Below are 72,089 nucleotides of genomic sequence, written 5' to 3' on the forward strand. Positions count from 1 at the left end.
ACAATTCCTACCCCAATCTAATCAAATTCCTCAAGCCAATCGAATACCTCAAGTCCAAGTTCAAAATCAAAATCCACAACTCTCCCTACCATTTGTACAAAAATCAAATCAACTACCCACTCAACGTAAAAAACAATCTGAAGAAGGAGAGACCTCTCTTCCTCAGAAGGAAAATAATCAAACAGAAAATATTCCTAGAATAGAACAACCCTCAGTATCCATTAGACCACCTTTTCCTGAACGGTTGAAAATTGATGAAGGAGTAGAAAAAAAAATCACATTTCCTGATTACAATATGTTGGATGAATTAAGAAATGTTTGTATGAAAATTCCTTTGTTGCAAGCCATAAAAGAAATACCAATCTTCGCAAAAACAATCAAGGAATTAAGTACTCAAAGATCAAGAAGAAAAAGAAAAGACATAAAAAGAATTCAATTAGTTGGGAAAATTGCAGACATCATGATGGGGAAAACAACAATACAAAAATATCTAGATCTAGGGAGCCCCATTGTGAAAATTCACATCAATGGAATTGAAATACCAAACACACTGATTGATCTAGGAGCAGCCATAAACATAATGAGTAAACAAGTTATGGATTCACTTAGGCTTCCTAACCTTCAATACACACCAACACTGTTACAATTAGCAGATAGGTCTGTAATTAAACCTGATGGTGTGTTAGAAGATGTTTGTGTATCCTTAGATTCTTGGGAATATCCTGTCGATTTCATGGTCTTAACACCCAAGAATAATCTAGGAGGACATCCATTAATCCTAGGAAGACCTTGGTTAGCTATAGCTGATGCTTTCATCGGTTGTAGATTAGGTGACATGTTTATCTCATATGGAAATTATACAAAGAAATTTACATTGTATCCACTTGCAAAAACAACAATAGAAATAGAGAATGAGGAATGGATAGATGATGATGATGATATACAACCTGTTTTCACTACTGAACAAGTAAGAGAGGAGGACCAAATTTTAAATCTAATGGAAAATAATGAATCTTCCTCACATTATGACTGTAGTCGAAATGAATATCTCTCATCTAGACAAGTATCTTTGCTCTCTATGGAGAAATTTGGGAATTCTTCAATAGAAATTTTTCCAGGTAAAACTTTGAATATTAATGAAAACCTGGAAGAATTACAAAAGAATCAACTGGTAGAAATTTTACAAAAACATTCTTCTGCTTATGCATGGGAATACACTGATATGAGAGGAATTGATCCTAAAACTTGCATGCATCATATCTACATTGAAAAAAATGCAAGACCAGTTAGACAACCACAACGAAGAATGAACCCAAATCTAAAAGAAATTGTTAAGGAGGAATTACAAAAGTTGCTAAATGTAAACTTTATCTATCCAATATCAGATAGTCAGTGGGTTTCACCCCTAGTAATCGTTCCTAAGAAAAATGGGAAATGGAGAGTATGTATTGATTACAGGGAATTGAATAAAGCAACATTAAAAGACCACTTTCCACTTCCTTTCATAGATCAAGTCTTGGACACATTAGCAGGGAAAAAGTATTTTTCATTTTTGGACAGTTTTAGTGGATATAATCAGATTCAGGTAGCACCTGAGGATCAAGATAAAACCACATTTACCTGTCCATGGGGAACTTATTCTTACCGAGTACTTCCCTTTGGATTATGCAATGCTCTGGAAACATTCCAAAGAGAAGTCCTCAGAATTTTCTCTGATCTTATTCATGATTGTGTGGAAGTGTATATGGATGATTTCATAGTTTATGGAGATTATTTTAAAGAAGCACTTGAAAATTTAGAAAAAGTTCTAATAAGATGTAAAGAAACAAATCTTTCATTAAGTCATGAGAAATGTTTTATGATGTTTAATGAAGGAATTGTTTTAGGTCACCATATTTCAGGAGATGGAATTAAGGTAGACTCATCTAAAGTAGAGGTCATTTAAAAATTATCAGTGCCAAACTATCAACGACATGTTAGGAGTTTTCTTGGTTTTACTAGATATTTTAGAAGATTTATAGAAAACTTCACAAAAATTGAATCTCCACTTCAAACTACTTACCAAAGACTGTGAATTTAGTTGGAATCCTGATTGTCAAGCTGCCTTTGAAACTTTGAATTTTTTTTTTTTTTGAAGCACCTATCTTAAAAGGACCTTATTGGAAATTGCCTTTCCATATATAAACTGATGCTTCAGATACAACCTTAGGAGTTGTGTTAGGGAAAAAAGACCTTACTCCTTATGCAATGTATTACACCAGTAAAAATTTAACTCCAGCAAAGCTAAATTATATTGTAACTGAGAAGGAGTTCTTAGTCGTAGTTCATGCCATTAACAAATTCAGACATTATATAACTGGCTATGAAAATTTCATTCACATAGACCATTCTGCCATTAGATACCTAATGAATAAACCATTCACTAATGGAATAATAACTAGATGGTTCTTATTGTTACAAGAATTCAACATCACCATTCTAGATAGACCCGGAAAACATAATACAGTTGCTGACTTTTTATCTAGAATTCAGAATGATAATAATGATCAAAACTGTGGAGGATAAATTTCTTGATGAATATCTTTTTGCAATATCTACTAAATCACCTTGGTATGCAGATATTACTAACTATTTAGCTACAGGGAAAATACCATTTCATTTGTCTCCTAGAGAAAAGAGAAGGATAGTTCACAACATCACATCTTATTCATGGATAAACAAAGAATTATACAAAACAGGACTAGATCTCATCATCAGAAAATGTGTTCGAGAAGATGAGATACCAGAAATACTTAAAGCATGCCATGATGAACCATGTGGAGGACATTTTTCTAACAGAAGAATTTCTTATAAGGTCATACTTTTAGGATATTATTGCCCTTCTGTTTTCAAGGATACTAAGGAATATGTTAAAAGATGTGACAATTGTCAAAGAATGGGCAAACCTACTCTTTCAAATGAAATGCCATTGCAACCTCAGGTACCCATTGAACCGTTTGAGAAATGGGCACTAGATTTTGTTGGTCCAATCAATCCACCTTCAAAGAAAAAAAAGGTATATTTTGGTATGTACTGATTATGTCACTAAATGGGTAGAAGCTAAAGCACTTCCTTTCTCTATTGAAAATGTTGTAGTTTAATTTTTTTTTTGAGGATATTTTCACTCATTTTGGTGTTCCAAGAGAAATTGCAACAGATCAAGGAACACAGTTTACATCCAGATTAGTGCTGAAGCTTGTGGAGCAGTACAAAATCAAGCATCGGAAGTCCACTCCATACCATCCACAAGCTAATGGACAAGTCGAATCTACAAACATGGTGATTGAAGAAATTCTTACCAAGATTGTACTCTTAGATAGGAAGGACTGGGCAGAAAAGCTTCCAGAAGCTTTGTGGGCTTATAGAACTAAATGGGGAAGTACTACATGACATACTCCAAATGAACTTGTTTATGGGAAGCAAGTCTTACTTCCAATAGAGGTTCAGATCCAAACCTATAAAACAACAGTCCAATTGGATCTTGACTTATTAGAAGCACAAATGCAAAGGATGGGACAACTCAATGAGCTTGATGAAATAAGAAAAGAAGCCTTCCAGAAGACCAACCTAGTTCAACGATAGATATCCAGATGACATGACAAGTACATTAAAGAAATAAAATTTCATCTAGGAGATTGGGCATTACTCTTTGATTCAAAGTTCAAAAACTTCCAAGGAAAATTCCAAACTCATTGGCTTGGACCTTATGAAGTTGAAAATGACTTTAAAAATGGTGCAATTAGAATCAAGACTATTGATGAAGAGAAATTCCTCTTTTAGGAAATGGACATTGACTTAGACTTTATCAGAGGCCATTGACAATAGAAGAATTTGTCAAAATTTTCTAAGACAATTCAGAATTGAAGATGGTTGAGAAAAATTCTTCTTCTTTTCCACCTTAGAAATTTTATTTTTCTCTATATAATATATATATATATATACATAATAATAGTAATAATAATAAACATGAAAAACAACTTTTGTTGGCACCTTAAATTCTCTCTCCTTACCACTTCTTCCAAAAAGAAAATTCCCTTTTTCTAAGCATCCCTTTCTTTTAAAAATCTCTCAGCTATAGAATTAGTGACTTTCTATAGCTCGGACAAGTTTCTACAGCTCTAATAATATTTCTACAACCAATTTGACAGGAACACTTGGTAGCTCAAATTGAAGAAATAATTGACTCATTTCAAGTGCAAAGTACTTGCAGAAGATATCAAAGGACAAATAAAGGTTAGAAAATCAGTCGAAGGTATGTGACACTTTAATTTTATAGTAAGGGTTAACATATTGCATATATAAATTATGTGGACATAACACTATCGAAATAAAACAAAATCATTGGAAATCATGTGCGATAGTTGCTTGTCAAATCCATTATAGTCCACCATTTTAACTTCTGTCTCGTCCTCATTTCGAATCCATCTATTTGATCATTGAATCATTGAATTGAATGCGTTCCAACGACTAACTCATTTCCACAAATCTTTATCATATTCACTCATTCTCTCATTCCTCCAATTCATACATCCTCTCCATCTCTCTCCATCACACAACAAAACCCTACAAAGAACATTTTAACCTGTCAAGTAAATAGTTCTTGAGATAAAAAATCTCTCACCATGGGCGTTATTGTCTGAACAAAACCAATAGGAAATAAGTTTTTGGAAGGATACCCTCAGACCAGGGAAATGTCACAGAAATTACAGTGGTTAAAATTCGTAGAAAAATTTGATGGTTTCCACAGGGAGGTAACAAAAACTTTTGCACAATCTTTTGATGGAACAGAGGTTGAAATAGGTGATGTCAAGTTCACAGTAACATAGTCCCTGATTACAGAAGCTACCAAATTGCCTATAGATGGAGAAAAGTGGTTCAAGAACAGAGGAATCAAAGGGGAAGATTGGAAAATATTCTTGAAAAACCCAAACATGGACACTGCCATATTCAGAAAAGGTATTCCTAGTTCTGCCCTCAAAAGTAAATGGAAAATTTTTCTCCTTGTACTTCAAAAATTTATTATTTGCGAAGGTCGATTTGGGTGAATGTTTTTCTACCACATTAGGATAATGATGAATATACTTAAAGAGCATAAAATGAATCTTCCATACTTTCTCTTGCATAGCCTTAAGAAAATGTCAGTGAATGTTCAGAAGAAAATCTAGTCTATAGACAATACAATGTACCATCATGGATTGATAAAAATCTTGATTGAGTTTCACCTTCAAGGTATAGGTGACAATTGAGAAAAAATTTTAGTAAATTTTTTTTTGAAGAGAAAACCCCTGAACAACCAAGTGGTAGTAGAACCCTAAGGGGAAGAAAGAGAAAAATGGAAACAATAATAGAATAGGAAACACAGTCCCAACAAGAATTATCAGAGGATGACCTACCCATTGTAGTTTTTTGGTAGAAAATGAAAAGAGGGAGTTTTAGAAGAAAGAAATCCAGTAAGGAAATAGAGGTTTTACCCCAAACCAAGATCCTTCCTCCAAAAGAAAATCCAAAAGCTAAAGAGAATAAAACTCAAGGATTGCCAACCACAGGTTTGAGAAGAAGCACCATATTGAACACAATGAAAGAAGCAGCCTCAGGAGTTGTAGAACATATCGATCTTGAGTCGAAAGAGAAATATGAAGGTCTTGAGGACTCTCCAAGGGAGTCATTCAGATTGTCACCAAGGGTGTCACCACCTCCCTTCAGTTCACCTCCAAGAAGTCTAGTACAAAGTCCAGGCATTGATCTTATTCAACAAGAAATTTATGATTACATAGAATCATTAGAGAGAAAGGAAGCAGCAACCAAAGGATCAATCTAGAGCCCAAAAGAAGGAAGTAACCAGTTTAATGAACCACAAGAACTTCCAACATCTAATGTTTTGAAGCAATAAATATTTGAGCTGGAGTCGTTAAACAGATACCTCAAAAATGAAAATCAAACACTGAAGGCACATAATGGAATTCAAATTTCCAAGAGTGACAACCTTATTCTTCACTTAAGTCTATGGTATAAAAAGAACAAGAAATTGAAGAAAGAAAACATGGAAATGAAAAGAGAAATCATTAACATGAAGTATAAGATCCTTATGAAGAAACCAAGAATGGTAGTGGCTACCAAAAAGAAGAAGAAGTGAAATCTGGATGTGATAACAAGGATATACAAGAGAATGACAATGTTGTGTTGTATGAGGACATACAAAACCTCCAGTGTGGGGGAATGTAGAGTCCAAGAACTGCTTTACCTTGACACCATTTTTGCCCATATTTCCTCCTTTTTCCTATTTCTATCATCCACATAAATGCAATAAATATAAGGTTTTGTTAAGGTAAGCACTCATATGTCCTCTCTTTCATATTTTGTCAATATACTTATTGTTTTATTAAAGTTTACATACAGCTACAGAATTGACCTAATTCTGCAGCTAATCCACAGATCTGCAACTAATTCCATTGTTGACACGGTTCAAGTGTGCCAACTCAACAAAGGAGTATATGGGTAGACATAGAATGATCCTCTCATGGATTTCTTCCTATTTACTTGAGCTAATCCATCAATATGTTTGCACTACAACACAGTCAACCATAATAGTCAACCACAAGATAATGTGATGGAATAGAGTCCGAGTTTCAAGAGATATTATCGATTTTCTTTTTCAATAGAAAATCGATGAATAAGCGATATGATTTGGTTTGATAAGGATTGTAGCGAAGATCCTTAGGCTTGAATTTCTCATGTTGTTAATTAAAAACTCTATAAGAACAATGGCCGCTCTATGTTAAGGGTGCGCCACCATATGTAATTTTGAAAGCATCCTGTAGAAACTATTTTTCGATTAATATATCTTGGTTCATACATTTTATGTTGCATTGATTAAAGCTGTTGATTGCCTCGTGGAGGGCCCCTGCGTGCAGATCAGGTCTTTGACTCACTACAAGTAGATTTTCTTTTATTTCTTAGATTTAATTTGTGGATGCTCTGTTTTTATATTTTTAGGATGCAATTCAATGGAGTTCACGATTAGATTGATCCCTGCATCAATAATTTCATTTTCTTTATACCTAGAATAACTCAATCATTCCGTTTTCTTTCTACCTAGTATAACTCAATCATTTTGTTTCATAGTTTAGTTATTTCATAGCTTAGCAATCTCGTTCTTGTTTTACTTTTTCATTGAATGAAGTTGTAGTAGTTAAGAGTGACATGCTTTTCTTAGCATCTAAATTCAAGCATCCTTCATTTTCCAATTTGATAAAATAAGATCTCCTTCACATCATTCCATGCTTTCACAATTAGCCTTGTTTAGCTGTAGCATAGAATCCAAAAATAATTAAAAACAATTCAACTTAGTAGATTCATTGAAAAGAGTTAAGATCATTATTCAACCATCCTACAAAGCTCAATTCAATTAGAATTAATTTTAGAATCATCAATTAACAAATCTTAAAGATAATACTCTAATATATATAGTAACATCATCTCCATACTGATTCTAGATTTAGACATTAACCATAACATAAACACTTTAATGACATAAGTAACTTCTAGCACATAAAATGCACTTGTACTTCGTCAATTTACCTGCCAGCTTACAATTTAATAACATTAAATTGACTAAACAGTGTGTACGAGGTTGAAGAGCAGAGAAGTAATTGGGTGCTTGGTGGGTTTGGAAACCGTTCCAATGTGTGTACCGGAAGAGAAAAGGCCACCGGATTCTTGCTAGGTTTGGAAACCTATCTAGTGTGTCTAAAGAAAGAAGTAAAGAGTAATTCAAGTTAGTATCAATATTTCAATTAATTTTATGAAAAATCACAACTAGGAACATGATGTGATATTATGATTTATGATCATTTGATTTATGAGTTAATTTGACTAGTTGTGACAGGAACCAAAATATAATTACAAATGTCACCTCTTGAATAAGCTATTAATGAGGTATGATTTAATTTATTGCAAGTTCTTATAATGAGACCCATGGATATTTATGCATTATGATGTAGGAAAGCATGGAATTTCTCGGTTTGGGTTGTTGGAGCTAGCTGGAAGATTAATAAAAACAATAGTAAAAGAATTAGAGCATGCAGTAGTATGTTGATAAAAGATTTCAGGAACAAGGCCATTATGGGACATTGGTACCCAATAGTGTTCATTGATTTCCATGAAGCATTCCATGACTGGTATAAAGGTGTTGATGTAGGGAATTACCTTAGTTATGAGACCCTTCTGATGCAAGGAAACCTTGCCAAGGAATGGGTCGCTTGAGGGCTTGGGAAGCAGAGAAGGGGATACTTGAACTTGGAAGGTGTTTGAATGCATGAAATGGGATGACCAGATTTCTCGAGGGACAAGAAAACAAAGAAAGGAAGATCGAGAAAATAAATTGGTTTTAAAGGGTCATGTGTATGGTTGATCAAGATTAGAAGCACATTGGGGGTGTTCTTGGAAACAATGAATCGAGAACAGTTCGTTGAAGGAACAAGAAACGCAAGGATAGTAGCTCTGGACATTGGAGGCAGGAAACACTCTAGAGAAAAGGAATGAATCCAAGTTGCATTGAGCACATCAGAAGCATCAAATACTACAAAAAGGCCATTGGAAGATGGCTAAATTAATGAATTAATGTCTACAAAATGGATGGGTAAACCAATGTGCATATAAAATTTGTTGTAAAAGTTGAAACAAGTTATGCATATAAAGCTCCATTGTTGGCTTATATGGGCCTGACCCAGGTTCGGAAGAATTATTTAGCCCAACAAATCCTGCAGCTATCGACCCTTGCGGCAACAACATGCAGAGCGCGGACTGAGGTCTCACCCGAGGTAGCAGGGGAGGGTGCTGGAACCAGGTTTCCGCACCCTAAGGATGTCTAGGTGTGGTTTGGAGGTTTCGTGCACTGGTTTACAGCTCCACGCTGCCCGATCTTTACAGAAATCCAAATTGATTATTTATTTCTTATTATTGTGCTCTTTTATTAGATGAAGTAGTTACCAATTATCAAGGTCTTTAAGAAAACATTTAATCAACACAGCTACTTCGTGCATAAAAATGAACCCATATTTACATTCATTCAAACCATAAACATATTAAATCAAACAAATAGTATGACATCTTAGAAGAAACACAGAATTCTAGAAGAAACTTATCTTTATTTCCACTTTATCTTTAATACATCCAGATTTTCCCTGCGCACTCAACTGCAGGGGTCCGTGCACACAGCTGCGGACTTTCCAGGCCTCTGCGCACATAGCTGTAGAGCCTTTACCTACTACCCTTATCCCTCGACTGGGACTTACAGACGATTTCAATCTCTCTACTTCAAGTACCCATTACATTTCATACTCTCCAAAACACTGCCTTTCCCCCATAGAGCCGCGCTCTATTTATACCCTTCCTTGGCCTGCGACCCCTGCGCGGCCCGACCCTATGTCTAGTCAATTTAATGTCTTAAATTTCCCTACATAAATTATCAATCCGGGTATCGTAAACTGATGAAGTGTGGTGCACCATATGTGTTTAGTTAACCTTTTCCTTACTTCGTTGTTTTATAAATTTTATTTTGTTTTGGGGTTTTTTTTTCGTTGATCTCCTAAAGTGTCTAATGCAAATGGAAATCCTATTCCTAAGTCTCTAAAAGGCAAGTACGGATACATATTTTAAGGCAATTATGTCCTCTATAATGATTTCCAGAACTTAACACTTCAGAAGGTCTTAGAATGTACTAGTGATGAAAGTAATGCTTGAACAAGAATGGAAAATGTGCTACTATTTAAACAAGTAAATAATGAACTACTAATCATGAAACTATTATCTTTGCTGCTGTCTAAATATAGAAAAGCGATTTAAGCTATTGCACTCAAAGAAATAAAAAATTGCAAGGAAAGTAAAACTAAAATCAAATTACACATTCATAATTTGATCCCTCGCCATTAGTCCCGCTATGGCTTTCGGAGGTAACCATCAATGATATGAGCAATTTAATATCTAATTGTAGAGAAGTAAAACTAAAATCAAATTACACGTTCATAATTCGATCCCTCGCCATTAGTCCTGCTATGGCTTTCAAGGTAACCATCAATGATATGAGCAATTTAATATCTATTTGCAGAAAAGTAAAACTAAAATCAAATTACACATTCATAATTCAATCACTCACCATTAGTCCTGCTATGGCTTTTGGAGGTAACTGTCAATGATATGAGCAATTTAATATCTAATTGCAAAAAAGTAAAACTAAAATCAAATTACACATTCATAATTCGATCTCTCGCCATTAGTCTCGCTATGGCTTTCAGAGGTAACCGTCAATGATATGAGCAAGTTGATTTCTAAACTAACTAACAAAGCAAGTAAAAAAGACTGAAATCAAAACAGAACTGGAATTAAAAAAAACTAAGAAAAGAAAAGTCAGCAGAGAGGTTAATCTCATGTCACTAGTTGATGCAAAAACATATAAAGAAAAACTAATCTACAATCAACCGGTTGAACACACTTACATGAATTAAAATTGCATGAATGGAAAATCTAAACTATCAAACTTGAAAGCAATCAAATGACATAATGAAATCAAAGCAAAATTACAAAATGAAATCTACTCTACCTTACATTCTAATATGCTCCATGACATCTACTTCACATCTCCTTCCATGTTGAGAACATCAAAGCTTTATTCAAATTCTTCAAAATTACAAAGTACAACAAAGCTCTCTAAAGCTTTCAAAAGCCATCAAGGAAGAACTACAAACTCCAAGCTAAAGAACTTAACAAGCTAACAGATGAAGGAGAGAGATCTCCTATTTATACAAAAATATGAGAAGCCATCTCATTAATGAGAGTCCATGAATCTCTCCCTCTACCTCTAGAGTCCTAATAAAAACATAAACTAATAAGACACATCTTCTTAGAGTTACAATATAATTAGGAGATGTGACACATATCCCCATGATCCCATGATTCTTTCCACTCAAATTCTATTTTGGCCTTAGAGTGCCACATAAGGGTCTTCTAGAAGCCTTCTTTCAACCTACACATGTCAACAATCTCAACCCACTTGTTAGGTATAAGCATATGCACATTATTTTCTAATTTTTAACCACAAATTCACTTAAAAGGCTTAGAATTAATAAAAATTGGAAAAACATAAATGTGGCCCAATGATAATGAAAGTGGGATGGATGTGGTGACATAGTAGTGAAATGGAGGTGAAATGGAGGTGATATAGTGGACATAATAGTGAAAGTGTAATGGAAATGAATGACATTTTCAAGACTCAACACCCTATTTACATTATTTTCGGGCGGACTATGCTTTGACTCAACCTATTACAATTTGCGCTCCACATACTTCAGATTTTTTACCATAATTTAATCCTACTTTTTGGGCTTTCTACCTAAAAACCGTTATGCGGGACCTCTGCTACCCAACAGTCCCCCAACACAATTATCATGACTCGTCTCGAGTCACTCGTTAGCGCAGCTAGACGCTTTTCTGTGGCTTCATGGTTCGCCTCCCTGTGAGTGGCGCTTGTCATCCTACTGCTCCTTCATTGTCTTCTGCAACGCTTCATTCAGCTCCTGCTTCAGTGTGTCTACCATATCTCGCAACCGATGATGCTCATTCTACTCTGCTCGGTTAACATAGAACACCCCCCCATAGGATTTTAGTACGAGCGGGGAAGTCGTATACGGAACCTCCTGGTACCACCGCAGCTACTTCCGACCTTCATATTTTCTCTTGGAATTGTCTGTCGTAGCTTGTCTTGCAATTTTACAAGACCCTGGCTACTATTCCCAAGATCCCAATCCTCGAGGGACATCAGAAACTACTTACTAACTACATATCTATCCATGGTCACCGTCTGTCCATCCTTTCGTTGTTCTGTTGTAGTGCGCCGACCTGCCCCTGTGTAAGGAAATGGCCTCCGGACCAATTCTGCTTCGTGCTCCCTCTTTGTTGGGTCATCGCCTATTGGTGAGGCTACAAACTGCAGAATGCCCGCAACGGTCCCCCCCATACTCCTTACAGAGCCTGGCCTTTCCATTGGCCAGCTTACTATCTTCGGGCGCATGCCTTGTGCAACGGTAATGATCAGTTTGATCTGTGTTGCCAAAGCGTAGGTTATGCAGGAGAGTCCCTTCAGTGATTTATAAGCTATGCGAATTTCAAATGCACTGATTTCCGCCTGTTTCAATTCGTGTAATCTGCTCATGTAAAACCAGTGGCAGCTTGTTCCATAACTTGTTCGTACTGTTTCTCGTAATTGTCTACCACTTGCTCTCTCTTGCCATAATACAGACATCATGTCATGAATAGTGAGAGCAACAGTTATTATTCCTTTTATCAGTGTGTCCGCGGGATCCCTTCTGCGCAACTGCGATCCTTGTGTTTGGTCAAATGTACACACATGGTAGGACTCGTGCATTTGTCCCCCAGGTTGCTTTATCGTCCCACACTCTCTTTCAACTGGGTGGAGCGGTGAGACTATCTTCTGAATGGCCAGTCAGGCGGTCGGCCCACCTGTGTAGAGCTTTAGGCAACTGCCATTCACGCTTCCCGGGAAGGGGTCTTCATTGAGTTTAGCTAGCTGAACCGCGCCCCCATCGGTAACTTCTTTGACGACATAGGGTCCCAATGCAATCAAGTGATCAACTCCTTCTGCACCTTCTTGAATGAGTGCCACACCCAACGTGATACATGATGCATCGACATGTACATGAAATTCAACGTCCCACTTTGGAAAGACCAAGATAGAGGTAGATGCCATCTTTTCCTTTAGTGTTTCCAGGTTTTTGCTGCATTCCTTGTTCCAGCAAGATGTAACATTCTTCTTCAATAATTGTTCCATTGGAGCCGTGATCTGGGCGTAATTTCTTATAAACTTCCGGTAGTAGCCCGTGTGTCCCAATGTAGCGCGTAGCTACTTTACACTTCGCGGCGCTTGCTGATTGAGTATGATAGTGATCTTTGTCGGATCCACCATCGGTCCTTGCTTACAAACCACATGTCGTAGCAAGTTCCCGAAAGGGATGAGGAAAGTACACTTCTTTAGGTTGAGCACAATCTGGTGCCAATGACAGGTATCCAACATCAATCGCAAGCTCGCGACATGTTTCTTAACCAATCCAAATACGGTCCAGTCATCGAGGTAGACCTCTAAGAATTTGTGGATAAATTCTTTGAACGCGGCTACCACAATACGGGAAAATATCGTTGGCGCATTCTTTAGCCCAAAAGGCATTACCGTATACTAAAAACAACCCCATTCTGTGGCAAATGTTGTCTTGCTCTGATCTTCTGGTGCAATCTTGATCTGATGGTACCCAGAGAATCCGTCCGTGAAGGAGTATGCTTCCTGCCCGCCCACATTTTCTAGTACCTCATTCGTAAAGGGTGTTGGAAACGGACCGTTAACATAGGCATCATTGAGTTTTCGCAGATCTATGTAGATGCAGATCTCACCCTTCTGCTTATTTTCCTGCACAACCATAGGACTTACCCAGTTAGACTCCTCAACTGGTTCAATTATTCCTACTGCCAGCATCTTGTCCAGTTCTTCGTGGACCTTGGCTTTGTATTTTGGATTTAGTCGGTAGGGTCGTTGTTTCACTAGCTTTGCATCTGGCTTCAAAGTTATTTTCATCATTCCTAAGCCTCCCAAAATCCCTTTCAGCTCTGTAATCTTTGTAGGGAATAAATCTTGGTATTCGCGGAGCAATTCGACGACTTTTTCCACCGTGGCGTCGTCCCAATAGTCCCCAAGCGTGGCATATTTCGGCTCTTCCTCTGTTCCGATATTTACCTGCTTTGTTTTCAAGGGCGCCATGATGTTTGGATCTTCTACCTTGAGACCGCGCACCTCTCGACTCCCTTCAGATTCTGGTATATTGATGTTACGCGAGTCATCCTCATCATCTTCTATTTGTACATTGTAACATGCTAAGGCTTGGCTCAATTGTTGCGACCAGTTGGACGGCACGACTTCTTTTGGTTCCAGCAGTGTTCTGAAGATGGCGACTTTTACCAACTGTAATGCGTTGTCCACAGTATCCATCCATTGATCTTCAAAGGGAAATTTCGTCAGAAACCCTTCATGTAGGATATCCCACTTGTTGGTGCCATGTCAGAGCTCTATTTCAGTATACCAGTTCCTTGGAATGACATCCAGGGTATGATAAAATAAGTGCACCCATTCTGGTTGAGGCTCCACACCATAAGCTTTGGTCCATTTGTTTAGGTGTATGTGCGGATTCTCTCGTCTATCATATTTCTCCGTTATTCGGAGCACTGGCTTCCCAAATCTTATATGCATCATGCGCTTACAACTTCGCCAATCTTCGAAGGTCCCTTCATGGGTACCCCACCATCATGCCGCTGTCACGCGCAATGCCCATTTGAGCGCATCAAACCGTTGGTACTCTGGTACTGTGCTTTCGAATTCAACTAGGAATTCATCCACTTCTATCAAGCCATCATATACTGGTAGTTCGCGATTCTGAGCTTTAACGCAATACAAGGATTTCGTCATCATATTACAGTGTAGTGTGGTCACCCCATTCACCATGTTTCGCCATCGCTCGTCTTCTTCGTCTGAATCCCTGGCGCATGAGCTGGCGTACTCCCACGAGGGTATCCTCTCCTCCTTTTGCCCATGTACAACAACATTGTAGATACAATCCAATGCATTGTCCCCTTCGATGGTGCGCACAGGCTCTATGTAGTGTGGTCCCTCTGCGGGATCTAGCGGAATGACTATCCGGAGCGACTTCTTCTCAAATATCATCTTCCTCTATTTGAGGTCAATAACCCCATTCATGTTAGTGGCCTAGTCTATCCCTAGCAACATAGGATTCAGGCTACTTTCATCCATGATTCCAATAACTTCAAAATCTGTCCGGGTACTTGCGCCATCTATATCTACTATAATTCCTTGCAGCCTTCCCATAGGCACGATATTCTGTTGATTGGCCATCCACATTTGAATAGGTGACCATTGCAGCGTAGGCTTACACATGCACTCCCACGTCTGTTTAGGTAATATGTTTGCATCCGAACCTAGGTCCAGAATGACCTGATCCATCTCATAGTCACCAATCTGTACCATTAATCGCATCTCTCGACCTGTTCGCGACGCATGTCTTCCTAGTTTCAGGACTGCGTAAGGTTCACCCCACCCTGTGCACCTATTAATCACTTCTTGTAACCCTCTAACTGCCGTGTTGTTGCGAAGCAGTTTTATGCATGTCTCTAAGAAGGTAGTCAGCATTGAGGAATCCCTATCTGGCTCAGGTCGATCCCTACTACCTTGGGTAGAGACACCCGTGAAGCTTTCCCTAGCTTCCATATTGGTCACCCCATTGTCCTCTCCTATGGATGCACTGCTCCGTAATACCATGTTTATCTTGGGTTCGTCGTCGCGTGGTTTGGATCTCATCATCTACACGTTTTGCGTTGTTGTAGGAGGCGCTGCCTTCTTGTCGCGGATCTGAGCTATCAACATGGGGCAATCTAGCAACTCATGTTTGAATTGCTCACAATAAGGGCATGAAACTTGTGTTGGATTGGTACAATCACGTGCGTAATGTCCTGGTCCCCCACAGTTGTAGTAGATTAGCTGCCCACGACCCCTTCCTGCTCCCATCCCGCCTCATCCTCCACCACGTCCTGGGAACCCACTGCGTACGAATGCCACGGCTGAATCCTACCCTCGCCCCTCAGTCTGCATTCTGTAGGCTAGTGTCTGGTCCATCAACATTCGATAGCTACGACAATCTCTTTCTTCGTGATCCACAGATCTACAAAAGTTGCAAAAGAACTGTTGGGGGGTCTGGTTATATCTTGGCAATAGATGACAATTATCAATGTTGTGCTTCCCTCCTACTTGACAGATTGTGCACCAGAGCAGGGAAATCACGCTCGGTCTTGCCTGTACCTCTGGAGCAAGGGTGTTGGCCCCCCTGTTACCACAAAATTCACTGAGACTGGACAATGGTCTTTATCGTGTCCTTGGCCCCTACACTTTATACACCATACTTCTTCCCGAACTTCTGCGCACGGTGTCTGGTCTTGTTTTAACTTTTGTATTTCTAAACATAGATTTTGGACCTGCGCTTGGATTTGCTGAACTCCTAACCCTGGGTCCTGTACCAGGGTTTCGTGCATCCGGATTGCTACCTCTAGCGCTTATGCTTGGGTTGAGATCTTCTGTTGTGATAAGGTCGACTTCAAATATGGTGTTAGTGATGCGATGAACCAAACGCAGTGTTGTGCATCCGTCAGGGTCATGTTGACCTCGCAAATAGTGCTTTTCAACCTCGGATCCAAATCCCATGGGGTCTCACCAGGCATCATCATGATTTCTTTGAATCCCACAATCGACTGTGCTTTTGACTTAGGCCGGCTAAACTCCTTTTTTAATTTAGTATGGATGTCCGCTATCCCTGTTGTTGGGTTAATGCCTGAAAACTTCATGTACCAAGTTAGCACATGATCCTGCAGTGCACTGACTAAGATGGCTTTCTTGATATTATCATCCATGACCCGCTGTGAGTTCCATATTGATGTTAGTACAAACCAAAATTGTTCTGGGTCTTCGCCTTCTGCTCCTTTGAACACTGGTAACTGAATCATGTTCGCCATAGTTACCCTTGTTCGTCCATAGCCCTTTTAATTTCGCTATGCTCCCTTCTTTCGAATCCCCACACTTCACACCAGATACCTGATGAGCCCCAATTTTTGGTACAATTTGGGCTCATTTGGCCTACGTGCTTTGCTCAATCCATTCACTTTTTATTGCTTATGCATGCATTTCTTAGTTTATTCGTGTTGTTTGTAGGAAGAAGGGTAGACATTCTATCTACATGACTAATGCATGATGCTTTCAGGTTTTTGGCATTAAAAGGGAGAAAAGTCCACGAAAAAGGAGACAAAGAGACAGTGAGGTGGCACTGCTGGTTTCTAGGAGAGGATGTCCACAGTCTTGGGACCTTCCTCGTGATTCCCACCATAGCTCCAAGCTCCAATCAATCTCCCCACCGATCTTAGAGGCAGCCAACTGTTCTACAGGAACAACAGTTATAACTGTTCTACAGGATCACCAGTTTAACTTCAGTTGGACAGTCGAGTTCCACAAATCAAGGAAACCTGTTGGATTATCATTTTGCATAAATACTGAGGCCGTAGCCTTGAATAGGGGCTTTTGGAACTTTTGCATTACTCTTGTAATTTGGAAGTACGAGCTACAGCTCTGTGTTTTTGTTCCTTTTGTAAGCCAGTTTGGCATGACATCAGATTATGAATAAAGGAAGGCAGATTTTGATCTAGTTCTGAGTTTTCTCAAGGATCTATAGCTCTCAGGTTAGGGCCCAACCTGAGAGCAATAGATCTCCTCGGTGTTGTAATGGTGTTTGCATTTCGTTCCAGCACTTTGAGTTTTTACTTTAACATGCAATTCGAATTTCCAGTTTGTTAATTTAGTCTTTTTCATGAGTTTAGATAGGATTCAGTTATGGTGAATTTGTTTCCAGTTGCTTAGGTTAGAAGAGGATAGATATAATCCATTGGAGCTCCTGCAAAAAGGTTGTTAAGGCTCACTGCCATCTCTCTTAGGGACTGGGGTGCAGTCCATAACCAACCACCAAAAATACGCAGTTCTTTACTTTATGATCGCTGCAACACAGTCACGGTTATGATAGATCTTTCCATGCACTTCAATCTTGAGTCATACGCTTTCATCACAGCTTCATGCACACTTCTTCTCACAATTCACATTGCTGTTCATTTGAGTTTATAGCACAGTTATCATAGGTTCATGAATTTCTCGTTTTTGGTGCACAAGTCATTTGTTTCATTTACACTGCTCCTTATCACCCCACTTTCGTCTTCTTCATCTTGACCACTCCTAAAGCCACATTCTTGACCTCTGTTCAACTCCTTTAGCCTCCATTCCCCACGTAGTCTCATTTTCTTGACTCTTCGTTGTCCTAAGCCCTCCATCTACCAACCAACTTCATACACTCGTTCTCCATCCTAATCCTCTGCTCCTGAGCCATCACCAGCTCCATCTCCATCTCACTTATCCTCCCATACCACTCCATCACTTCACCATCACTCCAAACCTTCACGGTAGGTCATCCTGTAGAATTTCACAGCCTTCCTGTAGAATACTTAGAGTTTCCTGTAGGATCCCCTGCAGACTTCCTGTAGGAGTTTACAAGCTCGGTTGCTGAGCATCCGAATGTGGTAGACTTCTAAGGACTGATGCTAGAGACCCTCTGGGACCTCCCCTAGCCATCCTAACCTTGCCCACACTTTCCTTCCATTCGAATCGCTCCTGCACAGTCAAACCCTAATCAAGAGCACCATCACAATAGACCCAACCACTTAATGACAAAATACAAAAACATGTCTTTTCAATTGCAGATAGCTTAGATACATGTATTTCACTTCACTGCAAGTAATAGCATCATTGGTAGAGGTTTCATTCACATTTTTTCATTGTAAGGGTCAAGCTAGTTAAATTAGGGTTTCCTAGGGTTTTCATGCTTTATTAGCTTTCAGTTTCTTTTCTGCAAGTAGATTAGCCTTCTTTGAGTTAGCTTTCGTCCATCACTCATAGAGCTTCTTCTGAGAACAAATAGAAGTTGGCTTGAGCCCTAGCGGACTTGTGCCAGCTGACCAAGTGACAGCTGCGACAAGAGCTAGTACTTGTGCATACAGCACCGTCGCTTCCAAGTTTGTACGAACTACCGGGTTGATAAAATTAGAGATAGGAAGCCCCAGGAGTTGTAGCATTATTGCTACAATACTGGGGCTCACCACCTTTCTGGCGCCGTTGCCGGGGATCGAACCCGGGTCACCCGCGTGACAGGCGGGAATACTGGGGCTCACCATCCTTTTTGGCGCCGTTGCCGGGGAAGCGTCAGAGTATTAGTAATTGTTGCTTTTCTTCTAATTTCTTACTCTTACTTTCTGCTAAGTAGTTTGCTTCATTTCCATTCTGCAAAAGTAGCATAGACATTTCCTGCTTTCATAGATTAACAGTTCCTGCTTTCATAGATCAACATTTCCTGCTTTCATAGATTAACATTTCCTGCTTTCATAGATTAACATTTCCTGCTTTCATAGATTAGACTTTCAATTCTGCAAACGTAGATTAGACTTTCAATTCTGCAAGATAGTCAATTGTAGATCAATCTGTTTCAGTTTTGCAGGTTCAAAGAAAAAAACACAAAAGCAATCAAAACGAAGTCTTTCCGTTTCATGCCTCGTAGGAACCGAGATAGATCAGGCAAATTCCTACCCAACACCCCCACCACATCACTTAGTCACCCTTCACTCTTCTTTGGTGACAATGATCCAGAGGAACCTATAGGTGAACATCCCGAGACCTACCAAAATCCTATAGAAGAAGAAGAGTTAGAGACCACTCCACCTGAAACTATGGCTGACAATAGAGGAGAAGATGAGAGGATAGAGGGTGCCTTCCCCATCCGAGAAGCCAATGGAGAGATGAAAATGAAGAACATTAGCCCCTCTGCTTTACCTCACTTCCATGGGCTGACTACCGAAGATCCTGATACCTTCCTGTTTGAGTTTGCTGTCCTCTGTAGAACCTATGACTATACTGAAGATGAGCAAAAGCTGAAACTTTTCCCTTCCACTCTCAAGGATGCAGCATGACGCTGGTTCATGGGTTTACCTGGGAATAGTATCACCACTTGGGCTCAGATGCAGCAAGCCTTCAATACCAAGTACCGGGATTACTGTAGGTCCAAGGAAACAAAGGGGGAAATCTTTCGGATGACCATGGGAAACGATGAGTCTTTAGAGGATTATGAGGAAAGGTTCCAACTTAGTTATAAGCGGGCTAGGTGCACACTTGACCCTGAATCCCTCAAGTTGGTTCTACTTCGAGGAGTCCTGAAGATCTCTTGGATACCCTTCACATGTTAGCTGGGGGGGATATCTACCAACTGCCTTATGAGGACATCAAAACTGTGTTTAGAAACCACTCCAGGGTAGCTAGGAAACAAGGTAGAGGAAACCTCCCCTCAGCTGGTATTCCCTTCTCCAAACATGAGCTTGCAAATCAATTAGAAGATCTTAAGAGTGAGGTGAGACAGACCATTGCCATGCAGCTTGACACATTTAGGATTCAGCAAAAGAAAGAAGAAGCTGAGAGAGCCCTGGCTGTCTTCTGCCCTAGGTGCACAAGAAGACATCCTAAGAACGAATGCCCATTGCATTCGGTTGAAGTGTGTTTTGTTTGTGAGGAGGACCATCCTACGAATCAGTGTCCAACCTTACCTGGGTTCAAAGCCATGTACCAAGGGATAGAAGCCCCCACTGAACCTCTCTATTTCATCAACCAAAGGAGGCCACAAGGATCCAGACCTTATCAGCAGGGAATGCAAGGGGCACCTCAAGCCTATTACAGCCCCAACCAATCGACTCCTATGCCTTCATGGGGTCCCCCTGCTCATCCTTCCTGGTCCATGCCTCCTCCATGGTCTTACCCACCTCAGTACCCTACTCACTCATATCACTCACATGCCCAGCCGCAGCCTCAGTGGAGTGCACCTCAGTTGGGGTGGAGGCCCCAGTACAACACTCCACCCGCCATTTTGCCTCCACCTCCAGTTCAACCACAACCATTACCTCCTGTTCCTCCAAGGCAACCTCAAATGCCTGCTCAACCGAACCCGAACCCCAACAATAGACAGGCTCAACAGGTATATACTGGGGAGACCTCATGCCCTACCTATGCTGTGGAGATCCAGGAGATCAATCTTAGATCTGGAAAGACTCTTCCAGATCGCTAACCTCCTCCCCCAGAGGATGAGGAAGACCATCAGGAAAGTGAACCAAAGCCTATTCCACCCTTTCCTGAGAGACTAGCAACCACCACACAACCCAACCCGGAAGAAGATGAGCTTCTAGGAGAGCTCAAGCAGTTGTGTGTGAAGATACCCCTTCTCCAAGCCATCAAGGATGTGCCCATTTACAACAAACTGGTCAAGGAGAAGTGTTTCAAACACCCAGGTAGACGGAAGAAAGAGGCTTCAACTATCAATGTCATAGGACAACTGTCTGACCTTATGTTAGGACAAGTCATCTGCCCAAAGTACTTAGATCCTGGAAGTCCTGTAGTAGATGTCCACATCAATGGCACCATCATACCTCACACCTCAATTGATCTGGGGGCTGCCATTAATGTGATGACCAGGGACACCATGCTCAAACTCAATCTTCAAGGTTCCTTGAGGAAGACCTCGACAGTACTGCAACTAGCAGATCGCTCCACCGTGACTCCCGAAGGGATTGTGGAGGATGTCTTGGTCTCCATTGACTCTTGGGAGTACCCTGCAGACTTCCTGGTTCTGCAACCAAAGGCAAAGCTTACTGGATATCCTCTCATTTTGGGAAGGCCTTGGTTAGCTACTGCAGATGCTTACATAAGTTGTCGTGCAGGAAACATGACCATCAAAAATGGTCCCATGTCCAAGCAGCTAGTCCTATACCCTCCTGCCCAACCCTCTTTAGAGCATGACTTACCACTCTGGTTGGAGGAAGGAGAGGAAGACGAGGTGTACTCAGCACCTCTGTGCACCCTAGATACCACTAGAAGAGACCCTCCAACCGAGGATGACTTGATTGAGACTTTGATCCAGAATCCACCTTCCAGTGCGCTATCCTTAGAGAAGTTGGTGGAGGATGCCCAAGATAGCTCCTTGGTGGATCTGTGTACAACCAACCCTGTCACTCCCAGAGTCAAGAATGTGGAGTTCGGCCCTGAGAGAGCATTAAAGATCAGTTCCTCCCTATCTCCTTCCCAGGAGAAGGAGTTGTGTGGCCTGTTGGCCAGCCACCTAGATGCTTTTGCTTGGAGCTATAAAGAGATGAAAGGAGTCCATCCCTCGGTCTGTACCCATCATATATACATCAAAGAGGATTGTAAACCGGTTAGGTAACCCCAGAGGAGAATGAATCCAGCCCTTAAGGACATTGTCAAGGAAGAATTGCAGAAACTGTTGGATGCCGGATTCATCTACCCCATCTCAGATAGTGAATGGGTGTCCCCTCTGGTCTTGGTTCCCAAGAAGAATGGGAAATGGAGAATCTATGTGGACTACCGAGAGCTGAACAAAGCTACCAAGAAAGACCATTTCCCTCTACCTTTCATAGATCAAGTGTTGGATGGACTGGCAGGAAAGAAGTTCTTCTCTTTCCTGGATGGGTTTAGCGGGTACAACCAGATTCAAATCAGCCCGGAAGACCAAGATAAGACCACCTTCACTTGTCCTTGGGGTACCTTTGCCTACCGAGTCCTTCCCTTTGGGCTATGCAATGCTCCTGCTACCTTCCAGAGAGCTGTCTTGAGCATCTTCTCGGAGCTGGTCCATGATGCAGTAGAAATCTATATGGATGACTTTACTCCTTATGGGGCCAACTTCCAGGAAGCATTGTCCAATTTGGGAAAAGTCCTAACCAAGTGCATCGAGATGAACTTGTCCCTTAGCCCTGAAAAATGTGAATTCCTAATGACTAAAGGGACCGTGCTAGGCCATACCATCTCTCGCCAAGGGTTACAGGTGGATCCTAAAAAAATTGCTCTAATCAAGAAGGTTCCACCTCCGCAGAAGGTAAGGGATGTTAGGAGTTTCTTGGGATTAGCAGGATATTACCGAAGATTCATTAAAGACTTCAGCAAGCTAGCCTCGCCATTGTTTGGCCTGTTGGCAAAAGATGTGGAGTTCAATTGGACTGACGATTGTCAGAAGAGTTTGAATGAATTAAAAGACAAGTTAGTGTCAGCACCAATCTTGAGAGGTCCAAACTGGGCCCTACCTTTCCACATCCACACTGATGCCTCGAACAAAGCCATAGGTGCAGCCTTAGGACAAGTTGAGCAAAAACTTCCATATGCCATTTACTTTGTTAGCAAAAACTTGTCCAAAGCTGAGCTGAATTACACTGTAACCGAGAAAGAATTCTTAGCTGTGGTCCATGCACTGAACAAGTTCCGACATTACATCACTGGCTATCAAACATTTGTACATACTGACCATGCTGCAATTAGATATTTAATGAATAAACCAGATGTGAATGCTCGTATCATTAGATGGTTACTTTTGTTGCAGCAGTTTGATTTAACCATTGTTGATAAACTAGGTAGAGAAAATGTTGTTGCTGATTTTTTATCTAGATTGGATTTGTCTGCAGATGAAGTTGGGACGGTGGATGACCAGATGCCTGATGAGCATCTGTTTGCTATCTCAGTACTCTCTCCATGGTTTGCTGATATAGCAAACTACCTTGTTTCAGCTCAGTTCCCTCCGCACCTCTCTTCAAAAGAGAAGAGCAGAATCATCAGAAAAAGTGCCTCATTTACTTGGATTGGGGGCAACCTGTTCAAGCTTGGCCCTGATCAGATCTTAAGGCGTTGTGTAAGGGAGGAGGAAGTCTTTGATATCCTCCTCGCCTGTCATGATGGGCCTTGTGGAGGACACTTTGCAGCAAAGAGAACGGCCTTCAAGATCCTGCAGGCAGGTTACTATTGGCCTACACTTCATCAAGATGTCAGAAGATATATCAGCCAATGTGACCAATGCCAAAGAATGGGGAAACCAACTCAAAGGGATGAGATGCCTCTCCAACCTCAAGTGACTCTCGAGCCATTTGAGAAGTGGGGCATGGACTTTGTGGGTCCAATCAATCCCTCTTCGAGGCAGAGATCCTACATCATTGTGTGTACTGACTACTTGACAAAGTGGGCAGAGACTAAAGCAATCAAAGCAGCAACAGAAGAGAAGGTGGTCGAGTTCTTAAGAGAGAACATCTTCTACAAGTTTGGCTACCCAAGAGAGCTGGTGACCGATCAAGGGAGCCAGTTCACATCCAACTTGGTTGAAGACTTACTGGCTCATCACAAGATCAAGCATAGGACTTCCACTCCCTATCATCCTCAAGCAAATGGGCAGGTGGAAGTCACCAATAGAGCATTAGAAGGGATCTTGACCAAGGTGGTGAGCAGCAGCAGGAAGGACTGGGCAGATCGCCTGGTTGAAGCCACATGGGCTTACAACACCACTTGGAAGACCACCACCGGCTTCACACCTTATGAGCTGGTCTATGGGAAGAAAGTTTTGCTGTCCATTGAGTTCTAATACAACACTCTGAGGATGGAAGCTCAGCTGGATCTAGATCTCAGCCATGCACAACAAGAAAGGCTATTGCAGCTGAATGGACTGGATGAGCACCGCATGCAGGCCCTCCTTCACTCAGAAGTAGTTCAACTTCAGAGAAAGGTGTGGCATGACCAACATCTCCATGACAAGCAATTTCAGCCGGGAGATTGGGCCTTGTTGTATGATTCCAGATACAAAGATTTCAAGGGGAAGCTGAGAACCAGATGGCTCGGGCCATATTCAGTGGAAAAATGTCATGACAATGGATCTGTTCTTATTCGGACCATTGATGAGGAAGCCATCCCCATGCTTGTCAATGGGCATTGATTGAAGATCTACAGAAAGCCTCCCTCAAGACAAGAGTTCATCAAAACTATGGAGAAGGCAGTATTGGTCATAGAGAAGGGTTCTGCCCCTGCTTTGGGCACACCCTGAAGAATCTAAAAAATAAATAAAATAATAATAAATAAATAATAAAGATCCTTGGGTGAAAACCTTTCTGAGGCGCCCAAGGCAGGTGGTAGGGGTGAAAACCTCATTGAGGCGCCCCTGCTATCTTTCAAAAAAAAGGAGATAAAGGTCCTTGAGTGAAAACCTCTTTGAGGCGCTTAAGGCAGGTGGTAGGGGTGAAAACCTCATTGAGGCGCCCCTGCTATCTTTCAAAAAAAAAAAAAAAAAAAAAAAAAAAAAAAAAAAAAACAAAAAAAAAAATACAAGATCAGCAAGTTTATTATGTGAAAGTTGCATGCAGACGTTCTACAGGAAACTCTGTGTTCTACAGGAAACTTCCTGTAGAACGGTTGAAGACGTTCTATGGAGGAGAGGAAACCCTCCAACTCAAAGTCAAGGGTCCGTATCATGCTGTCAAGGGACCTCACCAGCACCTCCTCCAAGGATATCCATGTTTTTTCAAGGTACGTGCAATTTTATCATGGTTTGAATCTTCTACAGGATGATGCAGTCTTTCTACAGGAAGACGCAGATTTTCTACAGGAAAGTGCAGACTTTCTACAGGAAGCTCTGTGTTCTATAGGAAACTTCCTGTAGAAGTTTGGGCCGGCCCATAATTCATTGTGAAAGGAGATCTAGCGACTACGGGTTGGTTTGGATGCATGCAAGCCTCTTTTGGCACCCATGCACGACGCTGTTACCTTGCTCCACCATCCTCGTCGACATGCAACCAAGTCCCCTGCACCAACAAAGAAGATCGATGAGTTCTCGCGGGAAATGCCATTTTCAAAGTTAAACAAATGCTGGGATCTCATACCGCAGGCATCAAGAGCTCCGGGAACGTGATTGAAAGGTCAGAACCTCCGTCGTGCAGCATGCACCCAAGGAGAAAGGACTGTTACGAGACACCTCGCAGGAATCCTGTAACAGTTCAACCTGCTCGAGTGGATACCATTCACAGCACCGCCATCTGAATTGAAACGCGGGCGCATGCAAGCAAAACATCCACTCCATCGTTGGCAGCCTGTAACCACGAGCCTCCGGGTCTGTGTAAGTCGCATGCAGCAGGTAGATCCACTCACCATCGCCCAAGAACTGGAAAAATCGTGTGCAGCCACGCAAGTAAGTGTCTCAACCCTTCCTTCCATCAAATCGCATGAATCTTACTTTGAAATTGTTTGCATAGCGTAAAATTGAATGGTTGAGCGGCCGTATGGCCAGTCGACTGGCCACGTCGGCTAGTTAAAGTGTAATTGGATGTTTGGGTGGCGGCCACGACAAAGAGAATGAACGGCATGTACGTGAGAAAACTCTCGTCAGAAGCATGAGTTTAACAGGAAAATGCGGCGGCAAATCTGTGGGAATGAATGCGGCAGCAAGTGAATACGCAGGCGAATGATGGATGACGTCGCCCAACGGTCCAGCGGGGACAGCTCATCCCCCGTGCCATGGATTGCGCCGATTCAAAATCTAATCGGCTAGATCATGCGCATGTATTTATCATCCAATACTTCAAACTCGGGTGGCTATTCTGATTTCCTCTGCACTTTGATACGCCGAGCTGTTGGCTACCAGAACGTCGGTCAAGAACACCTCGAGCGCAGGCCAACTACAGTCCTCCCCGAGAATTGCGCACTGCTTCTACAGGAACGCAGTTCTACAGGAGCGCAGCTCTACAGGAACGCAGTCTACAGGAACACAGTCATCTACAGGGAAGCGGGTGCCTCACGCAAAAAGGTGGCCAATTAAAGAGGTAACCCTGAACTTTGCATGTAACTGGTTAGTAAAAGTGGCAAGACCATCGTCCACAGTCGGGTCATAAAGATATTGGTGGAATTGTTGTTTGCTGTGCCTATGCTATCGTTCTACAGGATGTCGATATAAGTAGACTGTGTTGAATTTTGTGGATTATGTGCATGCTCTGTCTTAATAGACCAAATCTCTGTTGCATTTGCCACCTTTAATTAAAACGACCGTGTTCATCATGCCGGGTGGTTTTATAAGACGGGAACCCACTGAGTCCACTAAATTAAGGGAAAACCCGGCAGTGGTAGAGCTCTTCACCAGAGCACAATGGATGCCTTTTTGTGATAAGCTGCAGGGCTACGATGATGAAGTAGCTGAAGAATTCTTGCAGGCTCTGATGCCTAAATCCCAGACACTGGCCACAGTAAACTTTAGAGGTCTGAGCCTCAAGCTCACCCCAGAACATATCAGTAGAATCACAGAACTCCCTATGGGTCTGCCATGGGACAAGGACGAAAGAAAGCTGAGCCAGCAAGCAAAGAAGGAGTTCTTTCCACCTGAAGAAGAATTCACGGAGGACAAAAACGGGGTGAGAAGAACGAGTCTATTGCCACCTTGGAATGAAGTCAGTTTACAAATCATGAAATATATTACTTGTGAAGGCCGTTTCAGCATCGTGTATGCATATCACTTTCGGCTACTCACTGAGTTGAGGCACCGAATTGACCTTCCTGTAGAGCAAAAGCTGAGCATCCCTTATTACCTCCTGCAGTCTCTAATGGAGTGTGCTACAAAGCTAAGAGAGGGCATACCTGATCAGATCGCCCACCATGGGTTAATCAAGCTTCTTGTGGAGGATGCATTGCACTCATATAAGGTTCCCCTCTCATGGGAATCCTTCCGCAATTTGACCAAAGATGGGGACATTAAAATGTTGATCGAAGAAATGGGTTCCTCCAGCAGTGAGGAACACGAAGCAGTGGCCGAGGAACAGACGGAAGGAGGCCAAGAGACCCCGACAATAGCACCGAGGAAAGAACAAAGAAAGAAGCATGAGGAAAAGGAGGACCAAGAAAAAGGTGGCACACCTGTCCTGTCAGCAAGGGAAAAGAGGATGAAGAGCAGAATGGACAAAGCTGAGGTAGTCCACGTCAGCCCAAGTACCTCCCCAGCACCCACAAGCAAACAAAAAGCTAAAACCCCTGCAGCAAAGCAAGCTAAAGAGAAGACACCTGTCACTACAGGAAAGGAGAAACATGCTTCTACAGGAAGCCCGAAAACAGCTTCTACAGGAAGCACGAAAGCGCGGGAACAGGCTTCTACAGGAAGCCCGAAAACGGAGAAACAGGCTTCTACAGGAAGCCATGCAAAATCAAAATCAAAGGAGAAGAAGGTGGATGTTCTGGCCAGGGAGGCAGCGGCTGTATTAGCTGGCCTCAGCACGCCACCTAAGCCAAAAGGAAAGAGGAAGAGGGACACTCCTCTCTACTTCAAAGCCCGGAGAAGTGTTAGGATAAAAACAGGGAAATCACAGCCGCAGTCCAGCAGCCCAATTGTCATCGAAGATACCCCTGCTTCTCCCAAAGAAAAATCCCCCTCCAAAATTACAGTTAACTACGAGAAGGGAAGTCCAAAGAAAAACACATGGCAAGGAAGGTTAGACCTGTTGGATGAAAAAAACCGGCTACAGGAAGCCGAAAATGTCCTACAGGATACTCTGGCCCGGCTACAGGAAACCGAACAAAGGGAAGGCGAAGGACCCTCGTCACCAAAGGAGGGTGAGCTAGCACCGCCTGGAGAGGTAGAAAGAGAACATATCCCTGAACCTAGCCCTTCACCTAATCTGAACTCCTACTACACCTTTTTGGAGGCGGGAAAGATCATACCGCAAAAATTTACTGTACCTCTATTTTTTGCATTGGAAGAGGAAAGGGTCCGTTCCCAAACCTGGATGCAAATCGCCAAATCCAAGGGTGTGGCGGGCATAGGTCCCTTACAAGAACAACTTAAGGAGGTCAGGAGTGAATTTGCATTGGCTAAGCATGTGGCTAATTGCCAACGTGTGCTTCTACAGGAAGAAAATCAGAAGTTGAAATTGCAGCTACAGGAGCTAAGGGCAGGGGTAGGAACATCCTCCAAAGACACCACAAAAGAGAAACAAGGAAAACAGGAGTTGACCACCAATCTTGAGGAGCCAATAACACTTCTACAGGAAGCTGGACAGCAGGGCCAAATTGAAATACAAGCTCTGAAGGAACAGTTGAAACAAAAGGAAACACAATTGGCCTGCATGGCCAGTTGGGCCATGGAAGCCCTGCAGTGCAGACAACCTGCAAAATCTTATGGGTTGTACTTAAAGGATCAGTGGCTGCAGTTCCAGATAAACACATTGGCACAAAGAGGTATTACGCAAATCCATAACCCTCAGCAATTTGCTGAATTATGCAGTACTAGCTCGGCAGAAGACAAAGCCAAACTGGCAGAGTTCTACCTCCACAATTTGGTTTTGCCTAATGAAGTCTCCTGGGATCCCAATATCGCCTTGGGTGATATGCAGTTGATGGCCTTCGCTTCATGGTTAAATCATGAGGATCAGAGAGCAACTGAAGGAAAATTGGTCATGCACCGAGAAGTGAACGAGCCACTATTCATTCGAGCAGAACCAGAGGATCCGGTTGCCCTCATCTCAGCCCACCAACAATTGTCTATTGATCCCACAGCTTCCTTGAGATTTATGGACCAACAGGCCCAAGAAATAGCCCACTTTGAAGACATGGAAAGATTATTGGGAGAAACTGCTGCTCAAGCATGTGCACGCAGGTGGAATACCTTGGCACATAGTTTGAAGATCCGGGAATACCATACCCCGACTCGGATGAGGGAAGCATTGGCAAGAGTGAACCTCTACAAGAAATCCATGCAAAGACTCCAGGTCAGCTGGATTGGCCTTAAACTCAGCCCACCACTGCTGCTAGGATTGGTTGAAGGTAGCACAGAGAAAGATGACAATGCACAATGGGAAAAGGTGGACAAAACAGCTGGGTTTCATATCAAAAAAGAGGACATTACCATAGAAGCTTGGGATGTAAGGGAAGCAGTGAAAGCCATGAAGGATGAGGATCTGGACTGAGTTGCTCAAGGTTGAGCAAATGGTTTAGCTGGGGGGTGATGATGAGCCCCAATTTTTGGTACAATTTGGGCTCATTTGGCCTACGTGCTTTGCTCAATCCATTCACTTTTTATTGCTTATGCATGCATTTCTTAGTTTATTCGTGTTGTTTGTAGGAAGAAGGGTAGACATTCTATCTACGTGACTAATGCATGATGCTTTCAGGTTTTTGGCATTAAAAGGGAGAAAAGTCCATGAAAAAGGAGACAAAGAGACAGTGAGGTGGCACTGCTGGTTTCTAGGAGAGGATGTCCACAGTCTTGGGACCTTCCTCGTGATTCCCACCATAGCTCCGAGCTCCAATCAATCTCCCCACCGAGCTTAGAGGCAGCCAACTGTTCTACAGGAACAACAGTTATAACTGTTCTACAGGATCACCAGTTTAACTTCAGTTGGACATCCGAGTTCCACAAATCAAGGAAACCTGTTGGATTATCATTTTGCATAAATACTGAGGCCGTAGCCTTGAATAGGGGCTTTTGGAACTTTTGCATTACTCTTGTAATTTGGAAGTACGAGCTACAACTCTGTGTTTTTGTTCCTTTTGTAAGCCAGTTTGGCATGACATCAGATTATGAATAAAGGAAGGCATATTTTGATCTAGTTCTGAGTTTTCTCAAGGAGCTATAGCTCTCAGGTTAGGGCCCAACCTGAGAGAAATAGATCTCCTCGGTGTTGTAATGGTGTTTGCATTTCGTTCTAGCACTTTGAGTTTTAACTTTAACATGCAATTCGAATTTCCAGTTTGTTAATTTAGTCTTTTTCATGAGTTTAGATAGGATTCGGTTATGGTGAATTTGTTTCCAGTTGCTTAGGTTAGAAGAGGATAGATATAATCCATTGGAGCTCCAGAAAAAAGGTTGTTAAGGCTCACTGCCATCTCTCTTAGGGACTGGGGTGCAGTCCATAACCAACCACCAAAAATACGCAGTTCTTTACTTTATGATCACTGCAACACAGTCACGGTTATGATAGATCTTTCCATGCACTTCAATCTTGAGTCATACGCTTTCATCACAGCTTCATGCACACTTCTTCTCACAATTCACATTGCTGTTCATTTGAGTTTATAGCACAGTTATCATAGGTTCATGAATTTCTCGTTTTTGGTGCACAAGTCATTTGTTTCATTTACACTGCTCCTTATCACCCCACTTTCGTCTTATTCATCTTGACCACTCCTAAAGCCACATTCTTGACCTCTGTTCAGCTCCTTTAGCCTCCATTCCCCACGTAGTCTCATTTTCTTGACTCTTCGTTGTCCTAAGCCCTCCATCTACCAACCAACTTCATACACTCGTTCTCCATCCTAATCCTCTGCTCCTGAGCCATCACCAGCTCCATCTCCATCTCACTTATCCTCCCATACCACTCCATCACTTCACCATCACTCCAAACCTTCACGGTAGGTCATCCTGTAGAATTTCACAGCCTTCCTGTAGAATACTCAGAGTTTCCTGTAGGATCCCCTGCAGACTTCCTGTAGGAGTTTACAAGCTCGGTTGCTGAGCATCCGAATGTGGTAGACTTCTAAGGACTGATGCTAGAGACCCTCTGGGACCTCCCCTAGCCATCCTAACCTTGCCCACGCTTTCCTTCCATTCGAATCGCTCCTGCACAGTCAAACCCTAATCAAGAGCACCATCACAATAGACCCAACCACTTAATGACAAAATACAAAAACATGTCTTTTCAATTGCAGATAGCTTAGATACATGTATTTCACTTCACTGCAAGTAATAGCATCATTGGTAGAGGTTTCATTCACATTTTTGCATTGTAAGGGTCAAGCTAGTTAAATTAGGGTTTCCTAGGGTTTTCATGCTTTATTAGCTTTCAGTTTCTTTTTTGCAAGTAGATTAGCCTTCTTTGAGTTAGCTTTCGTCCATCACTCATAGAGCTTCTTCTGAGAACAAATAGAAGTTGGCTTGAGCCCTAGCGGACTTGTGCCAGCTGACCAAGTGACAGCTGCGACAAGAGCTAGTACTTGTGCATACAGCACCGTCGCTTCCAAGTTTGTACGAACTACCGGGTTGATAAAATTAGAGATAGGAAGCCCCAGGAGTTGTAGCATTATTGCTACAATACTGGGGCTCACCAATACCCCTTATGCAGATCCCAGTCCTGGCAATGGAACCATTTGTTAGCTTATATGGGCTTGACCCAGGTTCGGAAGAATTATTTAGCCCAACAAATGCCGCAGCTACCGGCCCTTGTGGCAACAGCCCGCGGAGCGTGGACTGAGGTCTCACCCGAGGTAGTAGGGGAGGGTGCTGGAACTAGGTTTCCGCACCCTAGGGATGTCTAGGTGTGGTCTGGAGGTTTTGCGCACTGGTTTATAGCTCTGCGCTACCCGGTCTTTACACATATTTAGCTCAATTATTTCTTTCTTATTAGTGTGCTCTTTTATTAGATGAAGTAGTTACCAATTACCAAGGTCTTTAAGAAAACATTTAATCAACACAGCTACTTCACGCATAAAAATGAACCCAGATTTACATTCATTTAAACCATAAACAGATTAAATCAAACAGATAGTATGACATCTCAGAAGAAACATAGAATTCCAGAAGAAACTTATCTTTATTTCCACTTTATCTTTAATACATCCAGATCTGCCCTGCGCATTCAGCTGCAGGGGTCCGTGCACACAGCTACGAACTTTCTAGGCCTCTGCACACACAGCTGCAAAGCCTCTGCCTACTACCGTTACCCCTCGACTCGGACTTACAGACACTTTCAATCTCTCTACTTCAAGTACCCATTATATTTCATACTCTCCAAAACACTGCCTTTCCCTCATAGGGCCGCGCTTTATTTATACCCTTCCTTGGCCCGCGACCCCTGCGCGGGCTGACCCTATTTACATTATTTTTAGGTGGACTACCCTTTGACTCAACCTATTACAATTCACGCTCCGCATACTTCAGAGATTTTTTTTGGGTATACGAACAAAGTCCCACATTGATTAGAAGTGGTAGAAGTGGGAAGGATCATGGGTATATAAGGATGAACAAATATCTCCATTGGTATGAGGCCTTTTGGGGTAAAGCCCAAAAGCAAATCCATGAGGGCTTAGGCCCAAAGTGGACAATATCATACCATTGTGGAGATATGTGGTGTCCAGAGTCCTTACAAGTGGTATCAGAGCCATGCCCCGAAATTAGCCAAGTGGATGAATCCTCGGAATGTCGAACGAAGGTGGTGAGCCCCGGTAATATCACGATGGGATCCGTGGATGAGCTCGGTTAGACAGGCGGTGTGCTCCGGATTCTTCATGGACGTGTCCTGGTCCCAACACGGTGAAGAGGAGTTGACCTCGGATAGAGCAAGCTCTTGAGGCAGGTGATGCTCCATGTAAGGCGTGTGCTTCCAACGCATTGGAGCGGAGAATCCTAGTTGGTAGAGAGTGGACGGATGGATAATCGTTTGAGGGGAGGCTCGATGGTCCTTTGTTCGAGGGGAGGATTGTTGGGTATACGACCAAAGTCCCACATTGACTAGAAGTGGGGAGGATCATGGGTATATAAGGATGGACAAATATCTCCATTGGTATGAGGCCTTTTGGGGGTAAGTCCAAAAGCAAATCCATGAGGGCTTAGGCCCAAAGTGGACAATATCATACCATTGTGGAGATATGTGGTGTCCAGAGTCCTTACAAGTGGTATCAGAGCCAGGTTCGGAGTTACCCAAGTGGATGAATCCTCAGAATGCCGAACAAAGATGGTGAGCCCCCGTAAGCCTGTGGATGAGCTCGGTTAAACAGGCGGTGTGCTCCGGATTCTTCATGGACGTGTCGTGTTCCCCAACACGGTGAAGAGGAGTTGACCTGGGATGGAGCAAGCTCTCGAGACAGGTGGTGCTACCATGTAAGGCGTGTGCTTCCAACGCATTGGAGCGGAGAATCCTGGTTGGTAGAGAGGGGTGGTTGGTAGAGAGGGGAGAATCCTGCGGATGGTTTGAGGGGAGGCTCGATGGTCCTTTGTTCGAGGGGAGGATTGTTGGGTATACGAACAAAGTCCCACATTGATTAGAAGTGGTAGAAGTGGGAAGGATCATGGGTATATAAGGATGAACAAATATCTCCATTGGTATGAGGCCTTTTGGGGTAAAGCCCAAAAACAAATCCATGAGGGCTTAGGCCCAAAGTGGACAATATCATACCATTGTGGAGATATGTGGTGTCCAGAGTCCTTACAATTTTACCATAAATTAATCCTACTTTTTGGAATTTCTACCCCAAAACCGTTATGCGGGACGTCTGCTACCCAACATCCATAATCAACAATGCTTGGTCGAAACATGTTTTGTTGTATATGGTTAAAACACCTAGGACGACGCGCCCCCCCCCCCCCCAAAATGGGGAGGGGACTGTGACATCCACTAGTTAATATTCCTTCATTGTAAAAAAATTGTAATTAATTAAAGTGTTGAGATAAAGGGACACAAATTCTAGTTGCTCGAAGAGGGAGATTGCTTGAGGAATGGATTGTTTTAGATAACAATCCTGGTTGGCTGAGTGGTTTTAAATGGGATGACTGAGAAATAATTTAACTGAAAAGAAAATGACAAGACTAGGTGTCCTTTAAACCCCAAAAACACGCAAGAATAGGAAAAAATATTAAAGGTAGCATGGGTTGCATTGTTTAAAGCAGTTTGACTGGATGGAGCACTGGAAAGAGACAAATAGTTGGTATGTGGTCAAGCATGAAAATAGGTCTACGAGAGGGAGAAATAATATATTCATGTTTGTGTAGGGGAGAGGCAGAGAATTTAATCTCACACATATGCATAGTAAGAGAGTTAACAGAGCAAATATCAAAACACACAATTATCTTGCTGTAGAGAAAGTGAACCAATTGAGGAACCTTCAAAGAGGCTTGCTTGGTGAAATGCATTGTGGAGAGTAGTGGCTTGCCTGAAGGCTAAAGAACCACTGGAATCTTGTGCATTGATAAACCACTAGCTAAGGGAGAAGCACCCAAGTACTTGGAAGTTGATGAACTGCCAGGAGAACAACATTGGTGCATGCTCTCACTAATGAATTATTTGTAATTTTGTTGGTTGAAATTCCTCATAAGAACTTCATCTCAAGCACTGGAATTTGGCTCAGGGATGACAACTACCAGTAATTGTGGTTGTAGCTTGTCTATGGTTGGGTGGAGAGTTAGATTCACACTCTCGACTTCCAAATATTTTATAACACATGTACTCTCTTATGTCTTTATGTATTTAATTCTCATACTTCTAGTTATTATGTTGAATCAATGACATGTTAATTCTGAGGAGTGTTGTGTGTTGCATGGATAAGGAATGTTGGTGTTTTGTGTCAATATATGATGGAATGGTTGTTTCCATGGGTACTCTGAGCTTGAATTAGTTTAATATTGATAAAGCATGAAGAGATGTATATCTCTATTTTTTTTTAACATGATCGTCTATTCTTGTATTATAAAAAACTGCTGAGCGCAGGAGTTGTTACATAAGATGGAAAGAGATAGAGAGAGGAAGTCCAAAATAGGCTCGCTGTCCTTGACTTCTGAGAGTTGAGCTTAATGAAAATACATTGAAATAGGTAATGGCTGTATTGCCTAACAAAGAGGCCGGCCAGAAGACAAAATTTGCTTGACATTAAGACTGTTTACTAGAACTGGTTTACTGAGTCTTCCACCTGAGGTTCCTTTTTGCTGACCTTGGTAGATGCTTCTGCTTGCATGCTTTGCGCTATGGACTTTATGTAGGTGATGGCCTCCTCCAGGTGTTGGCATCTTTCCTTCAGTTTCTCTATTTCTGCCTTCTGTTTCTCGAGATTCTTCCTCTTGGACCTGCTGTCTGCATGAAAGTCATCTTCGAGCTCCTTGTGGTGTTTGACGAAGTGGGCAATCATAAAACAGTGTTCTTTGCATAGAGTGCAGGTATCATTCCCCAGAATGCGGTCCAGAGGATTCTCCTTCTTTTCTTGATCCTTCTGAACTTCTTTCTGTTTCCTGATAGCTGAAGGAAAAGCTATCTCTGCGTGAGAGCTTTGGAATCGGCCTCGCTTGATGATGAAGGGATGGTCCCGCAGTTGAGGCAGCGAACGCTTGGTGAGACAAGCGCTCAGATGGCTTCTACTACTATGGGCGATTCTTTTCCTTTCAATACCCACTTTGAGCCACGACTGTAACAGCTTGCACAGAGAGATGCTGGGAAGATCTGAGGAAGGAGGACGGATATAAGGGAGAGCGGGGGGCCTGTCATGATGAATGATCCAGATATTTTGGATGGGGGAGTCTGAGAGCGTATCCTGGACCATATTCTTGTTGCAGTCGATGAGGGGAAGGAGGGGACGTTTACCAGCATTTGGAAGAGTGGCACGCGTGAAGAAGAGGAGCTTTGCGTTGATGACTGGGATGTAGGATGAGGAAAGCATGGAGGAGAATGCGTGTTTGAGATCGAGGAAAGATTGATTTCCAGATTGTCTGAGGAGAGGATGAGTTCTGATGGCGCTGGACCGATTGTCTGGATGACGGCTGAATCTGCTAAGGGATTGCCTTGTCATATATCATGTCATTCTCTCTCACTTGTCCTTGCTGTCTGCTGACAGCTTTAGTTGCAAGTTGATCTGCGTCTGCATTATTTTCCCTTAGGATGTGAAGGAAGGTTGAGTCTCCCAGTTGTATAAGATTTTAATGAATCCTAATCTTTATGTTGTTGAGGCCTTCCTTTTTGAAGTCTCTGCCTGAAACCATAGCGGCAATAATAATAGCCGAGTCCCCCAAGATTAAAGCATTCCTGATTCCCAATCTGCACAAAAGAGCGGTCCCTAGATAAAGACTGTAGGCTTCTGCTGCATTGTTGGAAGCGTTCCCCAAGCCCCATTCATAACTGAGGATGCTTTTCCCGTCTTGGTCTTTGATGATGCCCCCAGCACCGGCTTTTCCGGGGTTGTTCTTCGAGGCCCCGTCGAAGAGAAGAACAGGGCGCTTCTGATTTGAAATCCACTGCTGAACCTCTTCCTTGGAACCTCTGAGTTTCCAATTTGGCCTTGCTTTGTTAGTTGGTGCCTGGAAGAGCTGATTTTGATTGTGATTGAGACTAAATTTGCCATACCAGTCTCGCTCTTCTTGGAGCCATTTCGATTGGTCTGGGGAGGCTATGTTATTGGCACTGATGGATTCAGAGATGCTGGCTATTGTCTTTGCCAGTATACTAGCCATGTTTGGCTCTTTGTTGTTAAAGACAGAGTTGTTTCTTGCTAACCAGAGCTGCCAGCAGAGGGAGGCAGGGATACATTTCCATATCCGAATGAGGTTGTGCTTACCTTTCCTGGTGTAGGGGTAGCTCTTCATCCAGTGTTTCTGAAGATTGGGTAACTGATCGAAGCTTTCTCGGGATTCCATGGGACTAATCAGCTGTTTCCAGCAATGATGTGCTAAGGGGCAGATTAGGAAGATGTGATGTATGGACTCTTCCTCTGCTCGACAGAAGCAGCAGATTGAAGGACCCTGTATTCCTTTTTTCCTCAAGTTCTCAGCTATAAGAGTTTTTCCTTTGAGGAGTGTCCAGTTGAAGTATTTCACTTTGGGAATGCACTCAGTCTTCTAGGCCACTGTGTACAGATTCCACTTTGCTGTAGGAGATAAGTTTTGGAGAGTTTTATAACCTTCTTTCACTGTGAAATTCCCCCCACAGGGGTCCCAGATATATCTATCTTCAGTCCTCATATTTGTTGGGGCAGATCCTGACAGGGAGAGCTTGAGGCTGATCCATTGATCCTTAAGAAGGGGGGGTGTTTGGATGTCCTTCCAATCTAGCCATCGGTTGTGGTTCCATATGGAGATGTCGAACAAAGATGTTATCTTTCTTGCTTCCATCCAATCCTGCAGGGGATGAAGGCCTTGTAGGAGGTTTCTTGGTTTTGAACCCATGATGCTGTCCAACCAAATCTTGGTGTCCTTTCCATTTCCTGGGAGTTTGGATACATTTGCTTTGAAGTGAGGCAAAACTTTTTTGATCAATTTCCACATTGGTGTGCAAGGTCTATCTGCAAGTACCTCAGTGAGGATATTTGAATTCGGACCTCTGAGGTATTTTCGTTTTATAGCCTCCTCCCACCATGATCCTTTGTTTGAGATAATTTTCCAAATCAGTTTGAAGCCCAGGGCTTGATTTGAGAGATTTGGGAGTTTAATGGAGAGACCCCCTTTTTCATAAGGGAGGGTTACCTGATCCCACTTTACAAGGCTGAATTTCTTGGACTCCTGCTTTCCTCCCTGCCAGAGGAAACTTCTCATGATGAGTTCCATATGTTTATGGACGCTGGCCGGAGCCATAATGACTGCGTACTGATAGATTGGGAGAGCTGAGAGGACAACCTTTATGAGAATTGTTCTGCCGGCTAAGATGAGCCAAGAAGCACCCCAGCCCTGAAGGAGGCCTCTCATCTTTTCTATATGTTTTGTCCATACTTCAGACTTGACGGATTCTTTAGCCAAAGGCAGTCCTAAGTAAGGGAAAGAGCTCCAATTTCTTTGTGCCGGAATGTCCAGAATCAGAGATATTCTTTGTTGGATTTGTGGAAGGACATTCCATGTATATATTCTGCATTTCCTATTGTTCAGTTTACCCCCAGAAGCTGATAGGAAAGCATCCAGAACTCTTTTGAATCTCCTTGCCATTAAGCTGGAGGCTCCACCGATTAGAAGAGTGTCGTCCGCGAAAAGCGAATGGTTTATCTCTTTTATCCCTCTTTCTATACAAATTCCCGGTATCTCTTTGTTATTGCGGAGTTGCTCAAGATGGGTGCTCAGTGTCTCGGCCATGATGATGTAGAGGAATGGAGAAAGGGGGCAGCCTTGTCTCAGCCCTCTAGAACTTCTGAAATATTTGCTGGGTCGGCCATTAATCAAAGGTGCAGTCCAGGGGTTGGAGATGCACCCATTAATTATATTGATGAAGTTACTTGAGATCCAAAATTTCTTTAGGGCTGCTGTTAAGAAGGAGTGGTCTACACGGTCGAAGGCATTGGCCATGTCCAGTTTGATGATCATTCCTCGTTCCCCTCTATTGTTACTGCTATGAATAGCTTCTTGTATGAGAATGACATTCTCTGTTATTTGCCTGCCTGGAACGAAGCCCCCTTGATTTTCAGATATTAAAAGGGGAAGTACTTTTTTGAGTCTATTTGCAAGGATTTTTGTTATGATCTTATACGAGACATTGCATAAAGAAATGGGGCGAAATCTGTCAAACGAGAGGGGATTGGCTTCCTTGGGGATCAGTGCAATATGTGAAGATTTGGTGTTCTCTCCCAACTTGTGATTTCTGAAGACATTCCTTATCATCTGGATAAAGTCTTTTTTGATTATATCCCAGTGCTGTCTATAGAAGGCCACCGTGTATCCATCCGGCCCCGGAGCCTTATCTTGCTGCATACTGAATGTTGCAACGCGAATTTCCTCTTCAGTGATGTCTTGGTCCAGCTCTTGATTATGTTCCTCTGATAACTTGCACTCTATTTTGCTGAGAAAGTCTGCGCTATCCGTTTGCTGTGGTGCTGTAAGAAGGGCCTTAAAGTGATTGTAGGCAGCATCTTTGATTTCTTCTTGGTCCTTCACCTCTTTCCCATCGACTTCAATTTTGTCAATTTGATTGCCAGCTCTCCTGAGTTTAATGTTGTTGTGAAAGAATGAGGTGTTCTTATCACCGGCTTTCAGCCATAGGCAACGAGATTTTAATCTTTGTTCCTCCTCCTCTATTCGATTTTGCCGATAAAGTTCTTTGTAGAGATTTTTTTCCAGCTCTAGATCTTCTTCTGAGTAATGGGTGGACTCTTTGCCATTGTGCCACCGTTCCATCTTTGCGATCAGGTCTGTTTTTTTTTCCCTTTCAGCGATCGCTGCTTCCTTTGCCCATTGCTTAATGACGACCCTGAGGTGTTTTAATTTTGTTTCCCAGACAAAATGAGGCGATCCGATGACTTCCTTTTCCCATTGATTTTGTATGAGGGCACGAAAATCTTCTTGGAGGTCCCAGATTTTATTGTATTTGAAGGGGAGTGGCCCCAGATTTCGATCTTTGACCAAATTGAGGATCACTGGCTTATGGTCCGATGCTGAGGCGTGAATTAAGTGACTCTTTATGGACTGATAGTTTTCTGCAATTCCTTCCTGAATTAGAAATCTGTCCAGTCTCTCCTTAATATTATGAGAGCCTGATCTTTTATTGTTCCAAGTGTATTTACCGTTTGACAAGGGAGTGTCTAGCAGATTGTATGACTGAATGATGGATTCTAGCTTGTCCCGAGAATTGTCTGCATGAAAGTTTCCCCCAAATTTTTCTTGCACATTTCTTATGACATTCATGTCCCCCCCGATGATTATTTTGCTGTTTTGGATAGAAAGAAGATCTGCATCTATGGTGTTCCAACAACTGATTTTGTCCCTGTAGTGATTAGGGGCGTATATGTTGTAGATGTTGAAAACTTCCTGAGTGCCTTTGTTTTTCATATCTGTTCTGATCCACCAAGGGCAGAGGAATGAGTGAATGATTTCCCAATTATTCTTATTCCAAATTGTTCCTATCCCTCCTGATGCGCCATCTGAGCTTATTGAAAGACCTGTGAAATTTTTAAAATGCTGAATTTGCTGTTGAAAATCCTGGTCAGTGATTTTGGTCTCCTGGATAAGGAGAAGATCTGGGTGTTCCTGATTTAACAAATCCTTTATTGCTTTCCATTTTAAGGAAGTGCCCATCCCCCTGCTATTCCAAGAGACCAGGATCATTATTTACCGTTTGTTGGGTGGGATCCGGACTTCTCCTTGACCTTTTCGCCACTCCCTTTTAACTTGCCTAAATATGAGTCCATAGGTTGTTGTGTTCCCGTTGCCATTTCCTTTGCTGTTGTTTCATCTCTAAGTTCCTTGTTTGTCTTTCGTCCCACTTTCCTTGGGGGGTCGATGGGCTGATTGGCTTCTTTTGCTTTGTTCCTGGTGAGGATTCTTTCAATGGTGGGAGGGGGGGAAGGAGGGGGGTGCACATGGGGAGAGGCTGCCCGGGGGGAGGACGGGGGGGAAGAAGGTTCTTCGGCTGACAAGGATTCGAATGGATTAGAGGAAGAGGGGAAAGCTGAGATTGGTGGGGGAGGCGGGGGGGGACTGGATTCCGGGGGGGGTTTGGGAGCATTTCCCTGAAGGGGAGAAGGCTTTTTCCTTTTGACATGTTCCCATGAACCATCTACATTTTCCTCAGTGTTCTCTACTTCATTAACTTTTAACTTAGTGCATCTATTTGAAAAATGGCCATACTCGTGACATACCTTGCATTTGAAGGGGAGCTGCTCGTAGTCCAGCTGCTGAATGTGCATCCATTGATCCACCTTTATCTTTATGGCTTCTGGCAGTCCTTTCCCTAGGTCTACTTCCACGCAGATCCTTGCGCATGCATGCATGTTCTCCCTTGGTTCAGATCTGTCGATGTATTTTCCAACTGCATTTCCTATTGCTTTGACCGATTCGTCCCCCCAGCAGTGTAACGGCAGATGAGGGAGCCGAACCCAGACTGAGACCGCGTTGGGGATATCCATTTCCGGATCGAAGTCTGGGGTCCATCTATTTAGGTAAAGACCTCTTGTGTCCATGAAGTAAGGTCCATTGCGGAAGATGAGGTTCTTGTCTTCCTTCGATTCGAAAAGGAATGTGAAATATCCTCGCCCACAGAATCTGATGGCGATCTTTCCTTGGATCATTGAACTCCAGTTGTGCTCGACCCATTTTTGGACTGATCTTGGGGAGGGCCAGAGCCCAGTAAAATGGCCTACAAGGCCCCTTTCTGCCAGAGCTATTGCGGATTTCCTTGGCAGAGCAGGAGGAAGATTGACCTCTGGGATTTCATCCAGTTTTTTTATAAACTTTGTTACTGAGGGACGAGGTCTTTCGTCTATAGGTTCAGAGAAAAGGGATGCAAAAATTTCTTCTTGGTTCTCAGAGACTAGGGGAGGGGAGGCGGACCCTGCCATTGCAGGCCCGCTGGGTCAAAAGGAGGACAAAGCAGAGGGAAGGAGGGGCCCCGAAGGCAGGTGCCCAAGGAGGGAGCGAAGCACAGGAGATGGCGAGGGGCGGAGCCCTGCCAGGCAGGGCCTGGAGGCTGAATGCAGTCTCGCGCGGGAGATTCGAATCGCTAGAGTCGCAACGCAGAGCAGTCTCGAGATGTATATCTCTATTAATGAACAATTACTTATGCTATTTTTTTGTATATTTGGTCACTATGTTAAAGAATGTCACATTTTAATAGTAAGGAATGTGAAATTCCAACATTAAAAAAAAAAAAAAAAAAAAAAAAAAAAAAAATCTCATAGATGTTGCATTCCTGTAAATTGTCCTGAGTTTGTGGATTGGTCTACATGACCTGTAGGTGAAGAGGTAGATGACCTCTTCTAATTAAAGTAACTAACTATGTGAAATGATGTAATTGATGGGCCTTGATTATAAATTTCAGACTCAGAAGGGCTAGAACACACACGCACACACACATATAGTGTGTATGCTTGCAGGCCAAGTGAGGTCGAGCTCTTGTAAGCTCAAGAGGGATAGGGATGGGGATATATATATATATATATATATATATATGTATGTATGTATGTATGTATGTATGTATGTATGTATGTATATAGATAGATAGATAGATAGGCGTTAAGGGAAGAGTCCCTTAAAAACCATTTGGTTCAAGCTTATGCATATAGAGAAAGTGGGAGTTGAGCCTTAATACTCGTAGGGTCTAGGCACTAAATCAAAACGACTTACATAAATAATAGAACCATCATGGCCAAGTCTGAGATTTGAGTGTTAGCTCTGAACTAGACTATAACAACCCCTGGTTGATTTTTCCATGTAAATAAAATAAGACCAAGGTCATGGGACACATATTCCAATCTAAATGGTGGGAAAAACAATATAGTGGGCATCACTTGTGATTTATTAATAGCTATGGAAATTCGCAAAGGTATTGGAAAAGGCAAAGAGGCAATAATAGGCATTTAATTGTGAAAATAAAGGAAATAAGAGAAAAGGGAGATGAAGAGACACAAATTTGCATGCAAAGGAAATTAGAGGAAAAATGAAGGAAAATGAAGACAAAAGGGAAATCAATGATAAAAAGGATTCATAGAAACAATTGCTATATTTTTGACAATTTGGTGGTGGAGCTCTAGTTCATTCTCTAACTCTCATACTCTTGCACAATTAGAGCATGCTTGGAGCCCTCTAACATTCACTTGGATTGGAGAAAGAAAGAAAACAAAAGTAAGGAAGTACAAGAGACAGTTGGATCAACTATTACAACATGGATACTTTGCAAGTAACCGGTTGCATGTGTGATTTCCTTGCTGATTTTTGGATGCATGGTATATGCATGCGGTTCCTAGGTTATGTGTTGTCGTTGGTGTTATAGGTCATTTTGTCACATCCACTCAAAATGCCTGAAAAATGGATCATTCAATATCCTTGAACACTTTTTCATTATCCCTTCACAAATCCCTAAGCATCACTTCTCCAAAAAGTGTGGGTTTCTAGGACAAATTTCTCAAAAATAATGTTTTTAGCCCCAACGTACCTTGCATGATCGGCTAGCTACGCTGGGTGCAAGTTGCGTACTTGAGAACTAGCATTGATCAACACATGTTGCTCCCTTTTGCAGGTGCACTGATCCTAGAAATTTAGGAAAATTAATAATTATTTCTGAAGCTTCCTCTTCCAAAAGCTTCTAAAGTGGTTTTAACTATTTACCATGGATAAAGCTCTAAAATCCCTATCTGATCCTACTCTAGTGGTCCTATCTCTTATCCCTTGAGCTCATCCTCCCCTCATATGTGGATATCAAGCCTAGATTGGTAAATCCTAAATGACTACTTTTATCCTATAAATTTATTGCCTCCCATAGAGTCATGGTTGGCTTTTGGATATTGCTAGTTCCCTCATGCTGCTGCTTTGAGACTAAGGAGTCATCATATTCATGCATTAGGGTTGATGTTGAGGTGTGCTTTGTGGCAAGGAAGGACAAGTCAATTTGCGAAGAAATCTACAAAGTCAAGCTTCTATATATGGTTGTAACTCTGTCCTTTATATATTAATACAAAAAGCATCTTGTTTTCCTATACTTGTGTCCTGATATATGTTGATGTATTTCAATGCCATTTGACTCATTGATTAGAGATATTAGATTATTCCATGTGGATGTTCTAGTTCCTTTGCTTGTTTTAGTCAATTTTGCATGTTCTAATTATAACACTTAGAGCTAGAGTTGGAGCTTATAAGCAAGGAAGAGAGCAAGGCTCACTACATATCCCAGGTAGGTCTCTTTCCCATACTCTAATTTCTCTAAGGAATTTTTTTTTAATCTTTTTTCCCTTGTTTTTTCTAGATTAGGCCATTAGATCTAAGGAGTTAATTTTTATCTACAAAAGTGAATTTTCCTCATAACAACTTGGTGACCATACTTGGAAATGTGATTTCCCTTTAGTGGTTTCCTTGACCTAGTCATCTTTGACTCTTCAAAGCGACCTTAATTGACTTATTCAGACTGTGATTGATCTTAAGAAAACATATGTTTGAGATTGGTTGGGTTTTTTGTGTCATATTTTAACTAGATTAGCCCCAACACACTCTCTTATTTAAGATAGAGCACTATAGTGCAATATCTCTTCTCTGCAAGAGCGTTGAAGCACATTGGTGTCCTTTTTGCACCTGCGTTAATCCCGCAGAATGCAAAAAAATGTATTTCTTTCCTTGCACTTTGTTATGCTTTGGTCTAAAAGATTTTATTGAATTCTTAAGTTTGTCTCTGTCTCTTAAAATCCATCTTAGTGTTTGCATTTGGTTTTATTAGCCTTTGATAAGAGTTTCTTTGATTTTTCTTTTTCTTATCAATTATGTCTTTTGCAAACATCTAGCTTGATTTTTGATTGTTTTGAAGAAATTTATGTTACAGTCATATTCTATGTTATTTCTTTTATCAATGATCTTGTTGCATCTTAGTTTTCATTGCATTCGAGAATTAAGAGGAAAGAAAAGAAATGTTTCATCATTTTGCATTGCATTTAGGGTTTTGAATGAAATTAGTAAATTGGAGCAGCTGCATTTAAAAAAATTGATTAGGAAGTGTTGTTTGCTACATCATTTGTTTGATGCATTACTGTTTTGAATCTCTTCCTTCTCATAGATAGGTCTTCATCGAAAAGTAAAGAGTTATTGTCTTCATGCTAGTTGCATTGTAGGGATTTTGTAACCATGAGTCTTGAAACTAAAACATAATTCAAGATCAACTATAAAATTTACGCAATCATTCTAAGGAGCATTTGGAGCATTAAAGGAAACACATAGAGTTCTAGGCTAGAGACATATTCTGACGTCTTTAAACATAAGTGTTGTTGTTCTTTGTCTATGCTACATTCTGGAGGTAGTCGGTATTCCATGTACGTAAGTGTATAGGATCGTTCTCCACATACCTTCAAGTATATCGGATGGCACTCCATGCATGCGGAGTATATTAGAATGCTTCCTATCATACAAGAAACATTAGATAGCACTACTATGGACTACGCTTCCATGTACCTCCGGGTATATTTTCGAAGTCCCCACTAGGTTGCTATCCCGCCATAGGTAACAGAGTTAGCCGCCTTGTATACTATGATACGTCGAACTCAAAATTCAGGGAGATTTTCTGCACTTAATGGAAACAGTATTCCATAGTTCACAGTTGCTTGGTAAACCCTTTTTCCTAGTTACCTCTGTTTTGATTTTTTGTTGTTGTTAATTTATAAAATTTGTTAATGCATCATGGAATAACTATCCCAATAACCTTGTTGTTCACATAGGATGCAAATATTTCCTCCTTTACATACTGAGGCAACACCTCGACGTCATAAGAACAAAAAGAAGATAAATACAAAAATTAGTACTTCAGAAGCATCCCCTTCTAGTACTACATTTGAATTCAATCAACTAGAATCCTCCCTTCATATAAGGACTGAACCAAAGATTACATCTTTAATAGTTGGTGAGTATGACACAGTCGAAGCTAAAAACCTTTAAACTACACTACTTGAGGTCATTGAAATTGAATTTCTAGATTCAGATACATTACAACCTGATGTTATACAACCTAAGGAGCCTCAACTAACTCAACCTTTTACTTCAGGACCTCCTCTTTCTCTTCCTTTGCCTTTGACCCATGCATAACCTGTATATCTCAGCTCTGATGGAGAACAACTTCCACCTGGTGTCTTAATTATTGAGGAGATAATTGAATAAGAGTCTCTCCCTTCAACATATGTCCATTTAAGAGGGACTCCTCTCTATCAAGGCCATTCTTTTCCTACTCTTCTTCTGCAAGTACAAGCTCCTTTACCTCAGACTCCTTGCTTCAATTCACCCCTCAATTTCTCTTGGAAAACCCCTTTGGTAATTTTAACCATGACTGAGTAAACATTGGTTGCTCAAATCGATGTGTCTTCTATCATGAGTGAGCCAATCGAATTTGCAACTACCTCCATGTTTACGACTTTGCCAGAAACCCATTTGCATGGTGTTCCATATGTGCCACCTGGTTACCAATCCTTAACTGGAGCCTTTTCTGGCACAAAGATCAGTCCATGGACTTTTCCTTCTTCATCGTCATCTGGAATGTCATCTGGGACCTTTATATGAGCACCTCATAGCCTATTGCACCTATTTCACCCCAAACATCTTTGGAGCAACAATATGATCATGTTGTGGTAAAAACACACCCCCCCACCATTATTCATTTAATTCTCATTATGGGGACCCTTTGATTGAATTGTTAGTCATATTACTATCCAATTTTGAGTATTTGGATTGCCTCAATGAGTTCAATTTGTTCCTATCTTCCTATCATAACTTGTTTGATCTCATTTGGACATTTGGTTTGCAAATAACGCCTAATTGAATATTGGATGTTTTTCACTACTTTGGCTTTATATAATGTATTTAACCTTTTATTTTATAAATTTGTCTCTTTGTCAAAAATTAGCTTTTTGGAAATGTTTTTACTTGTAAATATTATTTTTTATTTTGTAACCTTTCACATTTGAAAAGTGGTCATAGCCGAAGGCTTAAAACAAGTGGCACATATATATATGTTGATATAGTATCACAACTATACTAAAAATATTCAAAGTCTAAACTCATATTTATATGGCTCATGGCATATATTTAAAGTTAATCAAAACCCAAAGTTCCACCATATTATAATATAGCCGACGGGAGGACCCACTCGCCACATCATTACTCTCATTCCCATTAGAGTCAACACTTATCGGAGATTTCCAACTGAGCAAGCTTTTAAAAAATCTGATATCCATGCCACTCCGACCTATGATATATCACTTTTTCGATACTCCGATATGATTCCACTCCAATATGCCGATACACATTGCCTCTCTGACTTCCGAATAATCATATCCCTCCGATCTCCGATATGTTGATATACCTCCTCCTCCGACTTCCGATATGTTGGACCCGATATGGTACTAATTCTGGTCTATAAAGATATCGTGTCCACTTGATATTAGAGCCTCCCAATATTGATGTATCAACGTTTTTGTTTGTGCAAATTATTAAAAATTATGATGGCCTTATCTCTGATACCACTAAGATCTTGCGACATGTATCATCCTCCAGCCACTATTATAGCCACTAAATTTAAAAATGCCATTTAGTTATAAAGTCTTGGGCGGATGAGAATTAGTGCATCCAGTTGACATTCTAGAAGAAATTTCTCCAGGTGGCGAAACACTGTTTAATGGGAAAAAATTGTTGAAATGGATGGTTAAATATAGCTATCACCATGAACAGTGAAATTCTATTCTGATAGAAGGAAACCAAACTCATCAGCACATACCAAACAGGGTGATTTTTCTCAACTGATACAATCTGTATTTGGCCTGCAATCTAACAGAAGCAAAACCACCAGATTCATTTTACTTTTATTACTCTCACTAATAGAGGGAATCTGTGAACATTGTAAACTCTATATAAATACTCATCTCTGGGTTGAGTTATGGGGGGGATTCGCATCCGAGGGAAAGGAGGCAGAGTAATATGTTGGGATGGTGTCCCTTGGGTCAGTTTTGGGGTAAAAGCCCAGTTTTGATGTAAAAAGATGTAAAGTCTTTGCGAATTGTGGACGTGGAGCTAGTTAGGAGTCAAAAAGGGTTTTTACCCTCATTTACGTAAAGTTGAGTCTGTTTTTGAGATCTACCCTTGGTCCACGGACCATGGGGTTGTATAAATAGGTGTGTCTTAAAGAGTCTAAGAGAGATCAATGTATTTGTCTATGGGTAGGACGGAAGGAATCTAGCGTAGAGAAGTAAGTCTTAGAGGGGAAAAGGCTCTGCAACTGAATGCACAGAGGCCTAGAGTAGTGTCCGCAGCTGAGTGCGCGGACCCCTGTAGCTGAGTGCGCAGGGAAGTTTTGAGTCTGTAAACTTATACTGAAGATCAATAAAGAAGATTGTTGCAGAAATTCCTGTGTTTTATCTCTTTACTTATGTTATTTATGATTGCGATATATGCTATAATGAATGATGTTTTGTGAGATAATGATGTATTGATGCACGAATTTATTGGATCCGTCTTATTAACTGAATGCAATTAATGTCAAGTGATTATGCGAAGATCATAATACTTTCTGTTATGTTTATTGAGCATTTGGGTAGATTTGAGTAAATATTGTTCCAAGGATAATCTATGGTGCGCATAATTAGCTAATTCGTCTGTTCAGGGTCCGCAAAAGATAGTCGTAGACCTTAGCAAAGGTCTAGAGGTTGTTCAAAGAGAATTGTAGTATGAGGCCCTAAAGGCTTATAGATATGCACGAAGGCAGATCTAGGGCATAAAAAGACATCACACTGATTTCTGGATGCAGAAACTTGGTTCTAGCATCCCCCCATACGACTTCGGGTGAGACTTCAGTCCACGCTACACGGGTTGATGCCGAAAGGGCTAGTAGTATAGGGTTTTGTTTGATGCAACTAACGCTGAATCTGGGTCAGGACCCACTAAGCCAACAAATGGTTTTGTTGCTAGGATCAGGATCTACTTAAGGAGATGTGTGATGTCGGATCACTGGAATCCAGCCAAGAAGGAAATTGAGAAGTGGTTGGATAGAAACATCCACGTATTCGCGGTGCAAGAAAACAAGAATCTGTGCCTATCACAAGAACCATGGTTGGACAGATACTTATACATAGAAATATGCAAGATTTTTTTTTGCACCTTCCCGATCGAGCTATACGAGTGTATAGCTAAATTGGTAGACGACTAAGTGATGAGCCTCAGTGTTGCAACAAGAATGCTGCAACTCCCAAGGCTACTGACTTTACTTATCAACCCGGGGTTCGTACAAACTTAAGAGGTATCGACACTATATGTGCAGCATACAATGTGTCTTTCCTTTGTTTTCATCAGAGAAAAGAAATGCTGCCTATTTGCGGAATGAAAGGCTGAATTTAAAAATGCTTGTAAAGTAACATGAAATCCTCTATCTGCTTATTAACACACTTTGCTTGCAAAATAACCCTGTTTGTCAGATGTGATGTTTTAACTAATCAAAGCATGAAATCTGATCTAGAGAGTACTAACTGTTGTGTGCATGTCTAAATATAAAAGAACTCATTTTTTTAATCTTTTCACTTTATAAATTAAAATGCTAATCTTTCCTTGATCTTTGGTAGGGGAGACAAGTGTGGAGGAAGAGGAGTACAATGATTTTGATGGCTTGGAGGTCGAGTAGGGACCTAATCTCAACTTCAATGATGAATTTTCTCAATTCAGGCTCAAAACCAGCTGCTATAGGATTTCATACAGGATGTACTAGTTCTCCTATAGGATGTACTAGTTCTCCTACATGATCCCCTGTTTTACTACAGGATGTTATAGATTTACTATACGAAATTATAATTCATCGAATGACCAAGTAAATCAAATCTAAATTGGATGGGACAAATTTTGTGATTTACTAGGATGTCTTAGGTCCCCATTCCAAGTGGAATGACTCAAAAAGGCCTCTGTTAACCCATGCTAAAAAAATAGCAGAAAATTACTAGTCTCAAATCTAGAAATTTGAGAACTAGTGAGCTAGTTAATCTATAAAATGCCTAACCTAATCAAGTGCAAATGAAATGTGGAAAATTTTGTTATGAACTAGAATGTTTTTTTGATATAATTCAAGTAGAACCAACTCGATTGAATCTCATTAGCATGCTCTAAGAAATAGCAGAAATTTATTGTTCTTTTCCACAAAAATGTTCCAGAAATCTAGATTTGGGAATAAGAACGCTAATCCAAGTAGCTCAATGATTGCTGTGACCTTCCAAAGCTTTTCCAAGGATGAAATGATGCTTTTGATCCTGCAAAAGAACTTACATAAACCATTTAACCCAATCCTACAACAAGAAATCATTAATACTAAATGCAGAAATAGAAAGAAATAAAAACAAGAGATGCATGTGATTAAGAAGTGCAAAGAAGGAAAGAAAATGATTCAAAAGGGATCTAAGGCTCCTGGGATGGCCAAACCCAAGTAAAATTAGAGACCTATGGAGGAGAGCTATATTTAGAAGCTGAACATGACACCAATCTTCATTATTTTCATCAATACAATTACATCTTTGCAAGAAAATACAATGGAGCTGCAGAAATATGAGTTCTCTCCAAAAGAACACTAATGAAAATCCCCCTAGAGGAAAATTCGACTTGGTACTTATAAAAAATGATTATGAATCATTCCCCATGAAAGGAGGAAGCTTTCCCCACCAAAATCCATTGATTAGTGAATCTGGTTCCCAATACTAAGAATCTGGTTCCCAATACTAAGAATCTGCATTAAATGATATGGAACACATTCCTAGATTTTCTCAATCATTGGAGTTTCACAACTGTGTCATAATTCCATAATATCTCGTTGATTTATTATTTAATAGTGATCCTCCTATAGTAGGGAGAAAGTCCCTAAATTATCTCCTCCTCCAAATCTTCATAATATGCCCAATATTCTCATACTATTCCACAAAAATAAATAATATTAGGCACAAATATGCAATTATTCATAAACCTTCCTAATGAATATATTAAAGTAAAAAATACATTATCTAATGCAAAAAGAGAGGTTTAATGTGCTGAAGGATGGTCATAGGCATTAATTTATGTTTAATTTAGAGGCATGGGCCTTAATTTATGTCTAATTTAGAGGCCCATCATACCCCCTGCTGAAAGTGTTTCTCATCCTCTGAGCAACTTAGTGACCTCATTGTGCCTCATTCATGGCCCTGGTGGCCTCTATCTTATGCATTAATAATCTTAGATGTAAGTTTTGCAAGTACAAGCCCAAAAACATATTTGTGCAAAGAAAAATCCTTGTTTCTTAAGATCATTAGTTTGCCTTCATCCCCTTATTCAAGATGGTTCTTGAATGTTTTTTAGTTTGGAAAGGCCTTCCACATCCTTATCAACCTTTTGCTACCTTTTTCCACCATTTGGAAACCTCTGAAACCTTCAAAATGTATTCAGCTGAGAACTAGGACATCCTGTAGTAATTCATGTCAAAACTACAGGAAACCCTTTTTGAGCATAAATGATAGTCTGAGCCTAGGACAGACCCTCAACTTGACTCCCATGCCTTTCTCTCATTTATATAACATATTTTAGGCCTTGGACAAAAGCTAGAAAGAGATTAGAGACCTCTTGGAAAGTCTCTTTTCATCACTACAGTTTGAGTTCTGTTTTGATGGTGGATACGTCATTTCCTTTTGTTGCCTTATTCTTCTCTCTTGTGGCCTAGATGGTTGCCTAATGGCCTTGGAGTTCTATGTTTTGACTAGGTCTCTCTTAGGCACTATGATTTTGGGTTTTAGCACAATTTTTTCTTTCTTCCTTCTTGTAGCAACATTCTGCCTTCCTGTAGTAGTCATTCCTTCTTCTTTTAGAGTCTTCTAATTGTATGGGAGTGATGAGAAATGATGTAGGTTTGTGAAAATGGAGAGGATGCTCTATTTGCCTTTTCAAGAAATTTTCAGGGCGAGATAGGGTTTGTTCTTGAAATTATGAAATGGGATGGATGAATGATGGATAGATAGTGAATATGATGTGAATGGAGGGCTTGGAGTACTGTGGTGACTTAGCCTTTGTAAAAAATTCTCCTTTTAACTATTTTCCCGATTCCTTGAAATCATCACGTTTCATAAATTGAATTTTCAACATTGCATGAGTGAAGGAGTGAGCTGCAATTAACTAGTTGAAGGCGGTTGAGATCACTGACCCATCCTTAGCTTATAAAACTTCATCTCTCATGCATTGACAACAAATTTCTAACTATAATATGCTCAAGAGAAGAGGTCAAGAATGTTTTATACCTGTACCTACCTGATGGTTGTTGGAGAGACATGCATGCTGCTGTTGAGTTGATGTTGCTGTAGTTTTCATGACTCAGGTACATCTTCTTGTTTGCGTTTTTCTTTTTTGTTGACCTTATTTTGCTGATGGGTTGTCTTCTTGTTGATGTGCAAGTGATGGCTTCCTTTGCTGCTGCTAAGCTCTAGAGTAGTTTTATTGTGCCTATAGTTATGATTCTCCTCTTACAATCATGGTACTGAAGGTTAGGCCCGGAGCTTGCTGTAGCTACCCTTTTTTTTTGAATGTTTGTGTCCTTTCTCTGTTGGTGGGTAAATAGGTATTGGAATGAGTGGAAGGTGTGTCCATAGACTGACATGGTCATTATGGGTATTGGATGAGATGCGGTGAAGTCAATGTCCTTTTTTCCTATCCCAAAACAGGTCTGAATCATAATTTTTCCATCGAATTGCCTTTCCTGTAGATTTTCAGAACTTCCCGTAGTACTACAGGAAACTCCTGTAGTAATTCTGGATAGCTTCTTGTAGCAGAGTTCTTTTGTCCATATCTCCCAAACGGTATAATGGATTGACTTGAAAATTTCTGAGTATGTTTCCATCATCATTATGCACCCCCCATAAAAAGAATTTGGTCAATGGATGCATGGATCTCGAGAAAAACTAAAAATGGATGAAGGTTATGGAGGTCAATTTGTTGGAAACCGTGCATTGGAATATGTTGAAATTGCTCGGGAATGTTACTATCATCCATATGCATCTCCCCATGAAACAAATTTTTAAATGGATGCATATTTTTCAAGTTATGACAAAAATAAATTTCTGCTTTATGTATTTTTGTTTCCTGTAGTAAAACAAAGCCTTCCTGTAGTTTTTTAGGACATCAAGCAAAATGAATGGGAAAAGCTTGAGAATAATGGGTGGATGGTGGAAATAGATGAGGGTGATGGATTGGCATGGCCTTGTTGGAGCATTTGAGCAAAGGAGGAGAAAGTCAAAATTTGTCTTCTTTTGACTAGGTTTGACCTATTTTTTCTTTCTTTAGTGGCAACTTGTTTTTGTTTCTTGTAGATGTTGGAGAGCACCTACATTCATCAAAGAGACACATGGAGCAAGGATTTTCTTTTCCTTTTTTTTCTTCCAGGCTTACTAGCCGCCTTAATGAGTTTTTCAACTAGTAGGCCTGCTTAGGCGCCTCAAATGAGGTTTTCACCTAGGATCTTTTCTTTTTTCTCTTTTTTTCTTTTTTCACGACCCATTAACCGCCTCATGGAGGTTTTCAATCAATGAGTCAATTTGAGGTGCCTCAAAGAAGGTTTTCACCTGAGATTTGTATATTTCATGTTTTTTTTTACCCTACCCTACTTGGAAAACAAAATCACTTTCAAGTATAAGAATACTTCCAATGGAGCCATGTGCACATCAAGATGACAAAAAACCTGAGGCATGGGATTGAAATGTATTCTTTGACATGTACCTGAATTTGAGTGATCAAATGATTTGACTTTGAAAGGATCAATCATAATTGAGGAAGAGAGTGATGCTCCATCTTGTTGATTTTGTGGAACCAAACCTCAATATAACTTTGATGTCCTTGGTTTTCCTTCTTATCTGGATCATTCTTCATGTCTTCTTCTACCATGACCTTCAAATATTCCTCTTTTTTTATATTGTTTTATTAAATACATGGAGGATTTGATGGTAACCACGAGGAGGCTTTCTCAATCTCTGATTTTGATGTTTTCTCTTCATCAAGTGCAACCCATGATTATGTGGTCTTCTCATTTGAATCTTCTTCTTTTGGATGTGGTCCTTCATTGATATCAATATAATATCTTTTTTGCAATACTCTTCCTGAGCTATAGTGAATACCATTGATCTCAATAGGAGATGTTTGGAAGTGTTATACCTTAGCATTATAAGTAGGATGACCTGCTTCAATGTGTGGGTTTGGAAATGGTGGTATAGGTAGTTGAGTGGGAGTGGATATTTGAGATGGATGTGGATGGGGTTGTGGTAGAGATGAATGGTAGGGATAACATGGAGTTGGGTACTAAGGATATTGAGGATATTGTGGATGGCTCCCATAAGTTCCTTGCCAACCTGGTTGCCAAGATTGGTTTTGGGGTTGAGATGGCCAATGTTGCCAAGGAAAGGGTGTGTTCTAATTACTTTGAGGTGGATATGCATAACCTTGAAATTTTGAATTAGGCTCTTACATCATACTAGGTTGACTAGGTTGCCATGGTCCTCTTTGAGCTGCATAACATAGCTGCATTGGCAATTGACCTGCTCCATTGTCCTCTTGGTGAACTTCCTTCAACCTTGGTAATGAGGAGCAACATTTAACATCATGTGATTCTTCATGGACAACACGAATATCAACATTTTCTTTTTTCTCATTTTTTATTCTTAACATTTCTACTTGTTCACTTAGATTGCTAAGAATTTATGTTTTAAAGTTATAAAGAAAATTTCCAAGTTTAGCTTGACTTACCAATCTTGATGCTGATTTACTTACTCTTGTCCTTCCTCTTGATATGTGTTTGCATGTTTCAAAAATTTCTTCAAATGATAATTGGTATACATCACCTTTAATCATGAGATCAATGAGATCAATCCACTCATCCCTAATTGTTCTAAGTAAGAGGGTTTTAAGTGTGTTGGATCCTAAATGATGTAGTTTTATCCTCTTAACATTATACATGAACCTCTCTATTAGATCCTCAAGGCTCTCATCTTCTCTTTGATTCATTCTAAGGATTTCTTCTTTAAGATCATGATCTTTATATTTTTCTAAAAATATATTTTGCATATAATCCATGATCTTATTGAATTAGTCCCTAAACTCATGAACCATTTAAAAGCTCTATCCTTCAATGTTGCCGGAAAAAATGTTAGTTTTTGAGTTTTTAATAAGTAACCATAAAATCTACAAACAATTTTAAATTCAAAGACAAAGGTTTCCGGATCCTCTGACCTTAGACCATGAAATTTTGGAAGAAAATATGGAGGGATGTTCTTCATGCGCACACTACCACCAGTATCTTGAATGGGAAATCCGAGAGGATCTTCCTCATTGTCATCATCTCCATCCATTTATTCTACATTCGTTGCCATCTCTTCTTCTTTTACTTGTAAAAATGAATGGTGATGTGGCTCTTACTGCACCACGTGATCAAATGGTGGGGTGGGTTGGTGTTGGAGAAATGTTTTTGTTTTTATGATTGATTGAAAACACTAATGCAATGAACTTTTCTATTTTCGAAATAAAATATGCCTAATGATTTTTTTTTTATTATTTTTTTTTCGAAAAGTAAAAAGAAATGAATCAACTAGGGAAGAAAACAATGCATACTTTGACACATTCCTGGCAATGACGGCAAAAAGTGATAAGCCTCGGTATTGCAACAAGAATGCCGCAACTCCCATGTCTACCGACTTTACTTATCAACCCAGGGTTTGTACAAACTTAAGAGGTATCGGCACTATATGTGCAACATATAATGTGTCCTTCCTTTGCTGTCATGAGAGAAAAGAAATGCTACCTATTTGCAGGAATGAAAAACTAAATTTAAAAATGCTTGTAAAGTAACATGAAATCCTCTATCTACTTATTAACACACTTTGCTTGCAAAAGAACCCTCTTTTAACCCTTTTTGTCACATGTGATGTTTTAACTAATCAAAGCACGAAATCTGATCTAGAGAGTACTAACTGTTGTGTGCATGTGTAAATATAAAATAACTCATTTTTTTAATCTTTTCGCTTTATAAATGGAAATGTTAATCTTTCCTTGATCTTTGGCAGGGGAGACAGGTGTAGAGGAAGAAGGGTACAATGATTTTGATGGCTTGTAGGCCAAGTAGGGGCCTAATCTCAGCTTCAATGATTATTTTTCTCAATTCGAGCTCAAAACAGGCCGCTACAACATTTCCTACAGGATGTACTAGTTCTCCTACGGGAAGTATTAGTTATCCTACAAGATCCCTTGTTTTACTACAAGATGTTATAGATTTACTATGCGAAATTATAATTCATCAAATGACCAAGTAAATGAAATCCAAATTGGATGGGACAAATTTTGTTATTGACTAGGATGTCTTATGTCCCCATTCCAAGTGGAATCACTCAAAAAGACCTCTATTAACCCATGCTAAATAATAGCAGAAAATTACTAGTCTAAAATCTAGAAATTTGAGAACTAGTGAGCTAGTAAATCTATAAAGTGCCTAACCTAATCAAGTGAAAATGCAATGGGGTAATTTTTGTTATGAACTATTTTTTTATTTTTATTTTATATAATGCAAGTGGAACCAACTCGATTGAAGCTCGTTAGCATGCTCTAAAAAACAGCATAATTTTACTTTTCTTTGCCACAAAGGAGTTCCAGAATTCTAGATTTGGGAATAAGAAATCTAATCCAAGTAGCTCAATAATTACTATGAACTTCCAAATATTTTCCAAGGATAAAATGATGCTTGCGATCCTATAAAATAACTTACATCAACCATTTAACCCAATCCTACAAAAAGAAATCGTTAATACTAAATGCAGAAATAGAAAGAAATAAAAACAAGAGATGCATGTGAATAAAAGTGAAAAGAAGGAAAGAAAATGACACAAAAGGGCTCTGAGGCTCCTGGGATGGCCAAGTCCAAGGAAACTCAGAGACCTATGGAGGAGAACAAGATTTAGAAGCTAAACATGACACCAATCTTCATTATTTTGATCAATACAATTACATCCCCGCAAGAAAATACAATGGAGCTGCAGAAATACAAGTTCTCTCCACAAGAACACTAATGAAAATCCCCCTACACGTAAACTCGACTTGATACTTATAAAAAATTATTAGGAATCATTCTCCATGAAAGGAGGAATCTTCCCCCACCAAAATCCCTTAATTATTGGATCTAGTTCCCAATACTAGGAATTTGCATTAAATGGTAGGGAACACATTCCTAGATTTTCTCAATCATTGGAGTTCCACAATCTGTGTCATAATTCCATAATATCTTGTTGATTTATTATTTAATAGTCATCCTCCTATAGTAGGGAGAAATGTTGTGGGGAAAAGTGCCTATGCAGGACTACCCTATCCACCTAAGGTGTGATAGTGCCTTAGCAACAAACAGAAACAACTATTCTAGTATTCTTCCTTTATGAATTGAGAATGAAGAGAGATGGGATGGACTAACCGGTGTCTTCCGTTTGTCCTTTGATCCGGTTTCTCTTCTCTTTGAGAGCTCCCAGCTACTTGCCTTCTCGCTCGCCTAGCTTCACCAAGTTCCTGCAAGATCACAAAAGGGGAAAACTACACAAAGACATAGATTCATATTCATAACTAGCTCAGGATTAGAAATAAGCTAAACATATTAATGCAATCATACATCAAAGACACATCAACATGTAGGAGAAACTCAAATAGTTTTATTGATGAAATAACAAGGTTCAGGAGGAGATACAACCAAGAGAGTTCCAATCTAGCATCTACCTCCCAGCAAATGAAATCCCTTCTTCACCTCCCTTCAAAGCATAAAGCACCCAATGATTTCAATCTCAAACCAACAACAATTCTTTGCAATATCAAAATTCCAGCCTCAAGATATCATGGAGGAGAGATCCATATATAGATGTTTGGAGAGAGAATGAGTCAGCTTGAGATATGACTAGTGTCCTCTCTCTCTGTCAGTTCTTGCTTCCACTTGGAGACTAAGAGCCTCTTACTCATCACTTAGTCGAACTCAGTGAGACAAATGTCATGGAGGAAGATTCTGGAAGCTTCCATAGTCTTTACACCTCGCAGAATGGCACTGCCATTTGTCATTTCCCGCTCAGCGCACCCTGGTAGTGCATTTGGGTGCGTTGCAATGCACCTAGCTAGTGTACTGGGGTGCTTTGCAACGCAGGTGGCCAGTGGAGCCACTGAAATGATCCTGATTTGACTTGTTTTTGAGCAGTTTCTGGTGGAGAACTTCTGTGAATTGCTGTGGTTTGCTGGCCTTGTTCCTCTAGGGGTAGGAACAACATGTTTAGGGACTTTGGATCCCTTGGATTATGGACATTTCATGCTTAGAGCTATAAGGCACAAAAATGTCTATAACAAGAAAGTACCTAAATTATCTCCTCCTCCAAATCTTCATAATCTACCCAATATTCTCATAATATTCCACAAAAATAAATAATATTAGGCATAAGTATGAAATTATTCATAAACCTTCCTAATGAATATATTAATGTTAAAAATACATTATCTAATTCAAAAATAGAGGTTTAATGTGCTGAAGGATGGTCATAGTGTTGAAAATAACAACAAGAAATTCTAAATATAGAAGTGTTATTTTTAGCACTGCCATAAATAACATTTCGGGATACCTTCCTATTCTAGTTAGTCCCTGAACTAAAATAGTGAAGTAAAATTCGAATTTGATCCTAGCAGATGTTTGTAAATTAAATAATTAATTCATCCTGAGTTAATTAGTTAAGGAAATATGAACATGAAGTCTATGTGAGGACATGGAACAATTATTCCTTTGATTAAGGGATTTATCCATTAGTTAAAGAGATAAGAGTGAGTTGTAATTAGTTAGCTGAGTTAACTGAGTTAAGTCCAGTTAGAATTAATTCTAAATTAATTGTGAGTTCAGTTAGTTAATGCTTGCATGCATGAAACTACTGCACTTCATATAACTAAATATTCTCTCATAAATAACTCATGCATGTCAGTTCTGTTAGAGACCCAGTTGAGATCAGATGGAGGCACAATGTACTATCAGTTGCAAGAATATTCCATTGTGAATATTCCTCGCATTCAGAAGGAATTCTTTCCTTGGAGATTTAGTAGTTACTTCTTCTTGTTTAGTGAGTGTGATGAGGCCAATTCACACATGTGGCTTCACTGGACCCCAAGGAAAACTACGCAAGGAAATAGGAGGCTTGGAGGGCTTGAGGAAGACATATACAACGTCTATTCAGTCTGTGAGCGGTATTGTTTGATTGCAGAGAGATCAGGATAGCTTTTGAGCTGATTCTTTTTGTAACTTGAACAAGATTTCCACTTGTATGATAATACAGAGTTGGGGTTTTAGGTTGAGGCTTTCCTCGTGTTATATCTGTTCTTGGTTGATGCTGCTCATATGTGATTAATCTTCTGCAAAGTTTATGGTAGAAGTAGATCTAGTTTTATGCTTTAGTACATTGCATATATCAGTTGATCTACAGGTGAAATTTCTACATGGTATCAAAGCAAAGGTGAATCAAGCGAAGAACTGTATACAAAGAAGGGAGAAGTACCAAGTTTAGTGTTCTTGATATAGATATCGAGTTCTTATCACATCTCAAATTTCATCAATGGTGGTCAACGATTTGAGGCTTGAGTATGCACTTGATGGCAACTCAAACTACATAGCTTGGAAGAATCGTATGGAAGTGGTATTAGAGGATGACGGGTTAAAGGACTTCATTGATTAAGAAGTTCCCAAGCCTGCAGCCACTAGTGCCCAAGAATTGGCGGAATGGAGGAAATGTGTGGCTAGAGCAAGGAGAATCCTACTAGAGGGAGTTCGAGACCACATTGCCTCGAGCCTCCATGGGAAGGAGACTCTGTTTTCAATGTGGAAAACATTGAAAGATTTATATCAGAATAGCAGCAATCAGAGGAAGCTGGCATTGAAAGACAAGATTCGAAAAATCAAGTGTGAAAAGGGCAACACGATCTCTATGTTCTTGAACAAGCTCACCACCTCCAGGGATGAGCTTGGAAGCGTAGGGATCACGACTGCTGATGATGACATGGTGAGTCTAGCACTCCTTGGTCTTCCTAAGAGCTGGCATAGTTACCAAGACTTGGTAAACGGAAGAGTGAAACTGCCTGACTAGGAATGAATTTGGTCAGACCTAATGCAGGAGGAGATAAGGCGAAGCACCAGGGATGGATCTTCATCAAAACAAGATGATGACGAAAATCTAGCTTTAGCGAGTAAAGCTAGGAAAGGGAAAGGGAAAGCATCCCAATCCAAATCTTCTCATGGTGGGAAGAAGTTTGACAAATCGAAAGTGTGATGCTTTCATTGTCATGAAGTGGGCCATTATGCTACAAATTGTCCACAAAAGAAATCCAAGAAGGGTTCCTCCAAGGGATCTGATGGTGAGGCACTAGGCTCACAGTTTGAGCTGGATTTCTCTCTTATCGCATGCATGGTTTCATCCATGGTGGGATGTGTTTAGTACCTGGACAGTGGAGCTTCTTTCCACATGTCAGGTGACAAGAATCTTTTCAGTACATTGGAGGAGAAGGATCTCCAAATGTGGATCGAAATGGGCAACGATGGAAAGTATCGTGTTTTAGGTGAAGGTACGATTGTGTTTCAGAGGGAACATGGAGCTCCCTTCACCTTAACTGATGTCAAGTATGTACCAGGTCTTAAAAAGAATCTTGTGTCTGTTGCTATGCTAGAAGATAAGGGCTATGATGTAGTCTTTAGTAAGGGAAAGGTTTTCTTGAGGCATATTGGCACCAGACAGACCAAGCGAATTGGGATTCGAGTAAAGAATCTTTACAAGTTGGAGGTAGATGATTACGCTGCATTGAGTTCGAAAGCTAAGTTGGTGAAAAGCCAAGATGTTGGCGAGCTATGGCATGGAAGACTGGGCCACTTGCACCATGGAGCCCTGAAGATCATGCAACAAATCTCTATCGGCTTACCCAAGGGAAAACTGGAGCAAACAGATACATGCAAAGGGTGCACCCTGGGTAAGGATGCAAAATCTTCCTTTCAGGATCGAGATAGTAGAGCTGGAGAAATCCTGGAGTGAGTTCACTCAGATGTATGTGGACCATTCTCTACAGCCTCCACTGCTAAACAAAGGTACTATGTTATTTTTATTGATGATTTTTCTCGTAGATGTTGGATCTACTTTATGTAAAAGAAGGATCACACCTTCTTGAGGTTTTGTGAGTTTAAAGCCTTGGCAGAGAAAGAACCTAGAAAGAAAATAAAAGCCTTGCGTAGCGACAATGGTGGAGAGTATGTTTCCCACAAGTTTAAAGACTTCTGCATTGTAGAAGGAATTAAACGGGAAATGACGGCACCTCATAACCCACAACAGAATGGGGTGGCCAAAAGGAAGAACATATCCATAGTGGGAGCAACTCAAGGGATGTTGCATGACCAAAGCCTACCACTTCTTTTGCAGGTTGAGGCATGCAATACAACAGTGTACTTACAGAACAGAAGTCCTCATCGTATCTTGGGGATGAAGACACCAATGGAGGCCTTTTCTGGGAAGCGACCAGATGTGAGTCACTTTCGCATCTTTGGATCATCACTTTACTGTCATGTGAACAAATATACTCAGAAGAAACTAGACCCAACAGCTGAGTTGGGGATACTTGTGGGGTACACAGATACACCCCATAACTATCGTGTGTTTCTGCTTGCCAGTCAGAGGACTGTATTGCGCAGGGATCTGAATTTCGATGAGCAGAGAGCCATGCGAGTGTCCCTTGAGAGGGAGCTCAAGTTGCATGCAGAGGAGGAACTTTTAGTTCCAAAGGAGGAGGAGCCTCTTGATGATGCAGAGCAGCCGCATGCAGAAGATCCAGAAGTGTAGAACACCACTCATGGAGAGTCTTCCAGAGACGGGTGGAAACGCTCGCGGGAAGCGGACAAATTGATGCTAGATGTGCAAGGGAATTGGGGCAGCCATCCTCTTAGCACAGATAGAGGAGATCTCCCTAGTGATACATTGGCTACATGGCCCTGGTTGGGGAGTGTGTAGCGACGAACCTTCTTCTTTTCAGGAGGCAGCACAACAACCAGTCTGGGTTGATGTAATGGTAGAAGAGTATGATTCTATCATACGGAACAGTGTGTGGGATGTTATCCCTAGACCTGGCAATAAGTCATTGGTTAGTTCCCGATGGCTTTACAAGGTAAAGCAGGCAGATGATGGAAGTGTTGATAAACACAAGGCAAGGTTCATTGCCCGAGGTTTCTCATAGGTTGAGGGGATCGACTACGATGAGACCTTTGCTCCCGTAGCAAGGTACTCATCTATTAGATCGATACTAGCTCTATCAGCTCAGATGGGTTGGAAGATCCATCACATGCATGTGAAGACAACGTTCCTCAATGGGAATATTGAGGAACAGGTATACATTAAGCAACTTGAAGGATTTGAGACCTTCGATCGCGAGTCGCATGTGTTCTGACTCAAGCGAGCATTGCATGGGCTGAAGCAAGCACCCTGTGCTTGCTATACCAGGATCGACAACTAATCACCGGATTGGGCTTCACCAAGAGTGAAGTATATGTGAACCTTTACCACATCATTTTAGAAGGTAAGCCATTGATTATTGTACTTTATGTCGATGATCTAATTTTGACAGGTGACGATCAGCTGATCAAATCTTGCAAGGAGGACCTTGCAAGAGAGTTTGAGATGAAGGACATGGGCCTCATGCACTACTTTCTAGGCATGGAAGTGTGGCAGAAAGACGGGGAATTATTTGTGTCTCAAGGCAAGTATGTCAATGAAATACTCGGGCGCTTTCACATGGAGAAGTGCAAACCGATGCAGACTCCTCTAGTTGGTAACTGGAGGAAGAAGGATGTTACTTCAGGTGAGGTAGTAGCTGCTAATGTTTATCGGTAGCTTGTGGGTTCACTTATGTATCTAGTGAACACACGACCAGATTTGTGCTTTGTGGTGAACCAGCCGAGTCAAGCTATGGTTCAGCGAACCAAGTTATTTTGGAATGCAGCGAAGCATGTGCTGAGATACCTCAGAGGCATGACTATGTACGAATTGTGATATAGACGAACAAAGGGAGTGAAGCTGCAAGGCTTCACGGATGTTGATTGGGCAGGGAGTCCATCAGATCGGAAGAGCACTTTTGGGGGAATCTTCAACCTTCGTTTAGTGTAGTTTCCTGGTACAACATGAAACAGAGATTAGTTGCACTTAGCTCGACAGAGGTTGAATACATGGCTGCTAGTCAGGCAGCATGTGAGGCCATTTGGATGCGAAGATTCTAGTGGGATTGTTTAGTCAGATGATGGATCCTATAGTGATATACTGTGATAACCAGAGTTGCATAAAACTCTATGAGAATCCAGTGTTTCATGACAGGGCCAAGCACATAGATATCCGTTACCATCATCTTCGGGATTGTGTCGTCAAGAGGATCATGTTGTTGCTCTATGTTTTGACCGAGGAGTAGGATGCAGATGTTTTGACTAAGGCATTGTCAAAATGCAAGTTCGAGTTCCACGGAGACAGGATTAGGTTGACTGATAATCCCTTTGTTTTTGAGAGGAAGTGTTGAAAATAGCAACAAGAAATGCTAAATAAAGAAGTGCTATTTTTAGCACTGCCATAAATAACATTTCGGGATGTCTTCTTATTATACTTAGTCCCTGAACTAAAATAGTGAAGTAAAATTCGAATATGATCTTAGCAGCTGTTTGTAAATTAATTAATTAATTCATCCTGAGTTAATTAGTTAAGGAAATATGAACATGAAGTCTATGTGAGGACATGCAATAGTTATTACTTTGATTAAGGGTTTTATCCATTAGTTAAAGAGATAAGAGTGAGTTGTAATTAGTTAGCTCAGTTAACTAAGTTAAGTCCAGTTAGAATTAATTCTAAATTAATTGTGAGTTCAGTTAGTTAATGCTTGCATGCATGAAACCACTGCACTTCAGATAACTGAATATTCTCTCATAGATAACTCATGCATGTCAGTTCTGTCAGAGACCCAGTTGAGATCAGATGGAGGGGTATTGTACTATTAGTTGCAAGAATATTCCATTGTGAATATTCCTTGCATGCAGAAGGAATTCTTTCCTTGGAGATTGCGTAGTTACTTTTTCTTGTTTAGTGAGTGTGATGAGGCTGATTCACACATGTGGCTTCACTGGACCCTAAGGAAAACTGCGCAAGGAAATAGGAGGTTTGGAGGGCTTGAGGAAGACATATACAATGTTTGTTCAGTCTGTTAGCGGTATTGTTTGATTGTAGAGAGAGCAGGATAGATTTTGAGTTGATTCTTTTTGTAACTTGAATAAGATTTCCACTTGTATGATAATACAGAGTTGGGGTTTTAGGCTGAGGCTTTCCCCGTATTATATCTTCTGTGTTATGGTAGACTGCTTCTCATTCTAAGTTATATCTGTTCTTGGTTAATGCTGCTCATATGTGATTAAGCTTTCACAAAGTTTATGGTAGAAGTAAATCTAGTTTTATGCTTTAGTACATTGCATATGTCAGTTGATCTACATGTGAAATTTCTACACATAGAACTTAATTTATGTTTAATTCATAGGCATGGGCCTTAATTTATATCTAATTTAGAGGCCCATCCTTAAGGAAGTTGGAATCTTGACGGACCAATAGTGTGGACTCTAGAATTAGTGCGGAGGTTGGAAGCTGCTGAGGATAAAATAACATGCGTTGTTGATTACTGGCTCGATTGAGTCATAGGAGGATTTGTGATGGAGTTTGCGGTTGATACCTCATCAGCTACAGCGAAGCAGAGCAACACTTCTTCAAGGGATCACAAGGTAAGTATCTAAGATCTTTGAATACTTGGATTAAGATGTCGTTGTGTGAAAAACGGGTTATGCCACTACCTTGATGTTTGGAGCTACACAAAGTGGGAAGCTCTTCAAAGATAGGGGGAGAACAGGTCTTGAATATAGCCCGTTGATTGCATCTCCTTCGAGTGAGGATGAGGGAGTGATACAGGCTTCACCGCAAAGTTTTGTCCAGTTGATAAGACAAGGTTTTCCATGGATACCATCCACTCCACCTCCACAGCATACACCCTCGCCCACACCACCACCACCAACACTATTGTTTAACATGTTAAACTCAATAAAGATGTCGATTTTCAAAGGTATAGGGAGTGAAGATATGGATCAGTTTTGGTTTGTCGCGAATGCTGTGTGGACTGCTCAGTAGATCACTGATGACAACATAAAGAAGGTGCATTTAGTTACTGCCCTACAAGACTGTGCGTTGACATGGTATATTAAGCATTGCGCCGAGCATCCTGTAGCCATACTAGTAGAGACTAAGGATGCTTTAAAAAAGGAGTTTAGTAAGCCCAAGTCTGACTCACAGTCAATAGTGGGATTCAAGGAGATCACAATGAGAGCTAGTGAAACACCCTGGGAGTTGGATCAAAGATTGAAGTGTGTGATCCACAAAGCTAATATGCAGCTCATAGATGGTTAGCACTGCGAGTGGTTTATAGTCTCGCTCTTGTCTCACCTAGCAACCCAGGCAGAAGCCTTAGAAATTGCGATGAGGTTGCATGAAACACCTATTCAGGACACGTCTTTGGGAGTTCAACAAATTCAATTAGTTTTAGAACCTCTGCTTGGAATTGCAGAGCTTGAAGAAAGAAAAGGAAGCTACACTAAAGGTGTGTGAAGAAGTATGGTGCTGTTGAGTCTTGAAATTGTCATTCATTTCCATTACACTTTCACTATTATGTCCATTATATCACCTCCATTTCACCTCCATTTCACTACTATGTCACCACATTCATCCCACTTTCATTATCATTGGGCCACCTTTATGTTTTTCCAATCTTTATTATTTCTAAGCCTTTTAAGTGAATTTGTGGTTAAACATTAGAAAATAATGTGCATATGCTTATACCTAACAAATGGGTTGAGATTGTTGACATGTGTCGGTTGAAAGGAGGCTTCTAGAAGACCCTTATGTGGCACTCTAAGGCCAAATTCGATTTTGGTTGGAAAGAATCATGGGATCATGAGGATATGTGTCACATCTCCTAATTGTATTGTAACTCTAAAAAGACATGTGTCTTATCAGTTCCTATTTTGATTAGGACTCTAGAGCAAGAGGGAGAGATTCATGGATTATCATTAATGAGATGGCTCTCATCTTTTTGTATAAATAGGAGATCTCTCTCCTTCATTTGTTAGTCCTTTTTAGTCTTTTCTTAGTCCTTTTAGCTTGTTAGTCCCATGGCTTTTGAAAGCTTTGGAGAGCTTTGTTGTACTTTGCACTTTTGAAGAAATTGAATAAAGCTTTGATGTTCTCAACATGGAAGGAGATGTGAAGTAGATGTCATGGAGCATATTAGGATGTAAGTAGAGTAGATTTCATTTTGTAAATATTGCTTTGTAGAATGTAAGGTAGATTAGATTTTCATTCATGCAATTTTAATTTATGCAAGTGTGTTTAATTTTGCTTTGATTTCATAGGTGGTAGGGGGCCCCTGCCTTGTATAGTTGTCTTTACTTTATTTTCTTGTATTTCTTTTTCTGATTTTCATGTATATTAATGTACAGTTTGAATTACTGCATTTTATTTTCTTTTTAACATGTATATTATTGTACATAAATTGCTTTCAATTTGATTGTAGATTAGTGATGCACATAGCCTTTTAATGAACTAATGACGTGATAGAATCATCTTGTCCTTTTGCTGAAGCAGCAAGGACACTGGGTCTCATAGTCATTCTCTCATTATTTGATTATTGCATTTTATTTTGATTGAACTAGTTGTATATTTACACTTTTGTTTAAATACTAACTCCATCAATAACATGTTTTAAGTTCTTTTGAAGTGCTAAGTTTTGGAAGTTACCATTAAGGACATAGGCCTTGTCTTGAAATCTTTATCCATACTTGTCCTTTAAAAGTATTCTTAAGACCTTAGAAAACCAACAAGAACAAAACCCCAAAAACAACATAAACTATAAAACAACGAAGTAAGAGAAAGGTTAACTAAGCACATATAGTGCACCACACTTCATCAGTTTACGATACCCAGATTGATAATTTATGTAGAGAAATTTAAGACATTAAATTGACTAGACAGGTGCCTCAAGTGTATGAGCTAGGGCATGATAAAGATCACTGTCTTGTCTTCGTGAACTATATCACATGGGGGGACCAATGCCCCTGAGGTAGGAAGCTCCAAAAGGACCAAGTACGGGGCGCGCGCTATGGTGTGCTATTTTTCAGGTGGATAGAAAACATGTAATAGATAATTTTCATTTGCTACAAAAGTTTGTGCATATGGCACAATAACTATTCAATGAATTCTGCAAATCAGTGGGCCACAATGAGCACCACTGCCATAGCTACGAATTGATGATGGAGAAAATGCTCGCGTATCGAGTGCATGTGGAAACTCGGTCTCCAGATCAGGGCGCTGGGGGACCGTGCAGAGGATATCAGGGGCACGGACAAGGTCGAGGAGAAGGAGGACCTGGTAGAGGTCGTAGATAGGTTATTTTCTACAATTTTGGAATGCCAGGACACTACGTGCGGGAGTGTCAAAGTCAAACATGCCCGTCATGTCAATATTGTATTCAGTTTGACCAAACGATAGAAGAATGTCATGTGCTGGTAGCCAAAATGCAGGAGAAGAAGGTGTAGCCTCAACACCCTACCTAGAACCTACAAATGATGAGGTCTAAGCCCAGCGGGGAGGATCCAAATGTGAATATGGTGCTAAGAAGCGAAATCACGACTGGTGATGATAAATGAAAACAAGCTGAAGAGGATGCATGGGTCCGAATGGGCCCATAAAAGGAGATTGGTTTTGATCTGGAGCACATGAAAGAAATGTTTATGGAGGTGAAGAAAAGCTTTGTTGAGGCATCCACCTCAGGCAGTCAGGACAAGCTACCATCAACTAGCGCGCCTACAGAGGTTGACCCCTCTGTGCTTACCACATTTCTAAAGACTTGTATGAAACTATTATGCGATAGCAAGGATGTGAAGGGGCTACAGGAGTTGATAAACAAGTATGTCAGTAAGGATAACACTCCTGATGGACACCGTGTAGTCAAAAAGATTTGTAAGCGTAAGGCAAGAACAGGGTGCGAGATGTGGCTCACCGCACAAATAGGAGACTATGAAATGGACCAGGTTATTTTGGATTTAGGATATGATGTGAACGTTTTTCCTAAACAGACATGGGAAAGAATGGGGAGACCTACGCTGTAGTGGTCTCTGATTCAACTGAGAATGGAAAACCAACAGAAGATTATCCCTATGGGGCAACTACATGGAGACAATGTGGATATAGAAGGTGCGGGCTTACTGGCTGATTTTGAAGTGATATAAATTGTGGATGACAACAATCCCTACCCTGCACTCCTTGGAATTGACTGGGCCATCGATATGAATGGAGTAATCAACTTGAAGAAGTGGACGATGTCGTTTGAAAGGAAATTGCTCCATGTTGTAGTCCCATTGGGCTTCGCAGAAGGACCGCACTGTACTGAACCAGTCTATGACTACGAGGAAAGCACTGATGATTTGGATTACAAAATAACAGCAAGAGACAAAGACTGGATTAATCCAATTGCTGATGGATGGATTGCATGGGATTGTGAAAGTTCGTGTACCTCAAATTCAAATGAAGAGTTGGAACATTGGCAGAATAGGTTGCATGTAGTATCTACACTGCGCTGCAACATGATGATCAAATCGCTACGCTGTGTGTCATCAGATGTAAGAAATTTACCTTATTATGATGTTTTAACTAGTTTAAATAAAATTTTGGATGCTTTTGAAAGAGAAGTCCCGGAGGATCATCAATTTCAAGCACTGGATTACGAGCTGCACTGATCTAGGTGGATATTGGTGGCCACCCGCCAAGTCCACTTGGACCCCCACCATTGTTTCTTTCAGATTTTCAGTTTCCTTAATTCTAGCACATTTTACTATTTTTATCAATTTTTCAGGTCTTAAACTTTCGGAGCCGTTTTGAGGCCCTAAATGACGTTTTTGGGAAAACTAGGAGCAACATCGGTTCTTTCTAGCGAGATATTGTACGCATCAAATGAAGATCGTATGCCAAAGTTACGACCTTGGGAAGTTGACGTACCAATTTACCCAAACAGGGCCCACAGTTTGGCATTTCATCTTCTAGGGTTAGGTTTTTGGATGTTTAGGGTTTTCCATTGTTTCTCAACAATAAATAGGCTTTCGAGCCTCATTGTAACACAGTTCAGAGGCATGTAGCGACCACATCTCTTCTCAGAGATAAGATACCATCGCCCTAGCTGTTTATTTCCATTTTCTGTTTGTAAGCATCTCTTATTATTTTACATTAATGAAATGAAGTATTATTTCCGCTGCATCTTTGTGTTTATGGTCATCTCTATAATTTGTTGCGTTCATGTTTAAATCCGGATAAGTGGTATCAGAGCGGTCTGATTTTTCTCTTTTTTTCTTTGCATGTGCCCAACGAGGTCAAGATATAAAGAGTTAGGGCTTGAACTGGTCGAACCTTTGCAAGACCAGCCTCGCAAAACCCGATGGCTCCCATGGCGGATGAAAAGAAAGACAAGGGAGCAGAAGATCCTATCAAAATCTTGCTCGAAGAAGCCCTCGAGCGATAATGGAACGTGATGATGGAGAACTTTTCCCAGATCCTTCAGCGACTACCCAGGGGCGATGCATCGGCTTCCCACAACGACTCTGGAAATGCCACACCATTTAAGGTACAAGTTAATTTGAAATCCCCATATTCGAGGGTCAGATAGACGCAAATGCCGTCAATAAATGGTTAAATCTGCTAGAGGGTTATTTTTTTGTTCATGATTTTTCCAGTCGGGAAAAGATTATTTTCGCTCTTCTCAAAGCAGCCCCCATGTCAAGGACTGGTGGGAAACCTACTGCGAGCAAAAGGATGAAAGTACCGGCTCACTATTTTCAGCCACACCCACCTGGAATTCATTCCGGGATGCCATCAAGGAGCAGTACTATCCTGTCAGAAGCTATGAGGATCAATACATAAAGTGGACTATGCTGCGGCACGGAAGGGACCAAGACGTGCCGGAGTTCACCAATATTTTCCATACCCTTTGCACAAAGTTGGGTATCAAGGATTCAGAGTAGCATTTGATAGTCAAATACCGCGGCTGCTTGCAAGAGTACATCGAGGAAGAAATAGAATTCCTGAACATCTCCTTGCTCGGCATGGCACACCGATATGCCGTCAAGGTCGAGCAAAAATTTAAACAGAAGAAGCGAGACTTTCGATCTGCAAATCCGAAGCAAGGGAAAGGTGCCCTCAAATCACAGAACAAAGGACAAAGCCAAGGCGGTGTGGCCGAAGACAACCCACCAAAGTTGCAAGCAAAGAATAGCGCCACAAAGCCAAAAAAGGACACGAGAAAATGGTCTGAGTTCCATAAGAGCTCCACTCATAACACAAGTGAGTGTCGGGCCAAGCAGTCACTGGTGGCTGAGCTAAAGGTTTCAGAATCAGATGCATGTTCTGACTCTGAGTCAGAACCCTGACAAGGGGAATGAGAAAGGGACGCAGATTATCGATGCGGAGCCCAATGCCACCATTGCCACCACGAAGATCCAAAGAGAGGAACCCGAAGATCCAGAGGAGGAGGAGCGTCTCTTCCACTCCCATATGTGGGTAAAGGGATCCCCGCTACAGTTCATTGTTGACAAGAAAAGCCAAAAGAACCTCATTTCGACAGAGGTTGTGAAGCGGCTAGGCTTACCAACCATAACACATCCACAACCGTACACCATCAGGTGGCTTCACCAAGGAAGAGATCTTCGCGTGAGCCAACAGTGTCGCCTTCCATACAACATCAAGCCCTTCACGGATGAGGTATTGTGTGACATTGCTCCCCTGGAAGTTTGTGATGTATAAATAGGACAACCATACTTGTGGAAGTGACATGTTGTGTATGAATCAAGGCCCCGTGCTGTTATTATTACTTTGGGAAATAAGTTTTACAGGATACTGGAGGTAGCACCGCCTACCACGATCTCTTTGGTTACTGTAAAATAATGTAGTAAGCTCATTTCCAAAACTAAGAAATTTGTTTTCCTGATAATACGCCCTCAAGGAAAGAAGAAGACAATGGCCACAACCTCCAGACAGGGCCCCTTCACACGACAACTAAAGATGGACAAGGTCGTGGAGGAGTATGAGAACATCTTCACCTCCCCTACAGGGGTTCCTTTACATTGTCAGGTCAAGCACTCCATCAATTTGACCCCAGGTGCGCTGCTGCCTAATGGACCAATCTATCAGCGCTCCGTTCTGGAGAACGATGAAATCAAGAAGCAGATTCAGGAGCTGCTACAGAAAGGTCACATCCGTCCGAGTTCATCACCCTGTGGGAGCCCGATCATGTTGGTACAGAAGAAGAATGGGACTTGGATACTCTGTATTGACTATCAGGCGTTGAACAAGATCACTGTCCGTAATAGGTACCTGATCCCACGGATCGATGACCTCTTGGACCAACTAAAGGGGGCAAGATATTTCAGCAAGATCGATTTGAAGTCAATATATCACCAAGTACCAATCGAACCCTCCGATGTGTGGAAGACTGCCTTCAAAGCCAAGGAGGGCCTTTTCGAATGGTTGGTTATGCCTTTTGTATTGACGAATGCTCCTGCAACCTTTATGAGGCTAATGGATGACATCTTGTGGCCATTCACCAACTCATTTGTAGTGGTACACTTCGATGACATCTTGATCTTCAGCCAGAGTTGGGAAGAGCACCTCCAGCACATCCGACAGGTTCTCCAAACACTGCGGCAACACAAGTTATGTGCCAATTTAGAGAAATGCACTTTTGGCATGACCCAGGTTCAGTATCTGGGATACATTATTGATGAACAGGGGTTGCATGTGGATCTAGCCAAGATCCAAGTCATTTTGGATTGGCCCTCTCCAACCACTCTAATGGAGCTCCGTAGCTTTTTAGGTCTTGCCAGCTTCTACGACAGGTTCGTGTTGGGATTTTCTCATATCACTTGGCCCTTGAGTCACGTCACCAAGGGAGGAGCGAAAGCAAAAGTATTTTGGTCTAAATCTCAACAGAAGGCATTGACAGGGTTAGAAGACCGCCTCTGCTCGACCCCAGTGCTCACATTGCCAGACTTGCAACAACCATTTGAGGTCGAGATAGATGCCTCTGACTATGCTATTGGGGTAGTCCTTACTCAACATGGGCATCTAGTGGCATATCACAATGAGACACTTTCAGACACAGTCCGAAAGTATCCCACTTATGACAAAGAGATGTATTCCATTGTGGAGGTCTGCTGACAATGGA

Source organism: Pinus tabuliformis, chromosome 8, assembly GCF_031772625.1.
Source record: "Pinus tabuliformis cultivar Carrire ecotype Pingquan chromosome 8, CPIR1, whole genome shotgun sequence".
NCBI lineage: Eukaryota > Viridiplantae > Streptophyta > Pinopsida > Pinales > Pinaceae > Pinus > Pinus tabuliformis.